Source organism: Motacilla alba, chromosome 12 (genome assembly GCF_015832195.1).
Source record: "Motacilla alba alba isolate MOTALB_02 chromosome 12, Motacilla_alba_V1.0_pri, whole genome shotgun sequence".
NCBI lineage: Eukaryota > Metazoa > Chordata > Aves > Passeriformes > Motacillidae > Motacilla > Motacilla alba.
In genome coordinates, this window is record NC_052027.1 from 10,456,519 (window position 1) to 10,528,607 (window position 72,089).

Consider the following 72,089-nt stretch of genomic DNA (forward strand, 5'->3'; position numbering starts at 1 on the left):
TTTTAACATAGCTGGTGTGCTTCTAGGAAACACCGACAAGTCCACATTTTTTACTGCTAACTAGACTGCTAACCCAGTGCAAAATGTTCATCTTGCTCTAGTGAAAATCTCCTTAGTTCTACCTCAGTGTTTTAATTTTTTGCTCTGCCACCACTACACCTCTGGGGCATTCACTTCTTATCTTGCATACCCAGAGCATTGCACGATGCTGTGATTTTCCCTCTCCATAAACTTTTCCAGGAAATGGAATTCTGTAACTGTGACTGTAGCTCCTTTCTTATCTTCACATCTCAGACTGGAGCTGCAATAAAGCTCAGGAGTTCTCAGGACAAGAAAGCTGCCTGGAGAGATCAGCCCTGCTCACTCTGTGTTCTTGGACTGAGTGCTGTAAAAAGCTTTTCCAGGTGCAACCATCTCCTGGGTTGCACAACACAAGGTGACTCCCAGAGCCTTTAACATCCCAGCAGGGACACACCCATTCATCCAGAGCCACGGATAAGTCAGCAGATTAATAACCTTCCCCACATTCAGCTCCTCATGAAGATAGAGAAAACTCCTGTGAACTTCAGCAGGGCACAAACCCAGGCCTGTGAGAGCAAGTGTGAGTCTGATCACCCCTGAATCATGAGCTGCTGCCCTTCAATGGCTACGCTGTGCTGCAAAACTGCTGCATTATTCATTCAAAGCCATGGTGCAACTTCCTTTTATTGACTGGGGATTTAAAGCCGGCTCCAGCGAAGGGAAGGGTCAGAAAACAATTACTTAGGGCTCCACAGAGCCCCCATAAAGCTGCGTTAGATAACACCAGGAGTCACTCCCTGTACTTGCCCCATAACCTCTGCCTGGGGCCACCACTACTCTCCCACCAGCTCTGCCAGCTAAATAGGGATTATTGCACCTCTGGCTGTATGAGTGTTGTGTGTGTGTGTACAAGAAGGAAGGAGGATTGGTTTTTTCCTATTGCTACATAGGTAAATCTCTCACAATTTTCTGGGAGAAAATATTTAAATCAATGGTGTGCCTGAAGATTAAATCCACAGGCAGAGGCTTGTGCAGTGCATTTTGAAATTAACCACTGCTTTAAGAGCAATGAGAAGCAATCATATAGATCTGCACTTGTAATCCACTTCTACACGCTCACTTTAGTGAAAACAGATACTTTAATAACATTCTCTTATAAATACCATTGCAGCTCCTAGAGAATCCAGTTTGTATTTTGTAATTTCTCACATCCTGTCAATACAACCCTTGAGCAGCTTTCAGATGCAGAGCTGATCTCCACTGCCCTCTGATACACCTGCACACACCCCCTGAGACTTCAGGTGTTGCCAAATTCTTACCAAGGGCAGAGTATAAATTGCAGTGAGAGCTGCCCTGGAATTTGTCCAGCTGATTTCCCCTTAGTGCCCAATGCACCCTAAGCTGTCCTGGTGAGATTCAACACCTCTAAAATGCTATTCTAAACCAGATTTCCCTTACTATATTCCTAGGCAAAGCTATGAGCTTTCACCTTGGATTTATTCTATTTGAGAAGCTGCATTATTTCTTCCTTAGCTTTCCCTAGAGTCACATTAGATTTTAATATCTTAACCACAGAAGAATAGTAGCTTACTAATATTTGTGAAGGACACACAGGCCACCAGAACTCCACGGGACTCATCCTCTCCTGCCTGCATTTCATTGAAACCATCATAGAATCACAGAGTGGTTTTGGTTAGATAGGAATTAAAGACCATTTAGTTCCAGCACATCTGCCATGGGCAGAGACATCTTCCTCTAAACCAGGTTGCCCAGAGCCTTGTCCATCATGGCCTGGAGCACTTCCAGGGATGGGACATCCTCAGCTTCTCTGAGAAATGTGTTCCAGAGCCTCATAACCCTCTCAAGGAAGAATTTATTCATAACATCTAACTTAAGGCTACCCTCTTTCAGTTTAAATCCTTTGTATCCCTTAGTCATGGACCCCACATGCAGCAAGGATTTAGGATAGCCACCTAAATAGGCTTCAATATGACATTTGCCCCGAGACAACACACTTGCATTTTGTTAGGGTTTTTTTCAGGTTTATTTTTAAATACAAGTGGAAAGACTAACATAAATCTAGCCAAGAATGGAGTCAGGCTTCCTGATTCCTAATGTCTATCTTAAAAGCCATTTTATTAATCTGGTGTGATAGCTATGTAAGTGTTCTGCAATAAAGTAGAAAATGGAAGTAACAGAAAAGTAGAAAAGAGAGATAATTCTACCTAGAGACAGAGTTATCCACACCCCACATTACTGTGAAATGCTGTGATGAAGGTTTTCTTTTTCAAGTTCCTGGTTCCAATCTCTGCTGTGAATCAATGGAAAATGGATTTGACTCTGATTCCACCCCCCACAGATCTGCACCAGAACCACGAGAACAAAACTATCAGAACCAGAGAGAGCAGATCAACCAGCCCTGGTTTGATTTGACAACTTAGCTCCTGGGGAGGAGGTGGAGACTTCTTTACCTCTGATGGTTAATTAAAAGAAGTTTCTGTACTTGTGGAATGACTTTTGTTCCTTGGGAATGAAAGATGCAGCTGAACGTGTCAGATAATCCATAACACATTAGTTTCTTTTCCACCTGCTCCACAACACTCCTGAAGAAGCCTCACCAAAGGACCAGAATAACAACAGCTCAGTGAAATAAAAATTGGTCTGTGAGCCTCATTCTCAGTGCTCCTGCTCTTGATCTACAAGTCTGATACTATAAAAAAAGGGGAGACCCCACACTTGGGTGCAGGGACAAGCGCCAGAGCAGCTGACTTCACCATCCCCAGCCTTCCTGTCTGCTTAAACTGTTTGTACCTGGCTGCCCAGGGCACCCTCACCAGAGAGACACTCAATGGAGGACTAATCCAAGCTAATCCTGGGCATTATGGATGAATGACACCCATGAACAGTGTGCTGATGCTTTAACTGCAGCTCTGCATCTCACTGGGCACAGCAGCAGCAGCAATCCTCTCCTGGCCTGAGGGAGAGCAGGAGTGCAGCAGCTTTGCTGTTGGAAAGGGACCTGAGAATGTTCCGTGACAGAAAGAGACAGCAGAAACAGTGGCCCATATTGTGAGTTTTGTAACAATTTGGTCTACAGTCTGTATCTTAAATGTGTTCCTTTTTGTATTTTTCCTGTTTGACATACACAGGAAGTAATAGAATTTTTGCTCTGGGTCACTTGGTGATCCCCTTGAAACGCATTAGAACAGCCTTTGGTAATCAGCTCCACTGCAAAGCCAACAAAAGCACCCAAGAGTCACTGTTATACTACACAGGAAACAATTCAGCAAGATTGGAATTATTTTATTAGACAGTAAAACAGAGTCTATTTGGAGATGCTACCTATTTTAAAATTCAGTGATTATCTGAATTGGTATTTTCTTTGTTACTTAGGAGAGACAATATTTGAAAGGGATTGAAGAGAAATAAGTATTGCTTTTCTTTTTGTTTCTGGTTTGTTTTGGTTTTTTTTAGCAAAAACTCAAGCTCTCTTTTTCTTTCTTATGACTTCATTGTGGGAGAAATTATAAATAGAGTCTGGAGATAAAAAGGAAATAAAACTAGTAAGTGTGCTTGATTATTTACAGGAGATAAGACCAATGCATGGCTCTGGCTACAGCTCATGTAAATTCAGCTCCCTGATTAGCAGCATCCTCACAGGTTCTTTAGTTTTCTTAATCTAACATGCCTTCACATTACCCCAAACAAACTCTCTACAATACAAATGGACTCTGAACATATTGTGATGCTCCTAAATCCCACAGACACCTATGTAAATAAACAATTACACACTCAATCCCCTCTGCATGCACCACAGTGGGTGCTTCAGGAGACAACACACATATTCCTTCACTGAAAATACAACCCATTTGTAATATGAGCTTTATAAGTGCTAGATTTAAACTTGAAGCATATTCAGAACACAACTAAAATCCCATTAAAATGGAAATGAATTTTCTGACTTCTATTCCTCTATCAAAATTTTTTTCTCAGCTTCCCTCATCTTCAGTGAGGTTACAATTCAGCATTTGTAGCTTCCTATTCAGTCTGGGAGAATAAGCAGTATTAGCAAGGTGAAAGCTTATATTAAGGCATACAAGCCTGAGTATTTTTAATAGTACTAGGAAGGGAAACATCAGGTTACATTAGCACAGCTTTCTTTATAATCATGTCACAGCTTTTGCAGAATAACAATTTCTATAATGTGAGGTTCATAAGAGAGGGATGTGAAAGCACTGGGTTCATTTGAGGCTCTCAACACATCACTTGCCAGAAACAGGTTCAGGTAACCAGTGCTTACAGAGAAAGCCAACAGCAGCAGAGAACCAGCAACTCTTACCTGCTCAAGCACTCATTCACCCTCTTTATACTGCCCTGGCCCAGGGAAGATGAAGTGGTTGTTGTGTGTGTGATCCAGCCTTTACAGGCTACCAAATATCAAATAGCAAGGCCAGTGCAATCCTGTCTCCAACTTCACCACGTGCTGCTTGTATGGCTTCAAACTTCCCAATCCCTTCTCCTTAGCAGCATTTTCTACCCTCTTTCCCACAAAACCTGTGTAAACACAAACAACAACTGAAGCAGGGGCACTTCAAGGCTTACCATAGCTCAGGCAAGATCATTTTCAGGAGACTTACGTCTACTTTAACTGAGCCAAATGCATTGAATGAACTTCAGAGTCTCTTTCTGTTTTGTTTTCTGCGGCTTCTCTAATGTTTATTCCTGTAGAAGGAAGAAAGCCAATATTGACATTGCAACCAGAAGCCACTGAAATATGTAATGCACCAATATAGATATATCTTGTTATCTATATTCATATATACACACCCCCTCATCATCATCTCATCTGATTTCAGCTAGAAAATTGTTTTTGCAATTTTTTCCTCCACCAAGAAAGTGAGAGAGATGAGACAGAATTTCTCAGCAGCCAAGGGCAGAAGCTGGGACAAGCAGCATTTCAAGCAAGGGAAAGGGCAAAAGTAAAGCCAGGACCTTGCTGTGCAGGGTCTGATGTCCCCCAGAGCTGAACTGTTCCACAGGGGTGTTTGGACAGCAGGCTGATGGCTGGCTGCAGCAAGGACACGGACAGAGATATCCCATTTGTCTGGGTGCAGAGGGAGCACTTCAATCTTAGCCAAGGAAAAGAAGGAAAAAATAATGAGGGAAAATGATAAATTAAAGCTAAATTTTCATTAAAGGAAAAGGATTACCTATCTCAACGCTGAAGGGCTTCCATTCAACTAGTCCTCTGCTGAGGAACAGGCCTTGCTGTTTCCAACATCGTTTCCACAGTTTCACTTCATGCTAAAAGCTGTCCCCCACTGATACAAAGAAATGGGTGGCAGCATATACTTCATACATTTTTAAACACTAAAAAGTATTGGAAACTTTCACATTTTTGTTAGAAGTGTTGCAGATAATGAAAGACCAACTCTAGCTGGAGATGTCCAGCTCCAACTCTGATGGAAGATGTGCTTCCAGCTGTAAGTGCTGAGAGGTTACTTTGTTGGTTGGGACCTTTCCCACACATTTCAATTCTTTGGAATACACCATTTTAGTGTTCTGCTATTCCCACAAATCCACAAACCTGCTGTCAGCCGCCAGCACCGCTGCTCTGCTGGAGCTCTCACTGCATTTTGTGGGCTGGATTACTCACACACCCAGAAATGGATAAAGCCATTCAAATGCTCAGGGGCTGCAATGAGAACAGCACAGCAGCTCCTCCTTTGTCAGGCATCAGCTCCTTTCAGCATGCAGGGCCAGAGCACAGGCACAGAGGAGAAAATCATGAAATAACTGTCAAAGGCAGCCAACATCAATTACAATACACTGCAGGTTAAATTGCACACGACACTTTCTCAAAGCAAATCACCTTCTCCTATAAAGAGGTTTTATGTCATTTTTAAATTCTAATGATTTGCCGAGAACTCAATATCAAGAGAAAAAAGAAAAAAAAAATCAATTATTTTCTGCAGATGGCCACTGGACTCAGATGCTGCTGTGGCACGGATGGGGCAATCACAATGACATGGCTTTTTCCTCCTGTTAGCAGAGATTATGCTGCATTAGGTGGCATTGAGAGGGTGGAGAAAACTGGAATGCTTCTAAGACAGTGATGTATTGTAAAGCTGGATGAGCTAATTTTAGACCATTTAAACTCAGATATTGGCAGCAGTTTTTCTGAGAGCTCAGTTAAGGCTAATTTACCACAAATCATCCCCTGAACTCATCCTGCAGATCACAAAAATGTAAAACTATCATGCACTTAGAGGATAAAGAAAATACTGTGCTGGTTCCTGCAGGTTACATAAAAATGCTTTTAGAGGCAGTAATGCCAAGAGGACATGACTTGCATTTTTATACTTATGAATGCTCTTCCACAGTAATTAAAAATGACATACCCCATTAAATCACTTAGTACATACCTTAAAGCATATGATGCAGAGGTTTCTTGAAAAAGCCAATTACACAGTGCAGCTCTGTACAAGGCCAATGCTTCAAAGCAATTTTCAGATTTTATGAGTTACATATGCTTCAGAAAGGGAGATTTTCTTTTTTTTTTACTGGCAGGAATATACACTGCAAATAAGATACAAGCTCCCACTTTATTTTTTCGTTGCTGCTGTGAATTAAAAAGTTCATTGCATATCTGAGCTCCAGCACAAACAGGAACACTTCACTGGAGAGGTCTTTTAATGTGAGAGGATCCTTTTCATGCTGAACCCTCGTGTAAATAAAGCAGTAGTAATGATTAAATTATGGAGAGGAGTTTTGGCATTGCCTTCTCCCACCAAAGAACATTTCTGCCAGAATCCACGGGTGGGAGAAGCCTTGAGTCCTTGCCATGTAGCAGGATACTGTATTACTCTTGCAAGACTGCAGAGCCTAACTGTGCGTGTCTTAGGAAACATTCAGATTTCTTTCCATCATCTCTGTTTAGCCAACACTGTTTAGCTCTGATGACACTTCAAGAAAATGAGCTCTATTTGTCTACATAAAGATATTTTTCTTACCCAGATTTGAAAGAGGAGCGGTTTCACTGAAAAAAAAAAATCAGTTTTTTTGGTCAAGATAGGGTTCTTTCCTTCTGTTTCAGAACTGAGAGCACAAGCCCCACATTTTCAAAAGCACAAGAGTTGGAAGAAAGGCTCAAGTTCAGCAAAATCCTTCACGAAGGGCAGCAGACACTGCTGGCAGCACAACACCCAGCACTGAGGGGGTCTGAGTCCAATAAAAACCCACCTGAAAATTAAAAGCAGAAGAAATGTCAGGATGATGTTTACCTGTGAGCTGAGGACACCGTAGAGGCTGTGCCAAGCCTGACTGGAGGAGGTGAACACGGAATCTCATGTTGGAATTTTTAACCTGTGATGAGCAGGGAGTACACGGCACCTCAAAAATCTGCCTTCAATGCTGAAATTCACAAGTTTTTATAAAAACATTCTTCCTTCAGGGATGACCTCCTGCCACTTGAAATTCAACCAAATGTCTCATCACTCACCAATCCTTGCAAAACCTCTGCTTTGTGTCCACGGATAGAATCTCATTGCTCCAGCCAAGAAATCAAAGATTTAGAAAAAAAAAAAAATTGAGTGGACAAGGAGATTTGTGACAGCCTAGGTGTATCTGTGACTAGTGCAAACAGCCCTTTTTACTCCAGCATTTTGGTCTTTTTAATAAAAAAACCTATCAGATTACAAAAGATTAATTCCCAGGAAGATAAAAAATAATTTCATCCAACAGTTTTCCTGAGACTGCTACTAGAAAACAGAATAAAGGAAAAATTAATTTTTGCAATGACAAAAAAACAAAAAGAAGCTGAAGTTGGCTCTTAGCCAGAGGGCTTCTAAACCTCTAAAGAAGCATTGGAAGTGCCCAAGACCCTTTTTTCCTGATAAGCTTCCTTACAAACTTGTATAGTCTCGACGTTTTTCCAGTGTTTAGCATTGGCTTTGACAGCAACAACCAGATGTTCCTGCTTATTAGCAACTGCAAAGTTAGCCTCAGAACAAGTTTATCACAAACTCACAAGTTTAAGGGCACAAGTTTAAGGGAGAGATTCTTGAGGGATGACAGGCAATTAAAAACGCTGACACCTCTTTTATGAGCAGCTGAAAAGATAATTGAGAAATACAAACATATCTGAGTTAGAGTTCAGTTTGGTGAGCAGGCACTGCCTGAGCTTTGTGACCTGCTGCTGTCCCAGAAAATGAATCCTGGATGTCCTTTGGACACAGCACCTTGCAAGCTGGCTACTCAAGCTCACCTAAAAAACAACAACCTGAGGAGCAAAGCAGCAACTGAGGCTGGAAAAGGGGCCATACGGTATTTTGTCTTTGCTCCAGCTACTGGGATTCTAATTTTAACATAACACAAATCAGTGATAGAGAGTATTAGACTACCACTTAGTTTTCTTCACAGTAGGTAAGTACTCCCCAAACTAAAGGCTAAAATCTTTCACATTGTAATAATTATTAAATACATTTAAAGTGCCATCATTCCAGTAAAGGATGACTTAGGAAACCACAAACTGAAAAAGACTCCAAAAATTTAGTGTAAGAATTACCCTGACATTTTTATATTTCACTTTGAAAATCATTAAGTTTTTAATGACTTAAATTAAAAGTCTAAATGACTTACATTTTTAAGACTAGCTGGAAAATTCTTTTGATCTTCCAGGTTTTAACCATCTGCTTACAGCACAGAAGCAATGAAAAGGCAGCAAGGTGAGCTCTCCATGGTGTAGCCCACCAAGCCACCTCTGCCAGAGGCAGCAGTGGTGTCTCCTCTAAGACACGGAAAAAGGCCACAGGGTTGCCAAAGTCAGAGATGAACACATCCCATCTCTACTGCAAACTGTGCTGCCCCTTCCTGACACAAATCAAAAAACTTTGGGGGACAGATACATTTAGATCCATCCTTATGCTTTCCCCTCCTTTTTTTTCATTTCCTTGAGCTATTAAATCTAAAAAAAAACCCAGAACAATCCCCAAAAGAAGCACCTTCCTCCCCCAAGTCAAAAAGTGTAGCAGCTATTTATATTGCTATCCAAAATTGTGAGTAGCTAATCTTATTTGTTTATGTTCAGTTTAGAGATAATAAAATGGTTTTTTATCTTGTATTGTTATACATAAAAAGCCCTAAAAATTAAAATATTAGTGATGACCTGTGCTGAAACCAATTTTTTTGGTTCCTTTAGAACAGAAGAAAATAACCATGTAAGGGAAGTGAGCCCAAACTCTACTCAGGAACTCACCTTATCTTTAGAACTTTCTGAATTTTGAAGTGTATTACTTTTTTGATGTCTGACAAATACATCTGTGTTTGATACCATGCTGGAATGAAATAACTCAAGGCTCAACAATCTTCTGCAATATTTAGGAGCAATCTATGCTTGCTATCATATGCCACAAGGATGAATTGCAAAGATAGTTTAATCCTTGATTACAAGTACAGACTCTTGGAATACTGGGGCAATGGACAGATGGTGTGATACTGAACACAACAGCTCTGCCCTATTCATGGTATTTTGTGAGCAGCAGAAGGGCCACAGGAGAAGTGCCAAGGCAGAAATTCCCATCCCAAAAGCATCAACTCCTTATTTGTGCTTGATAATTTAAAAGGGATTGAAGGCAGTAATGTAAACCTGTATCTGAGGGGAAAACACGTGGGAAGGTTTGGGATGATTCTCCCCAGGAAGGACCCCAAACTGGAGCAGGGGCACAGGGTGGGGAAGGAGCAGTGCAGATGAAGCGTTTGTGACCTGACCACAACCCTCCATCCCCATCTCCCTGTGCTCCTGGGGAGGAGGTGGAAGAGTTGGCAGTGAAGCTGAGCCAGGCAAGAAGGTTGGCTTAGTTTTTATTTCTCAATGTTTTACTCCAGTATTGATGTGCAGTAAGTTAAATTATTTTTTCCCAAGTTGGGTCTGTTTTTCCCATGGCAGTGACTGGTGAGTGGTCTCTGTCCTAAAGGCTCTCTCCACCCAAAAGCTTTCTCTTTGTGTTTCTTCCCATGGCAGTGACTGGTGAGTGGTCTCTGTCCTAAAGGCTCTCTCCACCCAAAAGCTTTCTCTTTGTGTTTCTTCCCATGGCAGTGACTGGTGAGTGGTCTCTGTCCTAAAGGCTCTCTCCACCCAAAAGCTTTCTCTTTGTGTTTCCTTTCCCTGTCCAGAGAAGGCAGAATTAAAGAGCAGCTTTGGGTGGGCAGCTGATGGCATCCCAGGTTAACCCACCTCACCTCGCCTTAAGAATTTGCATAGGGAAATCAGGGATTCAGCTTCTCAGGGCTCCCAGCACGACCTGACACAGCTGCAGGCCCTCAGCCAGAAACAGCTCCGTGTCAAATGGATCCTGTCGGTGACATTGCCCTTAACACATCTCACTTCAGAACTCTGGAGTGCTGTGCAAACACCAACTAATCCTCTCACTCATGCAATATATAAGCTTATCCTCAGAGATGTTAAGTAACCAGCCCAGTCACACCACAAATGCAAGACAAAGCGAAGCTTTAACCTCTGCTGTCACAGCCCACATTAGCAAACCTGAGTACAAGGCACAAACACATTTAAAAAGTCTGCATTCCCTGCTGATTGAGGTCAGGATCAGCGAGATGAACTTCAGCTCCTGTAGAGTGCAAAATAAATTAAATGTGAACATCTCAACAGCAGAATCTTAGGCTTCCTAATTTAGAAACTCAGCTCCTTTAATAAGAGGGAGAGACAAACAGGAGCCTGAAGGGAAGGGGCTGTTTAATGATGCTTCATCCAACGTGGGAAGCAGCTGGCTTGCTTCCCAAGCATTTTTCCTCTACCTCCCTGGCCCAGCAGAGACCCTGAATGCTATGGAGATGCCAATCTGGCAATCAAGGAGCACTTTTCATCACCTTCAAGAGGAATATTCCTTTTCAAGCTTGTCCCTCAGCTGAGAGGAGGGCAGGGATTGGCAAAGGTCAATAAAATCAACATTCAAGAGCAATAGAAATGCAATCGGGCTGTAACTGAAAGCCTGGAAAGTGGCAGAAGATTGGGAAGAGAATTAAAGCAGGAGGTGTTTGCTCCAGGGGAAGTGTGGGGCCTCTTTTTTTGAGGAAAGAGTAGGAAAATCTCATATCCCACAGGAGAGGCAATAATCTTGTCAACAGGGACAGATGAGTAGAGGAACAGAATTAATCAAGCTAAGGGAAGTTCTTCCTGCAAAGGAATGGAACTGAGCATAGTAAAGTCTGTTTCCCAGTCTGCTCACTGGACTCTACCTACACCCAGAACAGATGGAACATGCAGACACATCACCTGACGACAAACCTGGCTGATACAGTCCCAGCAAAGCATTTTTACCACAGGCTGGTGTGGGCTTTACTGCCATTTTTCATCCTGCTTGAGGCAAGGGAGGAAAAGGTGAGTGAAAACTCACAGAAACCAATACTTCCCCTTCCACCATTTTTTCCCTCTTCTGCCCAGCCTGCGCCAGTGTGGGCCCCCTGCCCTCCTGATGCCCAATTCCAGCCCCATGACTTGCACTCCATCACAGCTGGCACAGCCCAGACCCCATCCCTGCTCGGGGCTGCCCTCACCCACACACCACGCCACCCCAAGTCAGAGCACGTCCAAGGGAAGCTTACACAAGCGAGTCAGTGCCAGGTTCCCAAGAGTGACATTTTTACAAGACAAAGCAGTGGTGAGCCCTGCCAGCATCTACCCACAGCCAGCAGCCCCTGGGAGAAGCACACAGCAGAGCAAGCACTGCTTAAAGGGAGTTTCCTGTCCAGGCTCTCGGGTTCACTGTGTGCTCAGCCCACTCAGCCACAGCTTAGGTGCAGCACCCGCAGTGAGACACGGAGCAGCAGCACGAACAGGGCAATTCCATCCCAGCAGGGTGGAGTGGTAAAGGGAGACAAACCAAATTCCTTACACGCCATAGTACACACAGAACCTCTTGTATTTCAGAAAAGAGTGAAGTAGTAATTTTTAACCAAGTTAACTAAAGAAATAACACTTCTGTCCTCTTAGTGGTTGAATCCACAAAGCTGCTAAATGGTTGCAAACCCCACAAATAAATTTTCCTAAAAGTCTTTTAAGACAAATTTTTCTATGTAGAAACTAGAAGTCTTTAGATTTTCACCACTATAACATTTGAACTGTACACATTGTAAGAACGGCACATTATTTCAAGAAAAGTTAGTACAAAATACTACAGGTCAAAACACCTCCAAACTTGGCTATCTCTACTTGAACCTCTAGATAAGAGTCACTTTTCTATTCATATCCATCCACAATTTTACAGCTGATTTTGGTAATTTGAACATTTCTCCCCTTGCAGAGCAAGAACCATAAAGCACATGACATTCAATAGATCCACTACTATTTTTAGTTAAAATGCTTGATTCTTCCTTCCTCTGTTGTTCCCAACTCTCGTAAGGCACATCCAGGAATTTTTCCCTTGCCAATAATCAGGGAAGGCCTGACAAGCACAGGATTTTAACATGTACTTTTAACTTCAGTTTAGAGCTAAGAAAAAAAAAAAAAACAACTATTTTTCAATTTTCTGCCAGTATGAGATGTGCTATAAAAGGGTAAACACTTCAAGTCTTTGTCAAAAGCAACTCCAAGGGGAATTGTGAGAATCAGAAGCTTTAAACAGTTCAGTTACCCAGGAAAAGTCTTTTGTGTCTAATTTTGGCATTGCATGGCTTATTACAGAATATTCAGCTCCCCTTTTTGTCTCTTACTTGTCCCCACAGTTCTTCCACAGGCAAACTTTAGCTGCTTGTGTTACTCAAGACAGATTACAGTGCTCAAGATATAATTAAAACTTATGCTATGTGGAAAGCCATCTACTAATTTGATGATTGTCTTCAATGTTTACAATAACTATAATCATAACCACTTCTGGACCTGAAACAGATAAATTTCACCAATAAGTTAAAAAAACACAGAGCTTTGCTGTTCATCCACTGTTTCAAGAGCTCCAGTTGAGATACAGAGTGCCATAATTATCAGTGATCTAGACAATCAGCTAAGCACAGTTTCAGTCACAACTGAGCATTTTCAACTACAGCTCATAAAAGCTTCCTGGTATTAAGAGCATGAATAAATACCAGTGTTTTAAGAACACAGAACAGCTCTTTAGAATTTGTTCAACAACATTTATGACAACAGAAATGTAAACACCAATTTGCCATTAATGCTACTGCTGGAGTGTCCTTACTACCCAAATTCCCGGTATTTATTTTGTTGTTACAAGTCCCACTTCTCAGATGTCACCTTCTTCTTTAACATCTACTGTCCACCTTAAAATTTTGGCTTTGATCTATGGCTTGTTGTCACAGCACATTTTATTTTACACCTGAGCCTACCGAAACACAAGTGATACGTTCACTTCCTCCAGCTATAAGCTACTTACCGTGTATTTTAACTGGAGAGTTGAAAGCTTTAAAGAGTAACTCTGTAACAAAGTTCCTGATGCCACCAGCTGTGTATCACCTAGAGCTGGCAGCTGGGGCAAGCGTGACAAAAGGAACATCTGCAATTAGGACACTGTTACAGACATGCAAGTGGTAATTATTGATCAATTAACATGAACCTGCAAATCAAATCTCAATTTGAAATAAAACTCAATTAGTGCTTACTAATAGCAAATGCAGGAATTAGCACTCATTGACTTGGCTTCCTCCTTCACTTCCTCTCCAACAGGGCTACACCAGGTAAACTTTGCTATTCCCAGTCTGTCCTCATTTCCATGGGACCAGCAGAAGTAACTCCCCAGAAGTAACTCCTCTGCATCAAAGCAGCCCCTGCAGCTCAGCAAGCATCTCCCCTGTCGAGTGAAGGCATTTTACAGTGCTACTGAGCAAAACCCCAACATCTCCAAGAGTAGCTTACTAAACTTGAACACCAGCAAGATTTGCTGCTAACACTACCTAGATTCTACTGAGCATCTTTGAGCTGTGTAGCAGTTAAACAATACAAGGTATTCAGAACCTTGTGAAATATACAGAAAGGGTATAAAACTGATCTTTCAAGATTGAACTCACCTAAGTTCAATTCTGTATACCCAAACAGAAACATATTTGGTATCTTGAACAAGCCCTCAGAGGTGACAAGACAACTCATTTCTCTATTTAAAACATTACAGTATGCACAAATCCACAGGGGTTTTAGTACTGTACGGGATACACAACATAACTGAAGCCAAATAAAATCTCAGGCAACATAAACCATGAGGTCAGACACGACAAGAGTGTTGTATGCATTGTTTATTGAACTTCAAATTCCACGGTAGGTCACAGATTAAATAGTTAAAAACTGGTTACTATCATACAATGTTCAGAACAGTCTTTCAAAACAGCTCTTTGGACAAAACTAAGAGCCAGATTCAAGCACAATTCCCCCAGGACAGAATGCTAGGGGTGGAAGAGAGCTTCAAAGTACTGACAGTACACAACACTACACAAAGCACAGCAGGTCATTGCCCTGGGCTGCCACACGAATCAGAGCAGCTCTGTACACCTTCTGCCTCCATGGGCAGGCACCTACTGTGTTAGTGGGAGAGTCTGCTTCTCCAGGACTTCAGCATTCCATAAAACACCACAGATATAGTTCTGGGTTCTGTGAGATTTTAAATTACAGAGCTGAAACCAGATTTAAGCAAACTGACATGGTCTTGCACTTACATTCTTTAGCCTTGACACACAAGACACCTAAAAATCAAATTTTTATTTTGAAGACATGATGTCACCTGAGGTCAAAAAACTGTGAAAGTGAACAACAGTGGTGTCTTCGTTTACTTACTATAAAGTTTTAGACTGGTTGGGATGGGAGACTAGTGCTTGAACTGCACTGCTCAACACTGCATCCTATTTATGCCATCTTGCCTCAACTGAACATACAATTAAGTATAACAAAATGCATCAAAAAGATAAATCAGTCAACTGTAAACTGTTGGCAAGAATCACTCAATTATGTATTTGTCATCTATTTCAAGCATTTATACAAGACACTGGAACTAGAAGCATTAGCTTTAATTTGTGCAATTTAAGAATTTCCTTCAGGAGGAGTTCAGTCATCTGACTAGACAGGAACCTCCCAGCCTCGCCTGGCAGTCATCAGTCATAGCTCACCTCACAAGAAGATTTTGAGCAACAACGTCAAGAAAGCACCGCAGTGCTAATCCAAGCAAAGTCAGGATTCACAGTCTGAGATTCCCCTGCTGCATTACTGCTCCATGTGCAACACAACTCGTGCTGAGGAAGCCTCTTGAAGGCACCACTCCCAGCTGCAGCATCTACAGTGGCATTGATGCAAACCTTTACACTGCTGCAAAGCAGTTGGATGTATTAGAGCTTCCACAGGACAGAGAGTGCACAACATGGAAACATGTAAAGCAGCAGGTTTAACCTCAGCAGCCCTTTTGAGTGATGTCCTGCCCAGAAGATTTGGTAATATCCATTGTGGTGAACACCTGTAAGAGACCAAAAGAAGAGCTTATTTACTGTTGCCTGCATCATCCTCCACATGGCTACTGATCTCTTGGTAAAACTGCCTTCAAGAGCAAGTTTTAAATCAGGCTGTGTCTTCCCCCTTTCTTACCTCTGCACAAGTAGGATGGATACCAATTGTTTCATCAAGTAATTCTTTGGTGAGACCACATTTGATTGCAGCAGCAAAACCTTGGGTAACTTCACCAGCATTGGGTCCAAGAACATGCAGTCCTATCACACGATTCTTTAGAACAGATGAGAGAAAAATACGAGTCAGTACCAGGCAAAGTTTGACAAAGCTCAAGTGTGTAACTCCCACTACACTAAAAATGTTACACAAGCAGGTCAATAGCAGAGTCCTTAAGAAAAAATTAATTACTTCAAATAAAATAGTTCTGCAGTTCTTTCGCTTCAAGAATACCCTCAGCATGTCCCTCTTGCTACTTACGTTGTCCTGTTTGTTGCAGATAATCTTTGCATAACAGGTATTGTTATCTCTGCCCGGCACTGTCCATTCAAGTGGCCAGAACAAAGTGTGATAAACCTGTGAGGAAAACAAGAAAAAGAGCATTAGAATTTCATTGATTCAGTCAGGCACAACTCTACTTTTTAATATCTTTATAAATAGGTGGTTTGACATTTAAAACACTATATTCTTGTCTAAAACAAATGAGACAAGAGTGATTTTTTTTTCCACTCAGCCCACAGAGTCCATACTCCAAAACTCAGCAAAGGAAGACTTGACTCAAACCATGTAGCTCTGATTTAAATACTCGATAAAAACAGCAACAGCTACAATATACAGCAGTTGCAAATCAAACTTTCAGAAAGAGAAGTACAAAATTAATATCCAGTTACTGTAAGTTTAAACCTACTATGCAAAACAGGTAACAGCAGAAGCTCAATAATGTCAAGTGATTTTGAAAGATGCAAGGAATTAAACTCAAGGCATGCAAGCAGCTTCAACATAACCCCTCAGAGATGTGCAGAAGCCAGAAATCACCACAAAATAGGGAAGTTATCCCCAATTCTGCTCTAGACATATGTTAAGGTCAGCAAAAAATAAATTCACAATTCAATTCACAATTCTGCTGGTTCACAGTGAACCAGCAGAAAATAGTTCATCCCAGGAGTTTGATACACTTCAGCAATAAAAGCCTTTGATTCACGACAACAAAAACCACTCCTAGAGCTCTGCAACCCAAGTCTGGCCTCCTGAAGTCAAATGCTTCTCTCAGCCACCTGCAAATGGTTACGCACAATTCTAATGGCATGAAGTCCAGTCCTGGGTTTCTGTGAGTCCAGCACCTTGCTGGCCAGATGAAAACACCACAGCCACAACTGTTCTACCTGTCTAAACTTGGAATCTTGTAAACCTATGCCTTGAGACTAAAGCAGCAAGGCCCAAGAAAAACACCCTCAAGCTACAAGTTAATTGACTCTTGGGTGTTCTTACCTCCAAGTTTTGCTCTCCATATTCATCTATGGCTTTTTCTTCAGGATACCCACAGCTGCCATACTCTAAAGGGGTAAACACTGTTGTTGGTACATTGATATAGTCACACTAAAAATAAAAATAAAAAGTTGTATTTAGAGTATGCAAGTTCTATACACTACATAACAAAAAAAGTTATACAAGAACTTGTCCTCTTTTTTACAAAATACTTGCAGAGCCAAAAGATAAGTGGATAAATTAGCTCATGTTACTGCAGTTCTGAGGCAAAAAGCATCTTATTGAGACGCTTTAACTTCAGCTTCTTGAAAAATGAGTTGAAGTTGTCTGCTAATAGCTTTACCTTTTTGGAACTACCTCCATAGAGCCTTCGTGCCAGCAGTCTCCCTGCCTGAATGGCAACTGGAGTAAGTTCAAGCTTTCCATCCAAGATATCCCCAATGGCATAAACATAAGGCACATTGGTTTGTTCTTCATCATTTACAGGGACTTTCCCATTCCTTTAAAACAAACAGAAGACCGCAGAATTCAGCATCACAACTTTCCTCAGATCTTTGTAAAAAACCAGGGAAGAAACTCTATTCTAACTACTGAGCTCATTTCATTAAATATCTTTATGCCTTTTTTACTTCAACTGCAAACTCTTCAGAGCATCAATCACCTCCAACTCTGACACACTGCTGAAGTCTGTATTCAGTGGGCCAGTTCAGACATGAACAACAGTGCCTGGCTGATGGCAGTCAAGCTACTCAGACATCTTTGGACTCACAATCTTTCAATCTTTCTTTGGACTTTCAATCTTTCTGATTATTATACAGCGCTGTGCTTTCAGCACAATGACCAACTAGTACATATTCCCTCAGAATAGTTGTTTTACAAAGTACATACTGAAGAAATTAAGTTAATGGACAATTGTACTCAAGTTCAGAACAAAAAAGTTTTCAAAGGTTCACATAATTGCCATTTATGAGAGTGGGAATTAAAAGACCATCAGTATCATGAGCTATTTTTAAAGAGGTAAAAAAAAGTCCTTGCATTCAGTGGTTTTAGGGAGTTCAGTAATACTCACTTCTCATTGATTTTGACCCCGATTGTCTGTAAACCAATATTCCTGGTACATGCATCACGACCAATGGCTAGCAAAACCTAAAAAAAGCCCCAAAAATTAAATGCAATAACTTAATGTAAGAAAAGTATAACATAAGATTTCCCTTGGTCTTTCAGTGAAAATACAGAAGCAGACGAATAAAATGACTTCCAAATGTTTTTTTCCAAAATTTGAAAAAGCCACCAACAACTCTCTTCCAGGTACAACATGTTTTACAGATGCAACAAACAGAAAAGCCAAAACAAAAACAGAAGCAACCACACTGTTTATATGAACTGAACTCCAGGCTAACAGGGTTCAACCAAAGACAAATACTGAATTTCCACTTTTTATTTTTCTGCTAGTAAACTACATGAACAACTTTTTAAGGAGGAGTTCCCTTCAAGTTGTTCAAGAAAAAGTATTTTAATACTATTCATGTGCATCAATAGCTATTTATTTCAAATCAAGACGTGCTTACAGTGTTATATTCTTCTTCAAGGATCTCTGATCCCTCAGTAGACTTTGCTGTCACTTTCAGTCTTCCTGGCATTCCTTGTTCCAGCTGCTCAACCTGTACAAATTTTTGTAAGCTTAGAATGACCTGAAGCAGCAGAGCTCACTTCCATTGCCATTCAAGCCTTAACCTACTAATCTGTCATTAAGCAGTTAAAAAAGCTCAGTCTCATAAAACATTTATTTCTGTTCAGAGCCAAAGCCTTCCCAGACAACACCTGCATTTTACATGTGCTGTTTAAAGCAATGATGTGTTAAGAGAAGAAAGCGCTTGCCTGAACAGGTACAAACTTCCTGATGAACTTCACGCCGTGTGTTTCCATGTAGGCACCGACTTTTTCTGCCATTTCTTGGTCAAAACCCCGCAGAAGAATGGAACGCACCATGACAGTGACATCCAGACCCAGGCCAGCCAGAAACCCTGCACACTCCAGAGCCACGTAGGAAGCACCCACAACCAGAGTCTTGCCAGGGCAGTAAGGCAGGGAGAAGAGGTCATCACTGGAAAGAGAAGAAGTCTAAGTAATTTACAAGTTGCTTCCAACACAAGCTTGTTTTTCTTGGCAAACACTTGAGCAAACAAGTTCAGTCTTTTGTGCCTTTTCATCTCACCTTGTAATGCAGAATTCTTTATCTCCAGGGATACCCAGGTATCTTGGCCTTTCTCCTGTAGCCAGCACAAAAGTCTCTGCTGTGTGATAGGTTACTTGTCCCTTTCTGTTAGTTGCCTGTTGATGAAGACACAGTTAAGACAGACATTTTCATATGCTTTAAGATAAAAAATTATGTAATCCTTTCCTTAATTACTGTAGATATGTTTAAAAATCAAGAATAAGCAGTTTGAAACAAGAACAAATGCATTTAGAGATGCCACATAGGTCACTGAAGAATAACAAGTTTAAACAACTGACTATCAGGCTTTTCTTCCATTAGAGCACTTAATATCACTTACTCTTTGAATCCTGCCCATTTTAACTACTAAGTTAGATTGGATTACTCATAACAACTTGACTTCCGAGTTATAAAAAGCCACAACAAATTAAGACAACCCCTTTATCCCCATAATAACAGGCCAACATAATGCAAGGGACAGCATAACATGAATTAGTTCTTCAGCTAATGTAAAAAAAAATGTAATTAAAAAATAAAGGGAACTAGTTATACGATTTCAGTTCAGAGGGCCTAAGATCCAACCTTGCATGAATTCTAACTAATTTGAACTCTTGAGACCCTTGGATTTTGGAAATTTCATCTTGCCATCTCCTAGAATTGGACCTTCATTCTTGCTTTTTGAATGAAGATGAAGGGAAATGTTTTCCCCATCAAGTCAACAGGTAATTCAGGTTGGAAGGGATCTCAAGAGGTTATCTAGTCCAGCCTCCTGCTGGGAAGTCTCTCTGTTCTACTTCATTTATTGATTAAGGACACTTAAGTGGCTGGGACACTTGAACAGGTGGTACACAAGGTAAATTGAATTCAGTATTATCTTTCAGTGCTGAGTTCTTGGTTTAAAACACAAGTAGTTCAGCCTTGATATTGCAAACAGACAATTACACCCACTGAGTGCAACAGTTGTCTTCAATATGCACTTCTAGGTTAACCTTGCCTCAGTATGCTCACTTATAGCAAGATTGGCAGAACAAGCTTTGTCTTGCAAAACTGACACTAATTTGTATGCTGATACAGCACAAGGTTCTAGCAGAGCTCTTATGCAAGTGCTTAATCTAAATTTCATTTCAATAGATTTTATGCTTTAGTATGAGGATTTTTCAAGTTGCAAAATCACACAGCTAGAGTTTCCTGTCTTTTTCTCCTCCCCTCCTCACTCAGGCTGCTGAAATCAGTCATAAGGGTAGAAACAGAGACCACCTTCCTCTATTCTTACAAGACACAGGTTTACACATATCCACATGACTCTTACAGAACTAGGTTTGCAAACACTGTGGCAGGTACTAAAGCACAATAATTATTTTAATCAGTAACTTCACAAAGGAGATATTAAATTCAGTTGACCTAACTTGGCAATGTTAAGATTAAGCTGTTTTGGTGTTGAATTTTATAAGGCAGTTCTAGAACATGCATTTTCCCTCCCAACTAAATATTTCAAATGCAGAGTATACCTTGATTTTGTGTGGTTCCACGAATTCTCCATAAGAATTGAGGTATGTCACAGACTTCTCTCTCAAAGACACTCGATATCCCCAGTTTAGAGAACCAATGTAGTTCTGAATTGCTTCTACCATGGTCTCCCAGTTGTGTTTAACTGAAACAAGACACTAATTTAATATTTAAGGAAATAAAAGTGCAATGTGCCCCTTAAGAAAAAATTAACTTATTCATTGTACATCATGCTAAGAAAACACCATTATCAGTAATGAGGATACATATTAAGATCTTGTTCTACTATGTTAATATTTATGTGACTTGTTACTATCTGAACTAAGCCCATTCCAGAAGTTCTGTCATTTATTTCAGTTGATACAGGGAACAAAACACAATTAACTTCCAACTCCAAAGGTTTCTATGACTCAAGAAGGAGGACACCTTCTGATTCACCTAAGAAAAGTACTGAACTCTGCCTCTAATTTATTAAGTACAACAACAGTCTTGAGTTTGGCATCTCATCTGTACAGTCTTGGTCTTCCCTCTGTGTTCTTACCAACCTTGTTCTTCATACTGCCACCCATATTTCCTTGAATCTTGGAGTGCCTGACCCAGAAGTGCTGCTTGATGCATCAGCTTCTTGGGAATGCAACCTACATTTACACACGTGCCACCAAGTCCTAAGATGGAAAGAATCACATTATTTCTTCCATGAATGGGATTCATGCTTTCCCTATCACATACTCTGTATAATCACTCATGTCACTCCAGGAGGTTTGCTATAGTCACACCAGTAACATGAAATTTCTGTTGCAAGGGACATTTTAAATACAATGCACACACTAAGCCTGTATTGAGTTCAAGGCTGAACATGTTATTAGGCTCACTGACCCAAGACAGGTACAGCATGTCAAACACAGAGCCTGGTTACTTACTCCACAAGGCTTCAGATTTCAGTCAGGTTGTCAAGTAAGCAAGGCATAAAGCCCAGAGTTTCTACAATTTAGTATCACCTATTATGTGGTATTTTAAATATGCCTGTTTGAAATACTATCTACAAGAGCACATTCATTCTTTGACTCAACAGAAGTTTCACCCAAGTTTCGTACTCATTCTCAGCTGCCAGTATCACTAATGAGGTCAGCCAGCAGCTGTCCTTAATTAGGAAAAGGTGAGACACACATAGCCAAGGAGTCACTGTTCTAAAGGGAGCCTATCAGTTGTCTAGAATATAGAACTGGATAAACTAAAAGGCAAAATATCCCCACAAACGTTAGAATGTGAACATGTATGCAAACACTATCCACACATGGTTTGAAAGTGATCAAAGCTAGAAAAACTTTTGACAGAGAACAGAGATAGCAATGCCCAAAGCAGAAATAAGCATCCAGAAAAGCAGCAGGCATGCCAGGCAAATAACTCTCGTTATCTGTGTACCAGAATTACAGGAATTTAGCCTCAATTCCTAATAGCAGAAATCCATAATATGTAACATCTCACTGGTACTCAAACATCATCAAATACAAACATAATACAAGATTAAAAAAGCTTACCCCATGAGGTTCCAAGAGGTGTTGGAACAACATAATCTAATACCATTACTTTCTTTCCCAAGGCAGCAGCTTCCTGTAAAAGATGGAAAAGACCAGTCAGTATTACTGAACCAAGCAGGCCTGTCCACTCACTTATAGTCACGATACATTTAGCCCTAATAGAAGGCTTCTTTACTACCTTCACCAGTTAGTCATTAACATACATGGCTCTTCAGTCTCCTTCCCTAGACAAAAACTGAAATCCCTCAAGAACTAACTTTTTGTCCAAACTCTGTATGGCTCCTTGCATGTTCAATGCTGCATCCAGATCCACCTACGCTGTCAAAAGCCATGATCTGAAAAAGGTATGAGCTGGGCTCAGCAGTCTACGATTTTCTTCTACCTCACCTAAAGAAATACTTATGCTGTTAGCTCTGCTTTTCATTCAGGACAGAACTGACAGACTTGGCAAGTTCATGCATGGAAAAGAAGGTGACACACTGGAGACATTTCAATGGAGCACCACCATGATGTTCAAGGGGCTGGAGCACACCCCCTATGAGAAGAAAAAGGGAATTTGACACATTCAACCTGGAGAACAACTGAATTTGGAGGAGACAGGAGCAACTTTCCAGTGTCTATGAGAAGTACATTAAGATGACTGCGCTAGGCTCTTCACAGTGGCCAAGTATACTGCAAAGGGACAAAAGACTGGCTTAAAGTTGAAACAAGAGACTCAGACTGGATATAAGGAACTTTCACACCATGAGGACAATCAAACAGGTTTCCCAGAAAGGCTGTGCCATCTCCATCCCTGGCTTATTTCAAACAAATGAGTTCCTGCACAATCCTGTGTGACTTTACAGATGACCTTGCCTGGAGCAAGGAGCTTACATTAGATATTCTTCTCATGTCCATTCCAACCTGAATAAGCCTGTTCCTCTATCCAAGAAATTACCAGGTACACATTGTTTGATTTTTCAAGCACTTAAATCAAATCTCTAGGTGCCTCAAATCTATTTAAGAACTCCTGCACATCAACTGCAATCCTGCCTCAAACAAGGTTTAGCTGCCTGTCTTATATTTTGTGAATACTACTCTGAACAATTTGGCAATTGGCACCAAGTTTACAACTGATGTCCCAGAAGGTACTGTGAAGAAAGATATGAACATTCTGAAAATACACAATTGGCCAACTGAAGAATTCCACTGTCAGCTTCTTCTGCCTGCTTTGTATTTTCTAATGAAGGTGCATGCTTGGCTGTATAGTTCAGTAATTGTCAAGGCTGTCAAGAAGAGCCTCACCCTGCCCAAGACATAAACTGACAGCTTAGGCCCTGGCTGAGAGATGGGAATGTGTGTCCAAATCCCTTGGGTAGCAGAGAAAACTGAATCTGGACCATAGGTCCTGAACAACTCTGAACAACATTTAATTGTGTAAGAGCTACCCAATCTCAGCTTCCCTTTCTGAGAAAGCACCCAAAAAGGGAACTGAAGAGTGAAGCAGCTCCTTGAAGGGAACTGCTGGAAGCACTTGATTTTAGATGACTGGTGATACTGAATCCAAAACTGTCAAAAGGCTTCAAGAGCAGCTCTTAAGTTTTCTAGATTACTGTTTGGAAGCACCTGTGTATTACACAAGCAGAAGAGATAGTTAAAAAACATTTGGTTCCACCCTCAGCCAGAAAACTAAAACCTATTATTAGGATCAAGAGCTGAACAGACATTGGCTAGAAACTGGTCCCTTTATCCCCTGAGTAAGCACATTACTAGACCACTATTGGTTCATTAATTAACAAGTTGAACAGTAATACTCATCAAAATATAGACTCTTTTATACCAACATAATTAATAGAGAGATTAACTTTTGAATAAGTTTAACATAGCACCTGTTCTTTAATGTCATTTTCACAGCCTACCTTAGAACATGCAAGTCCACCTGAGCCACCACCAATAATAATGAGATCATATTCATAGGGTTCTGTGATTTGGTCATCCCCAAGGAGTTTCTGCAGTGATCCATCCTTATAAGCCTGGGAGAGAAAAAGAAATAAATAATCAAATTAGCACACATGTTTCTGAGCAAACAACTGATAACACTGCCTCCTCTGGCTGACCTCACCCAGTCTGCTGTGCCACACAAAATTTAACTACACTCAAACAGCAAATTCACTCAGTCTTGTCTACTTGCAGCTGATTTTTAAGCCAAGTTACCTGATATGTTGCATCACAGCCACCAATGTGAGTTCCATTCACAAATACATTAGGCACTGTCCTCTGGTTGGTCAGCTCTGCCAATACTTGCTGAATACTGGCTCCATCATCTAAGAATAAAAGAAATGTGTACATTATAAACAGATTTCAGGAAAAGAGATTTTAGAACAGCCTGAAGTATTAAAGGTTTGGACTGTGATACACTGTAGGCCTGCAAAGACAAGAATTTTATTATGAACATTCCATTTGCAGGTTTCCTGGATATATGCAAGCTTTCAGAAACTACTTCTCAAAGGAGCAGGCTTAAATACAGAAATTAAATTGATATTTCCAGCCACAAATGAAGTAATGCTGAAGTAGTAAGAGTTTAGTTCTTCTATTTCAAAGATTTTTATCTCTTACAGTGTCACATTTGTTGCTACACACTACAGCGTTCACTACACAAAAATTCTTTTCCAGCTATCACACAGACACCTTTTCTTTCATGAGAACTGTCTTTTTTTGGAGTATGTTCTGTGCACAGGAACATAATTTAGCCCAGCAGCTTTGTATTACGAGACAATGGGTAAGGGAAGTATGAACATGCTTTTCTACTTACCCTAAAGCTACCTTCCTCCTTTTTCTACCCACCACACTGTCAGAAACTTTCTAGTTTTAAAATTATCATTGTTTGACCTCACCTGCCATCTGAATCATCAGCACCTACACACAGGCTCAATTTGGATCTCTCAGCAGTAAATGTGGGAATAGGAATTAACAGTAATCACTTCGACTAAAATCTTTTTATTCCAAGATTGTATCTACTTAGTATCAGTAATCAGAACAACCGTAAGGGAAATATATTATTAATTAGAAGTAATTCCAGAAAAAAAAAAAAAGCTGTGCATTGTACTTTACATATCTTGGGCTATAATTAATTCACAGAATGACAACTTGAATAAGAAGCAAAAGTAACTAAGAAGAGATGACTAAATAGCTACATTTCTCCCAAATATTGCCTAGGCAAAAATAAAAACTTCAAAAAGGCATTAGAACTTTAAAAAAAGCATTGGGAATTTAAGTTTTGTAAAGAAAATATAATAGGCACTCAACAGCTTGCCAGAAGTGCATTTAAGAGCTTATTAAGAACCATATAAGAAACTATTTGTTGCTAAAACTACATTAAAAGCTACATGCATTATGTCCGTATACAGATAAGGCACTGCACATGTCCCAAAACTAAAGCAGCCTGGGCTTTAAGGTAAAAGCCAGCTTGAAACTAGCAGCAGCCAAGTTACTGGAATTTACCCTCCCTCCCAGTGACTCAGCACTTTCCCCAAAGAAGGTCACCAATATACCAAGTCAAACATTAACAATTCATCCGAAGCCACAAGAGAACCGGGAGTAGGAAAAAAACTACAGACTTATTCCCCAGAAGTCATAGCTCTTTGGACAGAAACCAGATCTCACACCCTCCATCACCTGATGGTTTTTACAGTCAAAGCCTTCAGTTATATTGAAAACACATCCTGTGTAAAATCTACATTGAAGCCTAATTGTCTTTGTCTCTGCATATATTAAAAGTTATTTTACTTGTTTCACATGTTCCCCAATTAGCTCAAGACAGCTTAAGGATTCATGCAGCTAAAGGAATCACTCATTTTTAGTTACATTAAGCAGCAGCATGTGATACATTTTTTTTTCTCCTACTCACCAGTTACATCCAGTTCCAGAGCATAGTACTCCACACGCAGGGATCTGAAGAGTTCCTTCACCTGCAACAGGAACAGACACCATGGCAGTGCAAAGGTTTCTCAGCTCAGGGTAAAACTTCCCTGCTGGACACACCCAGGAGACCTCTAAGGCTCAGTTCCTGTGCTCTGAGGCACAGGCTCCACACAGCTTTGGTAGTTTGGTTCTATGTTTTGTGTGTTCCTCACTTAAAGCCAGAGCACTTAACCTTCCAATACAAGTCCCATTACCTTAGGAAAAAGCTTCTAGATACAATTTGCTTAGCTGCTGACCTCTCCACCCGTGACATACCAAAAGCCAAGGAAGTGACTGCCATATAAAAAAAAACCACAAAGGAGATAAAGCAGCAGCAAGATTCCTTGGTAATACTAAAGAAAAAAGAAAAAAAAGGAAAAAAATGCGAGTGGAGGATAATAAGTAAAACAAAATGCTATCAAGGAAATAAAAAAAAATTAAAAGCTGCAGAAGGAAGGAATACATCCCAAATGTACTCAGCACTCAGCTGGGTGTTTTTTTAACCTCAGTTCTGGATGGACAAAGTGTACCATTACCTGATTCAAATCAGGCACCTTTTAGAAACAAGATTTCTATATTTTTTGTGAATCTGGCATGTGAAAACAGCTCTAGCAAGAATCACTGAATGTCTGTGGGATGGACTCACTTGCCAGCATGGAGTCTGAACATTTTTAAATCAGCTTTCTGATGAACTTCAAATTTATTGACAGAGCTTTATCAAGAGTATGTTGAATCCCATCTAGTAAGTTTAAAGACATCTAACACATGAGGAATAAAGTGTTTTTAATATTGCTGTGATTTACAATGTTACTATACTGAATACTGAGTATTCCAGTGTTTTCTGATAAAGTTTCAGCTTTATGCAGACAAACAAGAAGATTTCGTGTTCTGTACCAACTACAAATTAAGTTTCTTACCACATCATATATCAACTGTAACATTCAAAAAAAAGCTTTGCCTCTGTAACTGATTTTATTGGTTCTACAGTTTTAGAATAGTGGAGGTTCTAAGGGCCTTTTCAGGCCATCAAAGCAGAGCCAAATGTGAAGGCTGATGACATTGCTCAAGCACTGTCCTCTCACTTGGAACATCCACAAGGACAAAGACACCAGAACTTCCCTGGGCTGGCTCAACGTTTGACCATCCTCACAGTAAAGAACTTCCATTTTATCCCACTGGAGTGTCTGCCATTGCAACTCAAGTTTGTTGGTTCCTCTTCTTTCACTCTGCAACTTGAATTACAGTCTGGTTGTCTTCCCACTTGTCAACTGAAGGCAGCAACTAAAACTCCCGGTCAGCCTTATCAAGGTTCAACAAACTGAGCTCCTTCTTCACACATTCAGGGTGTATGATACTCCAGTCCCCTAACCATGCAGATGATCCTTGACATTATTCGTCCTAAGCTCACCATTACCTTCAGGCTTGCTTCCTGGAATGATTACAGCTACAGGCAGAATGGAAGAGAAACAGCAGTGGAACCACTCCAGACCTCCTGCTCTGCATCTGCTGTTACAAATCCCAAAGTAAATGCCATGCAAGATCCAAAAAGCAAAGCTTAAAGCGACAGCTACTAGGAAGTGTTAAGAATGCAGAGGCAAATCAGAAAATTAGCTGCTTGGCTGCTGGTTTGGTTTGCAGCAAAGCAGCAGAGTAACAGGCAAGCGATCATTAGTTTTTGTTTTCTTTTTTAAAAAACTGCCAAAACATTGCAACAGCAGCTGGCAGGAAGGAGGAGGACAGAACATTACTAAACCAAGAAAGATTACATGCAAGAAAGGACAGATTTAAGGCATTTAGATCACCTTTATTCTCTACTGAAGGTACTCAGTAGAGAGAAAAAAAATCAGACAAATGCCAGCATCCTAATTAGAGGTAACTATTGCACTTTACACTTATGAACAAATCATACTTGTGTTGTGCTAATGAAACTGAGGAAGGATCATAGCAAGCACATGAGCAGTTACAAAATCTTCAATGCAGGCAAGAGATAATAGATGACTTTGGTTTGGAGAAGGAAACGATTAGGAGGAGTAGAAAGATAACACACTAATCATGAGTAATATCAAGATAAGCTGGACAGGAAATGATTTCTCAGAAATACTCACTGGAGCATTCAGCAGTAACTGCATTTACCAGAAAACATCTTTGAAATGAAAAGGAAGCAAATCTCCCTCGGGAACACAACCAGAAAACTCAGTGCTACCTGGCACTGTAAAAGCCAAAATTAAAACGAGATCAAAGGAGTTATTAGACCAACTAATGAAAAAGAAAATCCAGTGAAAACTTTGAACTCAATAAAACTAATACCGACTCAGGTCAAGAAATTCCTGTGTCACACACACCCACTCCACTGGAAACTTCAGCAGTGCACTGGGAGTTTTTTCTTACTTACAGCCCAAAGACAAAATCCTTTCTCCAAATGTCTGGGATAGGATGCAAGGCTGCAGGGTCACTGATAAAACCATTAACTTCCCTTTTCACCAATGCAATGACCTCAGTTACCTACTGAACCCTTTCAGTTTTTGTAAAAAGTGATGGACTAGAAACACTTCCAAATATTATTAAACAATAAATAATTCCTCTGAAACCAAGAAATTAGTCTAACTTTAGGAAATGCTTCCCAGAGATGCTTTCTGTCACTAGGGAAGCTAAGCAGGTTTGAGATAAGCTTCATATCATTAAATAATAATGGTATGTCCTAGGTCTGCTTTTTCAAGTATCAGCTAACACTCCACAATAGCTGGAGCTGAACCGGCCAGAACCCCCTGAGGACAGAGAATATAATCTGTAATAGCATAAAATATAACTAAAATAACCAGTAACTTTATGCAAGCAGCTGTTGCTCTTAAAGTATCAACAGATCACAGTGTTCAGTCTTGCCATTTTTTCATGCTAAAAAACTATGTTTTCTTTGTGAATTTCTATCTTATTATCTTCAATTTCTTAGCATCCAGAAAAGAAACAGCCCAGTTAAATTATGACAAGGAAGTAATTCTACCACCACCCCCTCTCCAACACTGCCCTGTTAAAGCAGTTGAACAACAAATTGCATTTGAAGAAGAACAACAGCACAATTGCCAAGTCATGCTATTAGGTAACCTGAATACAATCACCTACCTAATTCACTTAGGGAACTTATTTGCAGTTGTGTTTCTGAAGAAAAGTGCCAGTTCAATTTTCTTCCAGCATGGCTATCTCCACTTGAAATGGAGAAATCTTTCCAGCCCCAAATTAGGTACTTTCAGAGCATGAGCACTAAACATCTTTTTCAATTAATCCTACCAAAAGCACACTGCTAACAACCATCCACAGTAAAAGATAATACAATGCACACTATTCATATCTAAGAACTCAGAACTATGTGATTACAGTCTAAGTACCCAAGCTGTAACTACACTTCCAAATTATATTCACTTCATTAATTCTATAGACTTGATCAGCTAACCAGAATCCTGCAATACCCATTGTTTCCCCATTCCTTTCACTAATTTCTAAGTCTTTGTTAAGAGGGATTGTTAATACCCTTAGTGTTACAGATACTCCTCTGTTTTATAACTTGATGTCTCATGTGAGGATTCTTTTTTCCATAAACTTTCTTCTAATTCTCAGTTTGCAATCTATACCCCTTCTCCACATTGTCTTTGTTATATTACCTTTCTGTTTTGTTCCAAGCAGGAAAATAAGCCAAGGAAATCTGCCTACCAGGCCAGTCACCTCTTCTTCCCCCAGTCCTATTTATGACCTGGTTCTTCAGAAAATTCACACAGCATTTTTCAACTCCCCCTCCTAAAAAGGGCCATGACAGAGGGTCCTCCTACTCCCTGTGTTCATTCTTCCCCTTTGCAAGACAATATTCCTCAATATTCCTCATATCTGATTGCTTCCCTGAAGCAAGCAATCTGCCCAATGGAGAAACTATGAACAAATGCAGGAAAGAACAATCTGGAATTTAATTACGGGAATACAATCAAGTATTTTCTCCCCTTCTTGTCTTAGTCTAGAGCCTCCGTAACACCACAAACAGATGAAGGAAAAAGGCACAAGGTTTAAAGTTACAGTACCAATATGTGACCTCAAACCCACTGAACTTAGTGCCATGAGCATCAGCATTTACAACCCCAAGCACTAAAAGCGCACAGGGCAATAGTGACAAGCATGACTAGGTGTTTCTCAATGGGCAACTCTGAAGTCCTCAAGAAATGATTTTCTCCGCAGCAGAAGATAACACTTTTGTCAACTGGACTAGACATGAGCAAGACTCCAACTCTTCATTTACTGAAACTTCGAATAGGTTTCTAAGAAGGTTTTGAGCTACTGCGCTCTGCTATCTGCCAAAAGATTCTTAGACAGAAGGCACTGGAGTGGTTGATCCTCCCAAACACAGAAGTTTCCTGTCTCAAAACCTCAATACAGTTGCAAGTGAGATAGGATATATTCAGTTAAGTTTTCTGCAAGGAAGTCATAAGATCTCTTCCCTCCCCAAAGTCCCCAGAACTAAACATAACCCAGAAGTGGGAGTGAGGCTTCTGTGTGTATGTTCCTGGTTATCACTTCTATTGAGGAACACCAGGACTTGAGCCAACAGTTCCAATTATGTTCTTCCACAATGGCCATATTAAATATGGTAATGTCAGGTTTAAATAAAATTTCATAACATACTTTTTGTAACTATCCAAGAAACCCAAGGCCTACAAACCCTCAGGCCCTGTGTGGACTATGACCAGTGTGCTGGTATCATAAAATTCTAATGAAGGCCCTGAGTTTTTTAATGAGTTTGGTTTACTAGTTATAGCCAGCCTATGACACTGATGTATAGGCTTTAGGGCTAAAAAGATATTTTTCTCTAAGCATCACAATTAACCAAGAACACTCTTCTCTTGTTTTAAACACACACTGGGACCAGGATTTAAAATATATGCACCTGCTACAGAGTCAACCTTCCTTAAATTTAGAAAGGGCAGAAAACTTAACTCATCCCTCCCGTGGAGAGCAGCTTTGTCCAAGCTGAAAACCAATGTGGTACCCAGATTTCCAGCGAGAAAGGAACACAGCCAGCACCCTGAGCTTCGAGCAGCTGTAGAGCTGAGGATCAAGCACATTGTGCGGAACTCGCCACACATCCACCCCCCACCGTGGCAAAGCGAAAGGACTACCACGAACGCCACGGATCTTCGCCTGGTTTCGAGCAGCAAGTGGTTTTCCAGCACGTGGTGCTGGAGCGGGATGGATACAGCGCCACTTCCACACGCTCCGAACCCCGCCGGTGCCGCCGCATGCCCACACCGCCCTCCCCCAGCCCCGCTCCCCTGCGCCCTGCCCGGGCCGAGCGGGCGCCCAGGGGCAAGGTCTGCCCATGCATCCCTCGAGGGGAGGGCCCGGGGGGACCGCCGAGCGGGCTCTCGCCGCCGCCGCCGCTGCCTCACCTTGTTGCAGTAGGGGCAGTAGCTCTTGCTGAAGATCATGACGCGGTGGGAGGCGATGAGGGTCCGCACGCGGAGCTTCAGCCCGTCCCAGTCCGGGAGCCGGGTCTGTCCCGGCGGCGGCGCCATGGCGGTGGCAGCACCGACGCCTTCCCCGCGGCGGCCGCGCTGACCCTCAGCCGCGCCCGCCCCTTCCGCAGCGGGCAGCGTGACGAGCCGGGCCGGCCTATTCGGAGGGAGCGAGGGGGGGACACCATGCCAAGGAGCGCTCACCACCCTGCATTTCAGACACAAGCACTACAAATCGTTGTAAAATAATAAAAAGTCTCTTACAGTAGAGGCGAAAGTGTCAGTATCGACCCAAAGGCTAAGCAGAGAAGGACAAACTTGCGTTGTTTAAGCCTGTCTCCCCTCTGCGAGGGGGCGTGAAGTGAGCCAGCAGGAGGCCGGCGAGAGCGCGCATGCGCGGCGGGCGGGCGGTGCCGGGCGGGGCGCGGGGCGGTGCCGGGTGGCGCCGCCTCAGCGCCCGCCCGGCCGAGGCTGGCGGGGCGGATAGTGCCGGGCGGGGCGGGCGGAGCCGGGATGGCGGAGGGGTTGTTCTTTGCCCCCTCACGGACCGCCCGGCCCCGAGCCGGCGGGGATTGCCCCGGCCTGGAGCGGTCGGCCCAGTTTTCAGGTTCGACCTGCCTCGGTGCCCTTGAAGTCTGCGCGAAGTGTGAGGGAAAAGCTGCTTCCCCCGTGGGCCTCCACCTGCCCCTTGGATCTCCTGCACAGGAAGGAGAACGGGTACAAGTGGAGCGTCTTCTAATAAAATAATATGGCATAATAAAATGGATCATTAGCCAAGAAAGCAGAAAAAGTTTCATTTTCTTACACATTGCGGGGTTAAAGGAAGGGCATGCAGAAGTATCTTACTACGTATATCTGTGATGAGACGGACTACTCAATTCGCACGAAGCCCGGTGATTGCCAGGGCTGGCGGGTGGCAGGGCCGTGGTCAGCGGCATGGCAAGAGCCCGTGTGAGGGGACCCTGCCTGGTCACCACCCTGCGGCCCGGGGCTTTGGGCGGTGCCGCTGCCCAGCCGGGGCCCCGGGAGGTCGGTCACCTCCCGGCACAGCGAGCCGCTGGGCGCCATTGCAGCGGCAGCTTCTGCGAGCCATCCTCTTGTCCTGGTTCAACGTCTAAGAACTTCGCTAAATCAAACCCTGCAAGCTTCTGAGTGACAGGAGTTATTTTCTGTAGGTGAGGAAAGCACGGAGTGATTTCATAAGATTCAAGAAGGAGTTTTTAACAACGTAGGTAATGAAGTCCATTGCTCCCTCCCACACCTGCCACAGACCAGTCCTACTGCTATTTACTAATGCTAAAAATAGCCACATATAATAGCTGTAATGCCACCAGTGATGAAAATGGGCCTGGTGGGAGACAACTGAATTAACTTGCTTAATTCCTTTTTGGATCACATGTACCTACAATGTTCACTGCCCAGTGAGCTTGAAAAAATGTATATTGCATTTATTCGAATGTTGGCAACGAAGGAGTTCTAGATTAAGACTTTCTACACTCCCCACAGAGAAAAACAAATCTAAGTTTTGCAGCCTTTTATTTCAGTACCAGTGTATAGGAAAGTGGATACAGTACCTGCAGCTACTGAGGTTTGACGTAACATGCATGGGCCAGAACTACCCACTGTGCTTTGTTCATAGTCCAAACAAAACTGCTTTTTTGGTTCCTAGCTTTGGCTAATTGCTCTCTCTCCTTCTCAGACTCCTTTTACCTTGTGAGAAACTGTGCTGCCTTTACTATTGTTACAGGAATTAATATCCCAAGCTCAAATATTTGTGCCACTGTCTGAAGGTTGGTAGGTTTTCATATTAAACTTGGTCTGTTTTCTTCAATATAAACATCCAGCAGCTCTAGAAAGGTCTGAGAAAGGAATAAATATTCAAAAGATCTTTTTCTGCTGGCATGCTCAACACTGATGGCAGTGTGCCAAGTCCCATGAGGAATAAATGTCCAAGGCAAATTGAGTCACTTGAGGGTTTATTTTCTGCTCTGTGCACTCTGCTGTTGTTGTTATTACCACTGTTGCCTTAGAGCAAGAATGGGGTAATGGTTTTAAACTAAAGGAGGGTAGATTCAGATTAGATACAAGGAAGAATTTATTTACAATGAGAGTGGTGAAACTTTGGACCAGGTTGCCCAGAGAAGCGGTAGATGCCCCATCTCTGAAAACATTCCAGTCCAGGTTGGATGGATGTCTGATGAACCTGATCTAAATGTCCCTGCTCATTGCAGGGGGTTGGAGTAGGTGGTCTTCAAAGGTCTCTTCTAACCCAAACCATTTTGTAATTATGTGATTCTGTGGAGAATGGAGGAGGGGGACAATGTTGACTTGCAAACCAAAGGGATAGTCTGGAAGCACTATGATGGCAGGTTTTTGCTTAGCTTTGTTTTCAGTCACTGTGGGTGGTTGACAGAAAAGGAAAGGATTGAACTCTGGAGAAAAAGAAAGAAATTGTTGATCAGTTCGAGACATGATTGGACTGCCACATTGGTGTCCTATCTCTGTACCCCAGTAATGGCTCTGATTATCATTAACTGATGATGCCCTGAATCTGTTTTCTATTCTGAGGTTTTTTTTTTTTTCTCCCACAGAATACCAGATCATACTCAGCTCTCAGGATCTTACTCTTCAGGTGTACTGGGGAGAGATGTAAGAAGTTCTACAGCTTTTTGGGCAACCATTCCACTCACTAAGAGATTATGTCAAAATATTTGAAACAGCAGAAGTATAACATTCATAAATGAAGTGGTATGCAAGAACAGATTTTGAATAAGGGGCAAGTGACTTGTGGAAAGGATCAGGAAACTGTTTTAAGGATAGGAATGCGAAAGACTTGTTTAATAAAGGTTTAAACATGCTTGCTTGAACTGTGGCTCCCTGCAGGCCAGTCAGCAGCTGTACAAAGTGCTTAGAGGATGACGATAAGCTTCCCCACCTTCCACATGAAAGGCCTTGGTCTGCTTTCTGTAATATAAACTGTCTCATTATGACAGTTCTCTCCTAGGCATTATTCAGCTTAGTCTGAGGATTAGTAATAAACCAACCACATAAAATAATTCTTAATAATTTAGCATTGTGTGCTATGGGAAGGCATTGAGGTAGAAACTGGTAGGGGAGGTTTATGAAAAAAAATAGAATAGAATAGAATAGAATAGAATAGAATAGAATAGGCATAATTTACTCAGCAGTCTTGCCTAGGACTAGAGGACTCTTGGCATTATAAAAGCCTGATCTCATATTTGAAAGAGTAAAGCCACACACCGTTCTGAAAAACATGAGTAAGACAATTTTTGCCATAAAGGAAATGCTCCAAAAGACAAGTCCATGCAGACAATAGGTGCTGGAAGCATTTCTAAATTAAGTTGTTTGCAAGAAGATATTTGGAGGAAAGAGCAAATGGCTCATAGAAAAGAACCAGGGAAGTGTGTTAAACATAACTGTGAAAATCTTTAGCCATTCTTTCATCTAAAACCAAATTAATTTGTCACGTGAGCTTGCTCCCATTCCTTGCGTGCAGATAGCCATGAGCCTTGATGTTGCTGAAGGCAGTCAATTTAACAGCAAAGAATAATCAGAGAGTTCCCTCCAGCCATATCCCTTTGTTCCCTGGCACAGCCTCATGTCACAGGACAGGAAAAGAAAGAGCATGACCTATCTCCTCCATCTTTATATTCTATTGAGGATCTGTCTGTGAAGTGGTATCCTCTAAGGTTGCTCCCTCCCTCTTTTATATATCCAGAATGCATCACACAGATAAGAAAGTGTAGAGAATGTACCTTAAAGACCAAGAAGGTGACAAGAGGCCTAAACTGTGGCTTCAGTCTTTCCCACATTATTCCAGTGCCTTCACTGGTTTTCTGGGAACTTCACCTATCTGCATCAGGAGACGAATAAGGGTGCTGCATTTTCGAACTGCATTTCCTGTTTTGGAGAAGGAGCTCCAGATCTCCCCAAAGCCATAAGTATTTCATGAGTAGAAGAAAAGAGATGCTGGTTATTTATTCAGAAAAAAATAACAAGTGTCTCTCATTGGATTAGTGTAGAAATTGGCCATAAGCCAGGAGACAGCCAAAGTCCTTAGCCACGAGCATGGCTACGCCCTTTGTCAACACCAACAATGGAGAGTCAGTGGAGCCTGAGCCGTGCTGGAGGCTGTTGACAACCTGATTTGTTTGCCAGCTTTTTGGGTGACATGTGGATGGCCTGAAGCTCAGACTTTATGGATTAGTGTTCATGGCAAATGATATCAAAAGTCTTCTGGCACATTCAGAAGTTCTGGCCCCATTAAGTACATTAAGTCAGCTCATTGACGTGCTGATGGTGAACATAATCCAGAGCGTGAAATAACCCTGGACTCCAGGCTGAGATGAGGAGGGTGTGTCAGATCACACAAGACTTTGACCAGGGAGCAAGGGGGAAGAGCCTAGGGAGAAATTGAAAGAAAAAGGAAAATAAGCTGTTCAGCTGAGTAGCAGCACTCTCTAGGAAGGGCCAGGCAGAGCAATGACTTCTGTTAGCAGTGGTGCAACTAAAATACAGCAAGCCTACACACAGCAGAGGGCAATCATGTCTTCATTGTTGTAAAAATTCAACATCCCACCCAGAAAAGCTTGTCTGGACAGTGGCAGAATGTTGGAATGAGGCCTGAATGTTAGCAGCTAGTGAGAAGTCAATGGGGGGAGCTCAAGACCCACCAGGAATAATTTTTCTTCAAGATCTTGAATAAATAGTGAGAAACTGTTGTGCTCCTTTTTAAAAGGCTTCAGAAACAAGGCAGTTAAAAGCAAATAATCAAAGTGGTAGAGATAGGACCTGCATCTGCTAATGATGTACACATGTAATTTTTCCATGCAAAACTCATGCTTGTGAAGTTGTAAAAGACAGAGTGGGTGCTTCAAGTTCACTTTCCTGGTTTTGCAAACCATCTGCTAGTTTGTGCCTGCAAGTGAGATAGGACTGTGTATCTGCTTTCCTACGGACGTGATGTTGGTAGTCCTCTGTTTCAAAATTTGGCTCTGGTGGTCTGCTGAATGTGTCTCATCTAATCTTACCTGTCATCCTTTCAGTCTAAAATGTAGGGTTAATGTCCTTTGAACAGTGTTTTAGTTTTTATACAGTATCATTATTATGAAGGTCTGAGGTGAGCATGAGATTTTCTGAACATGCCTTAATTAGATTGCCAACAGGCTCAGAGAACGTGTCCTCCTATAGGGCACAGAGTTTGCTTATGATGTTCCATCATCAACAAGATGTTATTTTACAATAAATAATACTTTAGAGAGTTCCAGGCCTTCTTCCTCAGGTGGCTGCAGTGTGAGGGAAAGCAGTGAGGAAGCTCCATGGATTTGTGCAGACCAGGGTCTCCCTTTGTCCAGCTGAAATATTAATGAAGTGAGAGAGACTCAGGCTGGATCTAAACCTGTGGAATAATGGCCTCCACAATTCAGTTGTATTAAGTGCTGCAAGCCAGAAGCTTTCTACAGCTGACAGAAAAAGTGGTGGTGCTCAGCTGCTTTACAGGATAAGCCCTTTATTTATCTGCTTTAATGAACAGCATGGTGTCCATCTGCCATGCACTAAAGTCACCTTTCCTTTCTGGGATTCTTATGAAGGCTTTTTAAAAGAGAAAGGAAAAGAAAAGAAATGCAGACACAAAGGATAAAAAAAAGTCCTTAATCTTTCAGAAATATGGGAACTTGGCTGTATTTCTAAGCAAAACCAGTTCCTTTAAGTAGTCATATGCTGCACATTTCCCAGAAGGGTATTTTAATGTAGGTTGTTTTGTGATTTGGGTTTTTTAATTCTAATCCATTTTAGCAAGATAACTCTTGCACTTCCAGTGCAGGGGTCTCGGCTGGGGTCTACTTCATTTTGCAGTCCTCTCTTCCTGTGAAATTCCTGGTGTCTTCTTCTGTCCAAAGTGCCATTCTTCACTTGAGAGAGATGGTCAAAACTATCCCAGGTTAATATTTCAGAACAGGGAATATTCAAATGTGCCCTACAGTTTCTTTAGCTAGTGCAATTTATTTTATCCTGCAGCTGCATGGGAATGCTCAGCAGTAAGGTCAGATAATAAATTCAGAAGCACAGATTTCTACATTGCCTTTTGTCATAGATTTATTATCAAGTGTGTCTCTTAAAGTCTATTTACATGGTTTTTCCTTTAGGTAATTAAATACTGTGCTGAACAGAGATTCTCCCAGCTTTTCACCCTTGGGATAGCTACGTCAGAGAGATCTTTCTCTGTATGTAGATTTGCACACAGTTTTTAGTCTCCTGCTCAGTTTTGTCTTCCATTCTGTGGACAAGCAGGCTGGACGTCTTTGAATCTTTGGAGTAGAGAACTCTGCCCTTTGTGCATTTTGGTTCACACATGCTCTGCTCCCTGCTGATCAGAATAATGTTGCTGACTCCATGTGTCAAAAGAAGCCATCCTTTTAGGATTTTTGCTGCTTCAGTGGAATTAGTTGATTTTCATAGTAACTGGTGCTGATAAGCTGTTGGCTGAATTTCTGGCTCCGTTCAAGGTTTCACATCTGCTCTGTAAGGTGGTTCCTTTGGTAAAAACAGGCCCACCCAAGCAGCTCATGATATTTTTCTGCTCCTGGGTGGTGATCTCAGGGAACAATCTTCCTTGTGGTTATTTGGTGCTTCTAGGCCTGGCTGGGACCCAGGAAGATGCAGAAAGCACAGGAGAAGGTATTGTGGAAAGGAAAAGACTTAACAGACTGGTGTTTTCTAAAGGTTTAGAGATTGATGAAACTCAAATTTCAGGAAAGGTTCAAACAAACATGTATTTGTTCTCAAATAGATTTCTTGACCTTGCTGTACAACAGCACATCTCAGGCACAAACCCAGACTGCTGGCAAACCTCATGATTTTAAAAGTCTCTTAATTTTTGTATTTTGCTAAAGAGAGTGATGTGCAGAAAAACTTTATCGTCTTTTTAAGCTCCTCGTGCAAACAGTAGTTTGGAAACATGGGTCTGACAATCTTGAGTATCAGGCCAACTGTGCAACAATCTCAACATTTCTTAATAGTACAATTTTAGAGCCAATTGATTTTTGTAGGCTTTGGTGGCAAGACTCAACCCTTGGGTCATTAGATATTGTAATCTCATTGACTCTTGATACAGTTTTCAGGTAGACCCTATTCTTTTACCAGGTTAACCCAGAAATCAGAATGAAATGTTCCCAAACACTGGTGTTTGTGTCTGAACATGGTCTTATGGAGTATCTGAAATGTTTTTGTTCTTCATCTGCAGCGCTAGCAGGGTACTGTTTTAAAATCCTAATGCCTGTGCATTCTCTGAATCCCTGTGTTCAGAGGTGCCTTACATTGCCAAGACAATATTCAGAGTATGTCTAGCTAATTTAAAATTATTGACTTTATAATTGGTGACTCTGTGAACGAAAGCCTTAGTACTGTTCAGTGAAAGCCTAAACTCCAAACCGAGACAAATGCAGTTATTGATTTTAATTAACTGAGCCCGAAGTGATAGTAGCTCAAGGTAAGAATTGCTGAAGAACCTTCTTGGCCTTGAGTTTCCCAAGGCTGTTTTGTGTTTGTCCTTCTTTTCTGTGGTATTCCATAAAGATCCCTGTCCCCTGGAATGTCAACTGCTGGCACTGCTGTCAAAAATGAAGAGTAAGATGACAGAAATGACTTACCCCAGCTCATCCTGCTCTCCTGAGAGGGTGCTCAGCAGGAGCTGAGCTGGCTCCATGTGGTGCAGGTTACCTGGCATCAGGACTGTGAGAGCAGCAAGGGCTTTGGTCTGGCTTCTTCACACAGCCCTTGTGAGTTTGGAGGATGTGCTGGATGGGGCTGAGGGTGGTGGGAAGAACAAAGTAATGAGAGAATAGGAACTAGTTATTTAGCTTAAATCACTGGGTTTGGAGTTCTGCTTGGAAAGTAGGGCCAGCCAGGCTGAGGCAGGGAGGTGCATTTCCTGTCTGATTTTTCAATTGCTTTCACTGTCCCTTGTGTAGAATTCATTTTGTTATTTTGACTTTTCTCTGGCTTAAGTGTTTTATGTAGTACTTTGGATGTTACTGAGTCATTGATAAGTACTAACAAACCATCTGCTTATCTCAATTTGAACCAGAGGATAGGCTACAAAGCATGGCTGGGTTGTTTTGTGGTTTTTTTGTTTGTTTGGCTTTTTTTGTTTTTTTCTTGTTTCATTCTTTTTTTTTTTTTCCTTTTAATATGTCTGAGAAAACTGCAGCAGAGGGCACTGTGTGGTTAGGTTTCAGGGGAACACTTATTGAATTGCACTGGGTGGCTGAGAGCAACCTCCTCCTGAATGCCTGTACAACTAAATAACAGAATATTACAAGCAATTCCTCTGAACATGAGGGTTTTAGGGTTTAGAAAGCAAGCTTTTTTTATATTGTAAGGACATGGCTGTTTTAATTTTTACAGTACCTGGGAAGTGCTGGCATCAGGATCTTTTTCTATTCTGTTCAGGATTTGAAAGACAGCCTCATTAAAGGAGCAGCATAGAACACAGATGACATTGAGTAGGCAGGCTACCTATAATAATGTCATGTTTTGTCATTTATAATAGATAGTTCTTCCAAACCTTTGGGATTCCCACAGCACTTGGCAAATTAAATATTTGAACGTTGTTAAAGGGAAGCCTGTTCAAAGAGACCAGGCAGCTGTGAAGTGGGACACCAATGCCACTGCAGGAAGAGGTGGAGTGCTGAAACTCCATTTAAGGGAAGTCCCTATTCGCACAAAGCATGCCATGGGACATTTTTAAGTGTCTCTTCAATAAATATGGCCTCGTTAGAGTCATGATTGGAAAGAACTGGGTACAGTAAATAACATGCAGTGTTTTCAGAGCACTGCTGCAGGCTCATCACACAGCAAGCTGTGTGCAACCCCCCTTACCTTCAGCTGACAGTAGGGAGGTGGATCTAATAAGTCTGGAAATGAAATCCATGCCTTAAAGAGTTTGTGTTTGTTCAGACTGGAGCCTGGCAATGCAAAGCCAGGCCAGCCTTTGCTGTCAAGATGATGTTGAAGATAGTGTTAAGTTCATTATTTCTGGATCATCAGGTCAGTGGTGAAGGTTTCTCTGGCAGACAGGGACACTGCTGGGATAAATACTGTACATCCCTGAGCTCCCTCTGGAGCAGGGCTTTAGTGCCACAGACTGTACCAATTCACAGTGAAGCATAAACTCACAAAAGAAGCTCCTGATTGTTCTGGTGCTTGAAGTTAAGCATGTGCTTAGAAACATAATAATGGGTTATATTTATTTAATTTGTAGAGCTGGATTTCTGGAAAACATATCAAGGAGAAGGATGGACTACTCTGACACTCTCCAGTGTGGCAGGACATGCTAAGGGTGAGGAGCAGATGGATCCCAAGAGAATACAGCTTGATCCCATGAGAGCAAGAAGTGCAGTCATTGTTGTTTTGGGTCAAAATCAGGATGTCTTACTTCAGCATAAGTTTATGACTTTCCTATGGGTTATTAAAGAAAGTCGAAAGTGAAGAGGCAGCTATTAAAATGAACAGCAATAAAGTCTCCAAAAATTAGAAGAGGAATAAAAGGAATGAGCAGAAATCCTTCCACTCTCTCCATCACATAAATGATGTTCTTATTCCAGTAATGGTGACAGGAGGTGGTCAGGTGGCATTATTTAGCTGAATGGCCTGCGTCTCCATGTGTGCTCAGATAAAGTTCAAAATGACCTTTAAAAAATCCATTTTTAAAGATTCCTTTTACTTCAGAAAGGTCCAACTTTAGTAGCTTAAATTTAATTTTGTTCTTGAGGGAATCGGCTGTGGGGAGGGAAGGCAGCTCCAGAGATGCTCACAGTAAACTAATAGCAGGTAAAATGTCATTTTAAAAGAGTGAGTGGAAAGCATTTGCCATTGAGAAGAGGCAATTAATGAATGCTTTTCCCCTAATTTCTTTCCTCAGGTTTGATTTCTGATGTCTTTCCTGACTGCCACTGCCTCTGTTTATGTTAACAAGAACTGATTAGCTGGCTCATTGGTTAGACTGAACCCAGGGTCACAGCACAGGGACTCTGCAGTGGCCAGCTGCACACACAGGCACAGAGCACAGACACAAGTGTCTGCAGCTCTAGGAACACGCAGCTCACAGGACAACCCCCACTGCTGCTTGCTAAACACAGACCATGCTTTTTTTCCCTGTAAATCTCCAGCAACAGAAGGATAAATTGAGTGCAAGCACTTTCACAGCTGTACCCTGTAAGGAACAGCAGTGACATGTTGTACATGGCCAGGGACTTCATCACTTCTGAAGAAGCAGTTGTGCTCCTTAGTTCCCACACTACAGAAATCTGTTTTCAGGTTAGTAGTGATGCCAGGCCAAGGAGAGATTGCTGGGAAACTCCTGTCAGGACTGACTGGATGAGGCATTCTGGCACTGGCCTGTTACACAGGAGTGGAGCCACCTGTCTGATCCTCAGGTGGCCTTTGCTTCAATGGAAATTTGATTTTGAGCTCCTTTTAGTGTTTACTGTTCTTATGTACAAAATAATAGTTGTGCCAATTTTCCACAATAAGAAAGCTCAAAATGCACCATTGCAGCAGCTGGTATGCAAGGACAGGAGTGGGCAAATGTGTTTTACAATCAGCAGGAAAAAAAGTGCCATCTCAATGAACAGTAACATCCTCTACACTTATCAGTGTTGTCCACAGATAAACAAACCCCCCTTCTTCATCTCATACTTCCTCTTGCTGCCTGGAAGATCCTGTTTGAATGCTGGGGACAGCTCAACACTTTCATCCTGTGAGTTTGAGGTCCACAACACGTGGACTTCCTGTCTGAGAATTCCTAATGTCAAGCAAAGAGCTGTTGCAGAGCTGCCCAGGACACTTAACCTTCTTCCCCTAAAGTGTCCAGCTGCCTCTTGAAGTGAAGCTGGATTTAGCTGTGCTGAAAGCATTGCTTTGGCTTTTCCTTTGGTTAAGCCTCTGACAAGCTCATTCCCACCACTTCATCTTCCCCGGAGATCCCAGCCCTCTCCTGGTCTTGTTTAAACGCACAAAAAAGGTTGGGCTGGGGATGGACAGTCCAGAGTGCCCATGTGTAAAACCAGCATGGACTGGCCAGTGTGGGAGGGCTGTGCAAGGCTGGCTGGGTCTGTTGCTGCCCTGGCATGGAGGGATAAGCAGCTCCTTGTGGGCTGGGGACTCTGTGGTGCATTGGCTGAATTTTTGCACGTAGTCCCTGTGCCTGGCTCTCACTGCAGGGTGCTGCCAGGGCTCGGTTGTGTTGGCAAGGCAGCAGCCTGGCCCCCTGCTCCCACCCTGGTGTGTCCCACTGATAATGTCCAACAGGAGATCCAATTAGAAGCTTGACTGGCTAACCAGAAACAGCAGCTGGAAGCTGAAGTTGGTGTGCCTGCTGTGGATAAAATAGAAAACTCTACCTTCAAATCCATCTCTTGGAAATTGCTGTGTCTGGGTTCTTTATTGCTAAGGAATAGCCTATCTGCTTCCAGGCCTCTGATGCAATGACTCATTCACAGGAGTCCAGTAACTCTTTGTTTTCTCTTCCTGCCACCAAACACATTAGATCTCCCTCCAACAGCAGGTTGTGTTGGATCTAATTCTCTGCTGAGCCATTGTTATAGAAAACAAAAAAATTTAAATCTAATTCCATTGGTCTCTCCCTGCAGGAAGAGCTTGGACCTCGATGTACTGCCTTCCTGGGAACATCTGCAGGCTCAACTTTTTTTTGTTATTAGGTAGCTAAGAGCTGTCTGGATGACCCCAGGCAGATAGTCAAAGATGACTTTAAAGGCTGGATAATGTATTTCACAACAGCATAATCCTGCAGTAGCCTGAGGGCTTAGAGTTGTTTTGTACTGTTTTTGATGTAGGGCTTATTTTAAGTTTTATGAAGGGATGTTGCTTTCTTAACTAACACTGCAGTAGCTTAGGAGCTGTCCTGCTTAGGACCCACTTGCTTCAGGCTCTCTGCATAAACCCCAGTAGTTTTGGGAGGGCTTTGTTCAGACATGTGCATGACAGGCACTGCCACATGGAAAATTATCTTTATCTTCCAATGTCAGATTTATGTACATGTGCAAACACATGCTGGTACATGCAGAGAGGGAACTGTATGTCCTCACAAGCATGTGTCTATACAGAGATGTGCAGAAACAAAACTCATACATGCAGTTCAGTTGAGGTCTCTTTATAATATTTGTTCATGTAGTAGCTGTGCATGTATTTATTGTCTGCATCTGACTCTCCTCAGATCCCTCACAACTGTTGGCTTCACCTTTGCCACAGAATACATGAACTAGTGATGAAATCTAGAGAAAAAATATGGATCATAATATAATAGTGCATTGTAGGAGTCAATTTTGAGGTATTTTCCTCACCCTTTCCCCCCAACCCCTTCTGAGCTAGTCATAAAAGGTGCTCCTGCTGTTTTTCTCTTCCAACATCTTTCCTTACAAACTTTAATAACTAATCAGGTGTGATCAATTCCAGCTACTACTCTCCTGCTCCTCCACTTGCTCTTCTAGTGCAGAGCAATTGTGTAAAAAAGACCTCCTGGGGATCCTGCATTGATTTATTCTCAGCTGATCTGAAACTGGCCAGTTTCAGAATGTTGGAAAGCCATTTTCCTTCCAACATTGTCCCTGGCAGAGCCTATTCTGGGAAAAGAAGGATGCTCTGCAGGCAGCCTCTGGTATGTGACCTGGATCTGAAGCCTCAGACAATCTCTCTGGTGCCAAGGGTGCAGCAGGGCAGACGTGAGTCAGCTTCAGGCAGGGAAATGAGAGGGAGGCTCAAAGGGGGCATCTCGGTGTCCTCTTTTTCTGCATCTATTTGGAAGCCACTAGTAAAAAGGAACCATATGTTTTCCTGACATGAGGGCTCACAAGGAACGTGGTATGAAATAAGGAGGGAGTTAGGGAAGTGAAGCTCTCTTCACTCATCTTCAGCACTGGATTTTCACCAGTGCAGTATGAGAGACAGAGCACAAGTATCAAATAACCATGTAATCCAGATCCCTTGTGTTGATCAGTAATGGGGGATGGTGGTAGAGTCTGGAAAAAGAAAGTCAGAAAGAGGCCAAATGGATGGAATGGTCTCTTCTGCAGCTCCTCCCCAGCAGCTGGCAAACTGCAGTTCTAGGGATAGTCTTGGAACCCAGCATATGTTCTACTGAAGGAATTTTGCAAACAAGCTGGGTTTGCTGCCCCAGGGTGAAGGTGGAGCTCAACAAAGAGGTCTCAGGGCAGAAGCACACAAAGCCCTAGAGGGACCAGAGCTGCAGTTCAGACTTTGGTCCTCCTGGACCTGCAAGCCCAGATGCAAATAGTCTGCAGTTAAGTCTGCCAGCCACTCGGACAGAATTAGCCCAGCTGCACCATCCTTGCTCTTTCTGCATCTAGAGAAATGAAACTCAAGGGGCTGTACATCTATGCTCATGGTGCCAGTGTTGACCTTCTCTTCTTTCTAGCTGGGAAAGATAAAAAAGGTAGGGTTTGGATGCAATCAAAAACCACCAGAACTCTAGCAACTCTGACAACAGTGACAACACTCCCCCTGCCAAATCAAAGGGGTTTGGGTTAAAGCCTTGACATCAGGGCTCTGTAAAACACACAGGATCACAAGATATGTAAGGTTAACAGAAAGTTAAAGCCCCAAGAACCAGAATGTCTGTGTTTTCAGCACATCTGGGCTTTCAGTTTGGATTAAGTGCTATGGCACCCTTTGATACAGAAGTCACGTTACAGCCTGCCTGTAGCTGTAACCAACGGAGGCTGCTTCTTTTTGCTCCCTCTTCCCTTTTTGTGCACAGCCCATTGCATCACTGGAGCAGGATGAGGATAGGGAAACCCTTTGACCCCAGTGTGCACCCTTGGTGAGAATAAAATCTGCTTCTCCCCTCAAGCAATTATAAGTGATAACTACTTTGCTATTCAAGGACTGTGATTTCAACACTCAGGGGGTTAATGCACTGGGGAGGCAGCTGAGGCTTTCGTGCTGCTGCTGTATCAAACAGCACAGTTTCCAGGAAGATGAATATCCGTAACCAAGTAGCACAGCAGAGCCCAAAGCCTGTTCAAAAGAATTCTTTTTGATGATCTGGTTTTATTACTTTCAATGAACTGGAGTCTCCAAGGTACCAGTGAATAAGGGATGCTGTAAAGCCGCATCTTGTATACATGTTTCAAGCTATGTCTGCTGGTGCTGGAAAGGATGAAAGAGAAACTGCTTAGCAATGACCCAAGGGCCCAAACCCAGCTCAAGCTTCCATGGGGCATTTGCTGAGATAAAAAGAAGATCTTAACCATTTGCACTGGGACATGACAACTGGGACACAGCCTACATCATTTGCTGGCCCCACTGGGAAAACGAATCCATTTCCAGGACAGAGCATGTGGCATGTGTTACGTGTTTCATAAAAGCTCTTTGCCAGCTGGAAATGAAAAATATGATATGTCAGATCAGGAGCAGGTAGATGTGAATTACGAGGCTCTGTGCTATCTGGAAAATCTATGGGATTTATTGTGAGACACTGCAGTGGTCAGAAGCCCTCTAGGGAAATGCAGTGCTTAACCTCACCAAAACAAGGTCTTGTTTTGTCTGTACAGAATATGTGGATTTGGGTATGAAACACAGCTTGGACCACGAGTACATGCACCTAGCTGGGAATTGGTTCAACATAACTCCCACCAGACATGTGAAGGGAGGCAAAAATGAGTGAAACTTGATCAGAATCAGAAGAAGGAGCACCCAGCCATGGATTTCTCTTTGAGCACTATCTTGCCATTTCTGTAACAACACCAAGAAGAAGTTTTGTAGCTGTAGGCTGGAGCTCAGCTTCTAAATGGACAGACTCTGAATGCTGCAGAAACATGGAGTGTTTGGAAATACTCTTATCAGTAAAGGAGGTCAGCTAGTGCCCATTCTTCCCAAGCTCTGCATACACCATTGTAACAATATTAGCCTATGCACTGCCTCTCAGTGCTTTTGCTTTGGAATTCAAATCATGTGTGTGTTTTATAAAAGGCTCTCTAGTGTGAGCCTCAGAAATACATATTCACACTCCAACGGTGTGGGTTTTCTCTTTCCTGCCTAGTGCACAAATTACTCATTGTAACATGATAAATGAATGGGGCTGTGTAACCCTCTTTGTAGTTTACAGTTTTTACAGTGCTTTGCCACCATATGTTATAAATTCATGGAGCAGTTGTAGTGTGTAACAGGTTTTTCTGTTTGTTTATTTAGTTATTTGCTAATTCTTACCGCTGTATATAGATGTATGGATGTGTGTAATGTATATAGATATTTGCGTGGTGAACTGAAGCTTAGGGGAAAAGATCAGCTGTATCTGGAGAGCACTTGAGGAGCAGAAAACAAGAAGGATAAAAGTATTTCCTTGATATCTGGTGAGAAGTGAGGAGATTGAATAGACAGTCACTTCACAGGGAAATTCACATTTCATGGTCTGCAACATTTTGGGGCAATTTCTGCTAAAGTCAGCTATATTGTACAGTCAAGGAAATACAGAATATAAAATTGTGTTATGAAAAGCCTGGGGAATCTTCATGTGATCTGCAGCTTGCAGACAGAGAACAGAAGTGGTGAGCCAAGGAATGAGGAAAAGCAGAGCTTTGAATAAACTTCTGGGATTTCTGATAGGCATTGTTATAGGATCCTATAGGAATGGAAGCTGAGGGAAGGAGCTAAAAGAAGTGTCTGATGAGGAGTGTCTGGATTCCCATGTATGAATGTGAAATCTTTTGCTTCAAGCTGCAGTGCAATAATCTTCCCTAAAACCCCCATATAACTCAGTGAACTTCTGTGGGATGCAATCAGAGGAGGAACAAACCCAGCTGGTCCTTCGGGGGGGGTATGCTGGGAAGGGACTGCTTGTGGACTGGGCTTTCCTCTTGCCAATTATTCTGTTCCTCTTCCAGCTCTCTCTCTGTGACTTCCCAGCAGGTACTGCTTGCTTAGGCCTATCTGTTGGATTCATCAGTTGTGAATAGGGAATTACATTCATGGAGTACCCAGACAGATTGATTAAATTTTCCCATGTTTCCTGGTGGGAAATCAAGCTGGTATTTTAGTGGCAGTCCCCAGACATTAAGACAACTTGCAGTCAAGGCCAGGCAGAAGGAGTACATGTAACTGCCTATACATCTATATCTGTGAAAGGTGCATTGTTTGCACAAGCACAAACGCATGCATAGGTGTATATAAGTGTGATCATGTGTATTTACTCTGTGCCTGGCCAGTTTCAGTGTCTTTCTTAGCAATTCCACTAGCATTCCCATGTGTCTCACTCTTTAATGGAGTTGGACAGGATGTGTTTGCATTTTATTTAAGAAACGCTGTAAAAACAAAGGGATCTTAATCATCACTAAGCATGGTAGCTGCAAATTAAATATCTGAGGTCTTGGAAGCTCATTCATCATAAATATCCTAAATGTCTCTAGGAGAGGACTTGAGGAATCATTGTTAGTTTACCTGAGGAATACTATTAGGAGGACATATATAATGTAGGTAAAACAGAATAACATCTATAATGATGGATCTGGTGCTTCTAATAAAAATAGTTCCTATTTTTTTAATGTTTTATTTTACTTATATATCTTTCCCATTTATAAAACAGCTTGAAAATAGTACCCATGCCATAACTTCCAATCTTAGGAATGCAGAAGGGAATCAGGGAAACTACACAGGAAGGGGTCAAACAGCATGGGGGAGAGAGGTTGTCATAAAATAACAACAATAATTTTCAATATCCTTTCTCTGGCCTCACCAGATGAACCATGGGGCCCTTTTGTCTGGTAGAAATTACAATGTAGCTGATGATTCAGAAAAAAACCACTAGCTTAATTAGTAGTTCCATTAAGCCAATTTTCTAATAGCTCAGCAAGAAGAAAAATTCTTTGTTCTTCTAGAAGGGTAAAATGATGAGTATTTCCCCATCAGGATGGTTTATTTACCTACTGATGTTACATTTGTGCGTGTGTTCTGGAATAAAGCTAAACTGGAGCTCTGGATCCAACACTACTGAATTTTGGCAGATGGAAGATTTATAAACTGTCTTGGAGTACAAACTTGGCTTCCTCATTGTGCTGACAGGCTGAAGAGACCTCTCTGTAGGTCTAACACAAACCATGCCTCAGCAGAATTGCGTGATTCCCAGCCCTTGATATTACAGCAGACTTGCCAGGTACTCGGCATCTCCTGGAAGTCTGACCACTTCATGAGGCTCCTGAGCAAGGCTTTGAGGGCTTCCTTCACCTTCTGCTTTTGAAATGGAGAAATGCAGAATTTCGTATTTGCCTACATAAGGATTTAATTGAGGAGAATGTTCCCAGTTAGCTGCAGACATCCAAACCTTGGATATTAACTTCATCAGGACAATGCAAGTGTGCATAAACTGCATCCAACACAGAGCAAAACTTTTATCTTCAGAGGGGCTGAGGCTTACATGCTGCTCTGCAGCATGGTGTTAGGAAATGGACAGCAACAGTTGGGAATTTTAAAAAAGAAACACGCAGGACTGCTTTAGCCATCTGGAGAAGCAACCTTGATATTGCGCAAATGCTTTGCAAGGTTTTTCTGCTTGGCAGTTGGGGAAGATATGGAGAAACTCGAGCTCCTAAAGTTAACATAGCAGCTCATTGGCTTGCACTTGACCCAAAAGGAAAGCAAATTACTTGTTTGCTATAGAAAGGGTCACCATCTCTCAGATATTTTTGTTCGGAGATGTTACCCACCAGCAGTGATACAGCACCCAGTCTGTACCAGGGGAAGCTGGTGTTGAGGTCCAGGGTGAGTGTGTTTGTGTGAGTGCAGCTGAGTGCTGGAAGTCGAGAGTGAGGAGGGAACTCACTCTGAAAGAAGCTTAGAGAAAAAGGAGATTGAAAAAAAAAATTACTCTCCTCATCCTTTCCTCTGTGAATCGATTGAGAAAGATTAAACAATTCATTGAATCACTGCCAATCCAATGAAGCATTTACCAGCACAGCCCCAAAGAGATCCTCAGAATAGCAGTGGAGATTCCTCAGCTCAGATAGGACTTGAAAGATTCAGGGCTATGCTACAAAGTGGTCTTGAAGATCCTCAGAATAGCAGTGGAGATTCCTCAGCTCAGATAGGACTTGAAAGATTCAGGGCTATGCTACAAAGTGGTCTTGAAGGCAAGATCTGAATTGTGCTTTTGCTTGAGGAGTGCTGATGTGCACACCTTGTCCTTCATCACTCGTTAAAAAAGTGTTTGCAGAGCTGCAGGATTTCACAACTGCCTTCTGCTTGGGATGTAATCTGATGGGGACACCTGGGGGGCCACAGTTGTTCTGTGGTTGGTGAGGTAATGCCTGTGATGTTGGTCTGTACTGTGATGTACAGAAGAGACGGATCTGGAACCAGCCTCACTGGTGGTTGTGTTGGGTCTCTGGGCTGTGCTAAGGAATTTAGCAAGACTGAATCTGTTTATGCAGGTATCTCTAGGCTTGTTTACACTCAGGCTTTGTGGGGCCATCTCACCAGCCTGCTTGGCTCTGTCTCCATTTATTCACTGAAGGCAAGCAGAACTTTGCCCTCACCCATCTGCTCCAAAGGAATTCACACTGCCTGTCTCTAGACAGACTTTCTTCTAAAGACATCACATGGCACTGCTCCTTCTCATTGTCTTGTTCCCTATTCTGCTTCAGTCAGATCTGGATTTCAAGACAAAATCTTGGGAGCAAGAACAAAATCGAAACGGACATTACTTGTGAGCAGATTTTAGCTCTACAGGCACCAATTGTAATTAATCTAGCCTAAGGTCCTCTTTGAGCCGTAGAATTTCATTCGGTAATTCCTGAAGAATTCCTTTGATTGCTTTGATGTTATTTGACTTCCCCTTCGGCAAGTCATGGTCCCCTGTAAGGTTCAATCTCTCAATTACCTGCACTCCCACTGTTAAGTATGGAATAGTCCTGACCCCCATGGAGTCTGTTGAAATCAGCTCTGGGCAAGATCAAGCCACAAGTCTATTCTGCCTCCTCCCCTCCTCTTCCCCTGCACTTCCAGTTTTGTTGCTTGTTATCTTGTCAAGTCCTGCCTTTGAGAGGCCCTGGGTCCTGCATTTTTGCTGCTCTTTCCCTACTCCCAACCCCTCTGAGGTGAGCCTGTGTTAAAATGGCAGATCCTTTACCAGAAGATGCCTCATGCCGAGGACACCAAATGCCATTGTCAGATGAGGTGAAGCTGACATTGGTAGTACATGCAAATTCAGCCAGAGACTCACATCCCAAGCTGCCATGTAAATCCACATGTTGACATCTGCAGGCACATGCCCCTGGTTCAGGATTTCAACAGTGTCAGAGGAGGTGGCTGCCAGACATTGACTTCTGAATCTGATTTACAAGGAAAATTTGCACCGCAGTGGCATAACCTTTTCACTGCCTTTGCTCTGAGCAGAAAAATGAATTGTTTCAGACAACTCAGGACATGTTTCCAGGACCACAAGTGATAAACTGAGACACAAGTGGCCATCAGCAGAACCAGTTTCTGCCCGTGAAGCTGCTCTTAAACCCTCCCCAGCGGCAAGAGAAAATGGTGTTGCTACAGCTCTCGGGTTTGTGTAGTCAACAGAAAGAATCAGGTCAGGCCAGAAGGGTGATGTGGGACTTAGGAAATCCTTGATTCCCATCAGGCTGCTGATTCCTTGTGTGGCTGTGGGCATTTGCACCTTGATAGCCAAACTGCTGCAAAACATGTGGACTTTGGGTCTGGTAAGGCATAGCCATGGGGGAGGTTTATTGTGCTCTTCCCATCCTCTGCAGATAGACATGGTCAGGGTCTGGCCACATCTGCCCCTGGATCCATGAGTCCATGGAAGGTTTCTCAAGCCTCCTGCTTCTTTCTCTGTGCCAGAGTAGAGTAGCACCTATCCTAATAAAGATTAGGAAGGCAAGCAGCCTCATGCTGTACCAGGCAGCATCAGTGGGCTCAGACCTCCTTCCTGCCCCTGGAGAGATCTGCGCTATTTATCTTCTTCTGAATCTCTGTCTTAATATCTGCAGCTTCTTGTTTCAAATGATTAGTGATCTGATGACTGGCATTAACAGTGATTAACAGAAACTCTGCAGAGAAGGAAGCACTGCCTGTGTATGCACCATCTGAACTGGGGCTGTCAGTAAGTAGACTCAAGAGAGATTTATTCTGCATCACTCCCAGCCCTAAAAGAATGATGCTAAACTGTATCCCTGCTTTATGAAGCCTCTTATGGCACCCCACTGCTAGATTCAACAAACCATTTTGCATATATTTACAGTCTTCCTAGCCCATAAAAGCTGGCTTTCCTTTATTAACTACGGTTTACTGCCACTCTCAGCAGAAGCAAATAATGCAAATAAAACTGTACTCATTCTGAAGACCCCAGTACACTTCCAGATGTTGTTCACATTGGCAGTGTCTTGTCAAACTGTAATTGCTTGTATTGTGATTATAAAATGGTTAATAAACACGAGTCTGACAGATATTATCACTTCCTCCACCCTATATTACCACTGCAATGCATGAATGCTTTGTAGGCTCCCATTGTATCTATATCCCTGAGTTATCTAAAGCCTTAGTGGCAGTAAGTACTGAGCACCCAACAGTGGTCCTCTCCTCCTTGTAGTAGCTAAGAATGCCTGGAGGAAAAACTGGGAACCCTTCTTAGGAGTATGGTTAGAGTAGAGGAGAGGGAGTGAGCATCAGAGCAGGCTTGTCATACCAATGCCATGACCATCACTGTGGCTGTTTACATAACTCTCTTCACCTTGGGCTGTCGCAGGCTGAGCTATAATGAACTTCTCTTGAGTTAAAGTGGTCACACTAAAGGTATTTTCAGGCTTTACCTCTCCACAGATCCAAACAATAATTCAGATCATAATAATGTGCTTAACATCATGGGTAACTGACTGTGGAAAGAACGTCAGGAAGATGATTTGCTTAATCCTTTGGTGGCCACTTGACCTCATAAATCCTCATGTTATTATTTGGGGATGGTAGATCAGGGCTGCAAACATTTGTGACTGCACCTTTCCGTAGCAGCCAAAATTACTTTGGATGGCTGAGAGTCAGGATGCAATTCTGAAGACTTGCAAGTGGCACCTCTCACCCAGCCTGCTGGAGGAGACCTCATGAAAAATCGTGTCTGGAAGGTAGAAGAGAGCCAGCCTACCCAGAGTCTCATACAAGCTAAAATGGCCTCAGTGAGCTCTTCCATCACAGAGCAGAGTGAGGATTCAGTTCAGTCTCCTGTGCTGAATAGAACAACAGTATTCACCTCCACCTAATATTGTTGTGACAGGTCATGGGAGGTGGCTTTCAGTGTGCTCATGGCCCCAGAGAACTACTAAGGAGTTTTCCATTTCCTAAAACAGCCTTCTAAACTTGATGAAGTTTGCTGGTTGCTCTTTTTTCAAACAGCCCTTGAGGGCACAAATGTGGGTCATGTCTGTCCCTTTGGTTGGAAGTGTGTTTTCTCTGCTTGGAAGCATAGCACACAGTTGTTGGCAGCACTCTGAGTAAATCCAGCTGCACTGTTTAGCAGTTTAATTATAATCTCTGTGCCTATGGCACCTTCCATCCAAGAGTCACAGAACTCTTTACAAGCATTAATTCATTTTCAAAGGTAATCTGGTGAAGTAGCTAAGAATCCTGTCCATTTTCTAAATATGTGTAGGGAGAGGGAGATGGACAAGGATGTGAAGACTCAGGAGAATTAATGGTACAAGATTCATCCATTCACGTGATCATTTATGACTCCAAATGTAGAGGTGTAATTTTTTAGCTAGGTTGCACACCCCTAGGTGTAGGCTTGATAGGGATCCCCCACCTCATTATGCTCCACCACTGCAATTTTTGGCCGAGCTGAGGATCCAGTTGTGTGGGCATTTTCACACATAAAACTGCACTATTGGAAAAATCATATCCCAGTCAGCCTGACAGTTACCAAAAGCTGCTAGCAGAGCTGGGACCAGAATCTGTGTATCTCCCCTCTTACCAGCCTGTCTTTGCACCTCTTCTTCCTGTTGAGTGAAGGCTCCTGAGGGGAGTCCTGCCGTGGTGTTGCATGACTTGTCTTGGTGCCAGTGGTTCTAATGCATATTTGAAACTAGTTTGGCACCTCAGAGAGAAAATCAAAGCAGAACTTTGCACTGCATCTACTGTACCATGTGTGTGGTCACTCTGGTGATGAGTTCTGACAGCATAATCTTCTTAAAGTTCATTCCTGACAAACAATACAGATATGGGTATAGGGGGGAAATCACATAGTGTTAGCAGTGACAAGGTAACCTTTATCAGGGTACAGTCCCTCTTAATTGCTGGAGAATTCCTGCTTTAGAGAGGTTCATTGGACTCACAGCTGGCTCTGCCTCCGCTTGCTTTTGTTCCAGTTTAACTTCAACATTATAATTAATTTGCTCTCCTTGCCTTCCCTTGAGGCCATTGCCTCTGTCAGTCCCCAAAGCGTTTCTCAGCAATATTTCAGGAGAAGCTCATAGGCTTGATAAACCTATCTAGCTCTGGATTCCAAAACCTGGGCCTGTTTCCTCTCCTTCTGTGCTCTTGGCCTCAAGAAACAAAATGGGTTTTATGATTTAGTGTCTGATTTCTGAGCTGAGGCAAGAATGATGCAATCACCACCATTTGTTTGTGGTAGCATCATTTGTACAAACGCATCCCTGATGATTCATAGGCAATTGTGGTTGGTAGGTACCAGGATGTATGCACTGAATGGGTTTTTAGTAATGTATTCACTAGAAATTAAGCTGAAACTTAGCAGCTCATTTTCCAGATGCCACTGATGCAACTGTCAGACAGGAACAACTCCCAGTGCCTGCTTGCCTGAGCCAGAATTGAACAGGAGATTTGCAAGTAAAAAGCTTTGGCTTACAATTTCAGTCACCAGCTGAAATTTTTTTGGCATTCAGCTTTACCAAAAGTGCTGGAAATCTACTGTCCCTAAATCAGGTCGCCTTAACTTTTCTCACATTGGACACCCATAAGCAGAGCCACTGGAAACCACCAGCAGGTTGGGGAAATACTTATTTTTGTTTCCAGCCATGAAACATTTGAGGACGCCATGTCTCCTGCTTTTATGAAACACAAAGCCCAGAGCACATTTACACAGTCTCAGGGTTAGAGGGGAAAGCACAGAGAGGTACAAGGTAAAGACTTCTAAACCAGCCATCTGCATTTGGGAGCCAGTGCCCAAACTGGAGTGTGTCCCACTGAAAATCAGAGACAATTGACTGTCCTGGTGGTTTGATGAATTTGCTCAAGGTTGCCCAGGGCATATGGAGCAGAGGTAGGAGCCATGTCCAGAACTCAGAACTTCTTGGCCAAAATCTAAACCACTCCCTTCCTGCTCCACAACTTGCTTATCCCTATAAGCTCAAATGGAGAGACTTGGTGAATGTGCTCAGGAGACACAGCTTCTTGTTTCCTTTTTTTTTTTCTCCTGTCTGCAGAGAAGATAATATTAATTACTCTGTATTCTGGAAAGTGATAAATAAATAAATAGATGGAAATCCAGAGGAAAAAAAATATCTGTAAATAGGAAACTGATGATTTATGAGGCACCACCTGAGGAAAATTCTCCATCTCTTTTATGCTTGGCTATTTCAGTGCTGCATTCTCAGGCTAGGAGAATGAATCCTGATATGCAGATGAGGCTGTGATAATCATTTTGTGCTGCCTGGATTACAGAATCATATTTTTGATGCAGATGTATTTAAGACATCTAAGCAGGGCTCTGAGTTCCCTGCATAATTTGATGAACAATAAGTAAGACACAGGTATGCCATGCAAGCAGCAAAATGTTAAAAGGTTATAGAAGTGTATTGCATCCAGTCATGTGAGAGAGCAAATTAACAGCACTGTTCTTCCAAAGAGACATGGGCTGTAGAGGGAAGATCGTCAAGTTGATCTCACTGGGAGAGTTTAAAAAAAAGAAAATAAAAATAATAAAAAAAAGACACTTGCTTATTTTATGGACTTGGCAGCTCTGGCTGGTGGGCTGCAGCAACTCAGCTGTTCTTCCAGCTGAATTTGAGTTTACTTTCAGTTTTTAAAAAATATATATATTTATTTAAATAACTTGAGAAAAATGTGTTTATTCATGCAGTGGCATTTCCTGTGCTACTTTAGATATCAGTAAAAGAGTCTTGGCACAAAAATCAGTCACTTTGGAATATTCTCCTATTAGTTTGCTCTGTCAGTAAAATGGGAAGCATGACTTTCCAGCATACAATTCCTACTGACATTCAATCAAAACATCTGACCTAACATTTTAGCACTGACACCCAAATTACAGGGCATTTTCTGAATAGCTAACAATTCCTTCTTCTTTTTTCTTTTTCTCCCTTTCTCTACCTCTTTCCCTCTCCCCTCCCTGTCCCCTTTTTTCCTTTAATGTGATGTGTGGCTGTTCCTTGTCAGGCTGGAGCACGTTCCCATCCCGCTGAGTGTCAGCGTGCTGCTATCGGCTTGCAGCAAATTGTGCTTTCCCTGGGCTCTGGCTGATGGGATGAATGGCAGCCCAGAGATAGTCCTGTCCTTCACAAAGCAGAAAGGCCCAGAGTTCCCACAATTGCTTTTCCCTGCAAGCCCATTATGGTAGCAGGTCAAGGGAGTCAGAGAGTTGCAGGGGAGAGAGAATTAAAAATAGTGGTCTGGAAAACTTGGCAATATCCTGGCTGCAGTCAGATGGAAGCAGAAGAGTAAGGGCATAACAAAAAATCACCCAGAAAAAAAACCTCTTCCTCTCTCTCCAAAGCATTTGTGTCATCTGAACCTAATGTGGATCTGCAAGTTCAAGGCTCTAAGCTGAGGATGAAGCCACAGCTTCAACTCCCCCTGCCATCATGGACAGGAAGGTGATGTCCAGTGGCAGCTCTTGCATCCACATGTGCTTGAAGAGAAACCCAAACTGTACTAAACATGGGACCTAGACCTGGATTTCACACAGCATGCTTTATTAAAGCATATTAAAGGTGGGTGGTAATTGCATTACATGCTGCATTACACAGAGCTGTTGGTGAGAGCTGAACACAGACCCAAGTTTTCCTTCCACATGTCTGTCTTGGCTGCTGCACTTATAGAGGAAGGCAAGTGGCATTTTGGATGGGTGTCCTATCACCTGCCCCACTATGAATATGAATATGAAAAAGCCATGAGTCTCTGCTTCAGGAACTGCCTGAAGACCTGTTTCACCCTCAGGATGGGGCAGAGCTGCACATCATTGCCCTGTTACTGACAGGGAATATGTCAGGACTCTCTGTGTTCAGGGGCTGCTCCCAGCTGCTCCTCATCCCAGCCCTGGGCTCTGCCTCTGCCCCAGCCTTGTGTGGAAGAAACAGGGATGCTGCTACAGCAGGAAAGAGCCCTACCTGAGAGCATCACTGGCCATTGCTCCAGAGAGTGCCTGGCCTCTGTTAAACCCTGCCAAGGAGGTTACAAGGCTTTCCTGAAGAGCTCTGAAGCAATAAGCACTTCTTTGCCCTCTTGCCACCTCAAACAGCAACAGCAGCTGTTACCAAGCCAACAGTAAAGCAAACGAAGCTCTAGTGCAGGGGCTGGGAGGTGCTGCTAATGATATTCACTTGCTGCAGTTCAAAAGTGCTGGCAGGGATATCTTGGAGCAAGCAGGTGTCCGGGCTTGGAAACACTGGATGTTTATGCAGGGGTGAGTGTCCCCTGTCTATTCACAAATTCTTTGCCTGCACACGCTGGAGGTTTTATGAGGAGAGCCTAAAGATAATAACAAAGTAAGGAAGAAGAGGTACTTTCCAGGGGCCCCATCCAGCTCCATCTCCGTTGCCATGCGTGGGAGTTGCACAGGGCTCTGAGCAAACAGACGGTTTCTCCTCACTGCCTGGGCTGGCAGCATATGGCTTTCCAAATGTGTTTGGTTTAAAGGTTTGAGCTGGTATCCAGATTCTACCTTCCAGCAGGTCCCCATCACGGTGCTTCATCTGCCTGCCTGAGTGATGGGCCAAATGCAGTTCCTGTGTGCTCTGTGTTCCTGCAGCACGAGCAATATTGTGAAGCTGGACCCAGAGTTACCCACATCTCCCAGAACTTACATGCTGTCACGGAAATGTGGTGGGATTTCAGCCCTGCTGGGTTCCAGATTTGCATCAGTGAATCAGTCCTTGTTCTGCTGCTCCTCCTGGGAACCAAGTGTTGCCAACTTACAGCCAAGTTACAGAGGCTGTAACTGTCCAGAAAAAGAGGTTATTGTGTGCCTCTGTTAAGGAGGCTGTGAAGGAGTTTGGTTTTTTTTTACTGATTTTTGTTAACACCTCCAGCCTTCTCAATGCAAATGACTGGCAATAAAACAGAGCTAAGAAGATGCTTTTCCAATGGCAGTCACATTCCTTACTTTTCCTTCATTTTACTGTTTTTGCCCTTTTAGCCTATGGTGTCTTTGGAGCACACACATCTCTGCATCCACCCTATAGACCAATATTAATTCTTTCAATTCCTTTATTATCCCAAGCAGTGATCTTCCACTCTCAAGCATTAAAGTAGCCCTTGCAATGCTACCTTAGCAAATGTTTCTGTAGCAAATTTCTGTCTGCTAAAGGGCTCTTCTGTCCAGGGCAGAAAGGTAGAGCTGGGAACTAATGGCCAGGAGTTGAAGCCAGATAAATTCAAAGGAGACATAAGGAAATAAGGTTCACATTTTAAGCAGTGAAGTTGATTAGGCACTAGTCCAAAGAAAGTGGTAGATTCCTTATATCCACCTGGCCTTAGAGCAAGCCTGGAAGCCCTTTCTGGAAGATCAGTTTCAGCAGACACAGGTTGTTACACTCACACAGGGACATTGGGTAAAATATAATGGCCTGAAATAAACAGGAGGTCGTCCAAGCTGTGCTAATGGCCTTTTCTGGCCCTGAGCTCTATGACTCAGTGAATAGCACGCATATAAAAATATACTCTCTAAAGCAAGCTACTTAAATACGTGCCTGACTCGAAGTGTGGAAGTATTCCAGCTCTCTTCTGGGGAACTTGCCTACTAAATCAAGACTCATGTCCTGCAGGCTTGATCTGATACACCTTGAAGTCAGCAGGGGTCTTATCTCTGACCACTTCAGGCTGCAGATCAGGCTGTCACAAAGACACAAATAGGTTAGTACAACTCCTGGAAATGTGTTTCATGCTGAAAGCACTTTGCACTTGTACGTGCTCTGTCTGATGAAGGATCTCAAAGCATTTTGCAAACATTAATTCGCTACTTAATTAAACTTAAAACACAAAGCAGATGAGCTTTGTGTCTTTCTTCAAGCACCATTTATCAAAGGAACAGGTTGCTCTTGTCATGCTGATAACAGTGAGCAACTTTCCTGCTTGCATTGTGTTTCTAAATCCAGTTTAAGTTGTTTTCCTTCAATATGAACAATTTTTGAACCATTTTTGAAAGAAAACTGCAATCCAAGCACACTTACTTATTTTGTTGGTGATGCTGGAAATTAGAGTACAAATGCTTTATCTGCATTACAAATACTATTACAAAGTGCTGTGGTGCTTTAATCTATCTTCTAGATTTTTTTAAATTATTATTCATGCTTGAAGTGCTTCATCTTAATGCTCACAGTAGTTACCATAGGTACACACAACAGCACCAGCCCCACTAGAGGGTTTTCTGTGTTTTGTTTTCTTTTTCCTGATGCTCTTATTATTTGGATGACATTAAAGTATAAACAAGCCAACAGATGTGCCCACAACCTGGTAGCTCTCTTGGTGGAAGGAAATACTTGATTGCAGGAAGAGGGGTTTTGTCTGTGTGTTAATATTGGGATAATGTCCTGAGTGCTACTTGACGATGGTGGCATCAGAAAGTAGATTGGAAAATGTTGCCTAAAAATCACATGGGAGACAGTACATAGCTGTAGGGAAAGACCTGATGGTGCTGGATTTATATTTGGGTTGGCTTGACTAATGTTCCAGCCCCTGTCCTGAAGCACAGTTATGCCTGTCTCCCTCTGCCTGTTAAAAGCTAAAGGATGATGGATCTGAGGCTGCAGCACGAGGGCAATTATTGGAGCTTCAGTTCCTTCAAAATGCACCATCTGTTTAGCAGCCAGGGTGACTCTAAGACAGGAGACCTCTCATATCTAAGGCTGAACCCTTATATTTGGTCCTTCCTACAAACAGAGGGAAACCTGACAGATGTGGTATGTTTGTATCTAAGGACAGTGATTCTCTGTGAAGAATAACATCCTGTGTGGCTGTCCCATATCCTCTGCTCATTACTCAATGTAGGCTAAACCTGAGACCTGGTACTCTCAGGGACAGAGCTGCTGGAGGAGTGACCACACCACCTGGTACAAAGCAGAGTGGTTTTCCTGTATTTCTGCATTTTGGGGAAGAAAGGTCACCTGCTGTAAAGCAGTGGTTCCATTCAAGCAGCAGCAATTACTGCAGTTTGCAGTAGGTGAGGGTCCACAGCAACCAATTTTATTCCTTGATTACTCAGAAGGGGCACAATTTTTTCCTGGATCACTTGATAGTTGGGGGTATCATGAATTACAAATATTCCAATCAAAATCCCCCAAGCCAGCTTCTTTTATCTGATTTCCCTCTCCTCCTCTTTTTAAAGCAAAATCTCATCAATCAAGCTATTACAAGGAAATGTTAGTATTTTAAGTGCATTTGCTATGTATGGACAGAGTTGGCACACATATCCAAGCACATAAAAATTTGATAATCCACATTTCAAAAAGAGATATCAAAAAGCATAATTTAATATGTTCTCACTGAAAAAAAATAATGAACTGCACATTCCTTAGCACTGTATATTCAACAATCCTGATCACTGAAGCTATTGACATTAGGAAGATGATTTGCACAACCTGAAGGGTTAGACGATGGTGGTGTGGGTGGGCTGATTTTTTGTTGCATTTTGATTTCCAGGGAAGGCCAAGTCTTCTGATTCCTGGGAATGCCCCAGCCTGCAGGACCACCACTGAACTACAGATTGAGCCATGGAAATGGTTCATCATAATCTCTCTCAAGATGGAGAATGATGGAATGGAGCAGTTGTATTGGAAATTACCTGGCAGAACCAAAGCCTCTGGGATTTCTAGGCTGGTGGTGCATATATGTGGTTGCTGGAGCCTGCAAGCCTGGCAGCTTTTTTTTCCATGTTTTCACACCTGTAGAAGGAGGAGCAGAGTTGTGGTAGTTTGGTGCACACCCCATAAATTTCAGATAGGTTTGTGGACAGACATCCTGTAGAAGCAGAATTGTGAGTGCTCGTGTGGGACAACCTGCAGCAGGATTTTGCCTTTGGTATTTGTTTTCGGGCAGATAGGAGCAAAGAGATATAAAATTATTTCATAACCTGTGTTCTAGGCTGATCTGCTCCATCACTGAGATATTGAGCTGTGAAAATGGAGTGTTTAACCGTAAGTATTTGTGACTCTCCCGTCCTGCCTCTGTTCATGGATGAACACAGGAAGGTAGTAGCACTTTCACATTAGAGTTTGGTGGACAATCACTTCCTAGAGGGAGGGCATGTACCTCTGAGGAAATGTGCTGAGATTTATGCAAATGTATGCTAATGTACACAAATTTGCAATCTACTTTCCCCCCACCTTCTTTTGCAGAGGATATTAGCAGGTAGGCAAAGATCTAAAATTATCCAATTGAGAGGAATGCTGTGAAAGAGTCAGGAGGGGTGGGTCTCCCAAAGTTTGGAGATTCAGTAGATGTGGATGTTTACTGAACTCTCTCCTCCCATCCACCCCTAATAAAGATATTAATAATTTCTCCTTCCTACTGCAGGAAAACCTCAAATCATGAACACCTAATTTACTGGGGGCAGTAAATTCACATGAAAACTGTTGGTCTGTTGCTGAATTGAAAGGAGTTGCCAAACCTAAAGGCAGAGTTCCTTTCACTCAGTTTTTTTCCCTGTAATTTGGAAATTAAGTGACAGAAGGATGATTTTCAAGCTAACTACTATCTGGATTGCTGAAACACAGACATCCAGAATTTGACATTTTGAACAAAACAATACTTGATCCAGACAAGTATACACAACCCTGGGATTGCACTGTTAGGTTTTTCTTCCTCCTATAAGAGATATTTTTCCCCTCTTCTCTCAACAGCAAACCAGAATGTTCTGCACCCTTACAATTACCCTGTGGTGGATTGAGTGATTCCACATTTGTGTTGGGAATAAAATGTCTTCATTTCTTCATGCCATGTGAAAAATTAAAAACTCTAACAATCCAAATATGCGGTTATCCATGAAAAGAAACATTTGCAGAGGTGGGGCTTGGGTCCGAGCTGAGCAAACCTTTGCTTAAACCTTGAATGCATCCAGGTCTGGCTGTTGGTGAGCCTGGGAGCACTTTGTATTTATGGTCCTGCATCTCCATCATGCTGCTTTCACTGTGTGTGCCTGAACAGCTCTGAGAATCTGGATCTGGATTAAAGATGAGTGATTCTCTGCTGCGCTTTGCATTTGCTTGGGTGATTCTCCAGCTTTCCCCCAAACTATTCAACTCTCCACAATTTTCTGAGCACAACTGGCAATCTCATGGGCAAAGATAACCTTAGAATCACAGCATCATTTTGGTTGCAAAAGGCCCCTAAGATCATGTCCAGCTGTGACCCCCCAGCACTGCCAGAGCCAAGGATGAGCCCGGGTCACATCGCTGCTGGGCTCTGCAGTGCCAGGCGAGCACCCGGGCGGGACAGCAGCAGTTCTGTCCTTTAAAGGGGACAGAGCACCTCTGATTCCCCTCCAAGCCTCAGATTTGGCTGAAGCTCCGGGAGGCTCAGAGAGCCGTTTGCCTTTTTGGTCAAACCGTGGCTCCTCTTCCTCCTCCCGGCTCGAAGAATCGCCACTTGGTCGATCCCGAGGGGACAGGAATGCCCGGGCAGGGGGCTGGAACCATCCCGCTGCCAGCCCGTGCTCCTTGCGAGCCCTGGCGGCCCGGGAGGAGCCCGGGGACCGGTGACCACAGGGTGTCACTCGCAGCCCACGAGAGAAGCACCCACGGCGGGGAGAGGGCGTGAGAAAGGCTCCGAGTCACGCTCCGGAACGAGAAAATACAAACCTTGGTGCTGCTCGTCGGGAATCGCCATCCATTTGCACATCTCTTTTGATAGCCAGGATGCAGCAGGAGTTTCCAATCTGCTCGTTGCTTCTCTTTCCAGAGAAAATCTCCCAGGGAATGAATTATCATGGTCCAGTGCAGACACAAGCAGGTCTAGAGAGGGATGTGTGGGAGGACGGAGGAGAGGGGGATAAAATAAATAGAGATTTGCAATAGCCTGCACTATTAATGTTTGCCTGTTTCAAACTGTCTTTAGGAGTTTTTCCAAATTTCTTTTAATGGGATTTATTTTTCTTAGACTCAGGATTTTTCTCTTTTGGACAAGGTTCTTGGAACATTTGGTTTTAAGAACAATTCTTATTAAGCTCTATCTAGCAGTCTATCTGTCACAGACGTTTTCTGCATATACAATCACACTGACAAGTGTCTAAGATTTTCCAGGCTAGGAAGCCTTCCATTTGGAGCTGGCAGCTTGGGGCATGTGAGCCAGGTGGCCTCAGGAAAGCTGATTCAGCACGTGGCTTCTGCCACTGCCTGCAGGACTTGGCCAGCAGCAGGCTTTGTGTCCTGCTGTGGCAACAACGATTTCCAACGAGCTTTGCTTCTTGACCTGGGAAAAGGGATTGGGCAAGGAATGGATGCACTGAGCTCTCCCCTCCTTGATGCTTTTGCTGCATGGATCGCATCTTGTCTGCCTCAGGCATAATCCCTCCTGCTGGGTCTGTAATTTGCCCATTTGTGTCAATTTACAGGTTAAAAAGAAGGGTCCCAGTCCTGCTGCTGATGGGTCTCCAGACAGCTTGGGTGGAACTTTCCACCTGGGTATTCACAGTGTTTGGGAATATGGGTAAAGGACATTTTCTTCTTGGTATGCAGATCACCAGGGTTCATTGTAAGAGTGCTTGGCCTAGTTACCTCTTGTTCCCCCTTTTCTCCTGTGAGTTCTCTAAGTGTAAAGAGCCTTCTTTTCATCTCAAGACTCAGCATGATACAATGAAAAGAAAGAGAAGGAGGTGGACAGAGCTCCTCTCCCTCCCCCTCTAATATCTTAGCTGAGTCATCAGCAAATTTGTAATGAATTTCTTTTCCTTGTCTTATGCAAATCCCTGTTGGGGGAAAGAACCCATAGATTTGAAGAAAAGGAAAGTATCTGCTCTTTAAAAGTTTTCCAGCAATTCAAAGATATTCAAAGATAAAACCTTTGAATGAATCTTTTTATAGGTTCCTCTTCACAACCCTTCATGAATGCACAGACAAGAAGCTTAGTCTGTGCAAAACACTGAAGAAGTGACACAAATAATTCTTTTATGCACTGCACACCCCACAGCTGTAACACTGTGATCTGCTGGCTACTTTGGCATCTTGGGAATGGGGCAGAGGAAGCCAACAGCTGCACTGGATTTGTATGAGTCTGTTCTGTGCCATGCCCCCTTCAGCTCCTCTGATGATTTGTCACTAGGGATAGAGGTGCCTTTCAGTTTTTTCACTCGGAGAGAGTCCCATGCGTGCATCCAGCACTGAGGTATCTTCAGCCTTGGGAGCAAAGAGTCCTGTCCTTGGTGACCCTGTGCCCCTTTCCCTTGCAAAGTCTCTAGGTACTCCTGACCCATCAGAGGGGGAGATCAGATCTGTTTGGAGCATGTGGAGTCATTCCACATCACTAAGCTAGCCTGGAAATGAGAGTTGGCAGTGACTGTTATCTATTACCACTCGACAGAGGGTTGGCTTCCTGTCAGATTTGTCTCTGGAGTCTTCTTCCACAGGCATGTGTGTCCCTGTTGCAAACTTCGCCATCCCAAATGACATCAATGTGCCTTCCCCGCAGGAGCTGAATTAGCCCTAGAGACTCACTCATCCATCAAAAGCTGGAGCCAAGTCATGCTAGGAAAACAGCAGGATGAGGAAATTGTGCTTTCTAAGTCCCACTTGTTTTATGGATAGGTCAAGACCTCCAATCACCAGGGTCATCAATCCAATTAGAGAGCCTACTTAACGAAACCCTGTGAATGCTCATTATCAGCCAGTGCTGCAATGTGTGCCACAGGAGAAGGGCAACAACACAGACACAGAGGCAGCCCAGAGATGCTGACCTGTTCAAAGGACTTTTCCATGGGCATGATTTCTGTGGCTGCCCCTGCAGCTTCCCAGCCATTGCCAGTAAATCAGAGGAAGGTGAAATTTGTGAGTTTAATTGTGCCTGCAGTTAATGCAGAGAAAATGGGAGCTGTGGGCTGCTGCAAGGCTCTTTCTTTTTGGGGAGATTCATTTCAGTGAACTTCACCTGGTCACTGAAACTCCAGACATTCTTCTAAAATGTCTGAGTCTCTCACTTCTCCTGAGATCGATTTTCAGCTCTCATTGAAGCTGGTTTCTCCTTCAGCACAGGTGACTTTGTGGACATCCTGCTGATCTCCATCCTAGACTGAGTGGCTCCAACTTCCCACTGGCAGACACCATCAATCTAGAAGTGTCCACTGAGTCATTCAGACTTCCAATCCAACCATCCTGGCTGTCTTGAAGCGTGGTTTGCCTGAGCTGCACTACAGCTTCCCAGGTGGGCACCTGCTTTTGAAAGACTTCATCTCTCCTTGATATTTCTAAACATGATGCTTTGCCCTGCTAAGCAAACAGCTAGAAACCAAAATGGAAACAAGGGAAAATATGACACCCTCTGTTAATAAATGCAAAGCGAAGGAAAACAATTTTGCCAACTAGGCAACTCAAATTAGACTTCTCTCTCAGAGGAATATGGTCGATTTGTAGCTCTTATTACAGTGTAATGCTATTTCCCTAAAAGTTTGTGTGTGCATTTTAATGAATTCATAAAACCCGGACTGTAAAAGCCCCATGGGGGAAACCTGGCAGCTCTTTAATTCAGCATTAAAGCTCAACTGATGTCAATTGAATTGATTTCTGTGCATAGAAATTGCATCCGTTGAATGAAAACTTTAGCCCTTGCCATTCCCCCTTTTAGAGCTCACTGTAACACAATTGGCTCCTTGAGTCAGCTTCAATTACATGTTGAAAGTTTATAATCTGGTGGGTTGAATGGAGGCTGTGAAATCAAGAGAGAAAACCCAGCTAACCTGATTAAACCTTATACCACGGCCATCCTGGGGCACTGAATCCTTGCTGGAGCACAAGGGCCCAGCTCTTCTCAGAGTAAGCAATGATGGCAGCTCAGGACTTTATTCTGGTAACAACCACAGCAACCTCAGTGCCTCTAATGGGAGCTCAGAGCTCTGACCTAATTTTAAATTTCTCCTCTTTCAGCCCGATGAGAGACTTGAATCAAAACAGGAATTGTGAAGGGAATGGAAAGATTCAGTGGTTTTTGGTGGGTTTGGATTCTCTTCTAGTGTCAGACACATCTGTGTTAGAGTATGACCCTATTTGCAGTTGTGTTTCATATGAGTTTTACATCCCTTGATTTTTGCTATTAGCCTGGGGAAACTCCAGTAATTCCCCAAATTTTGACCTAAACAGAGTCAAAGCCAGGAAAGTTTTACTTGTTGGAAAGTTTGAGTTGTTTCCACAAACTCCAGTCTGCAGGAGTTGCTGACTCCTGTAGGTATTTCAGCAGATGCAATCTGCAATAGATCCCATATTTTGGATTTTATTTCTAGAATTGCTCCCAGTTCTCCTATGAACACAGTACAAATCTGATGAAAGCAGCCTTCGTTTGCACTGTTCTACCGAGGGTCAGATTAATGTTAGTTGTTCTCTTTGCTTTTCCAGTGTTTTGAGTACTTCTAATGCTTTTTCACTGCTCCCAGAGCCAAAAGCATATGAAGAAAAAAATTGCAGATCTTCCCACTATTAAAAACCAATCAAATGGGCTTTTTCTGTGCTTCAGCCTTCAGTGGAGGATAGACTTGTTCAAACCATTAGCTTATCTGGAGCCAGCATCACTGTAATTTCTATGGCACAGAGCCACCTTCTGAAATCCCTTTCAGTTTGTTTGGGTCATATGCAAAGAATTATTGCCTAGTAACAACAGTGAGTGTTGGTGTGGTGTATTCCAGCCAACAGCCACAAGGTTTACTGCAGCCACAGATCCTCACACACCCATCTGAGACAAGTGTTAGAATCCTGTTTTACGGATGGAGAGAGTGAGCAATTGAGATGTTCAGTGGCTTGGGACAGTCCTGCTGACTTTCTGACTGCCAGCCCTGAGCTGTGGTCTCCACCTCTGTTCCTCCATGGGGTGTGTGAGACATGCCTGAGCCCCAGAGTCCAAAGTTTTGGATGGAACCCCTTTCCTTATCCTGACATCTCAACCTGTTTAAACCTCTGTCCCCACTGGCAGCCCCTTATCCAGCCCAGGGCTGCCTGTGGTCACTGTAATCATGTCAGACTAGAGAAACTTCAACCCTTTAGTGAAAGAAAACTGCAGGTCTCTGCTTTTATTTGGTCTGCAGATCTAAAGGAAAAACCTCATCCCTGTGATGGCTGCTGAAGGTAGGTCAAGGACAAGATGCTTCACCACATCTGGTTACAAAGACCTTTTAAGTGGTATTTGCATTTTGTGGTGCACAAGGAAGGCTTTTGGGGTGTTAAGCTGTGTGCCAAATGGCCAGGTAGTCACAGGGCAAGCTCAAAACACTCAGAACAGTGGGAGCCTCCATTGGTCCTGGGCCTGGATGGGATCTTTCTCCATCATTCACAAGCTGGTCTCCTATTTGCAGTCCAGAAGGTCTTTTCAAATCCTTCTTTGAAAAAAAAAAAATACCCCAAGCCTGTCTTGTTTAGTGATGCCATAAGAACTGAGCTAATTGCAGAGGAACATGCAATTTTATTAGAGCATTTCAATAGACACTGTGTCTTTCACAGTGGAACAGAGACTGTCAGACACATGGAAGGTGCCCAAGAAATGGTCACACATGATAATTAACACAAATGATACAGAACCAAAAAAAACCCCAGACTCTAGGAGCTTTGAAAAGCAACCAATAATTTTGGGCACAGCATCACACATGGGCATAACATCCCAGAGTCCTGAGCAGCCTCTCTGGAAACACAGACAGTAGAAAACTTTCCTTAAGTTCCATTTCTGTTTTCCTTTTCTTTTTTTTAGCTTCCTCAGTCTAGTGCCATGTCCTACAGACTCACCAAGCAGCACTTAGCAGGATTGCCCTTGCCTATTATTGACTTTTTCTTTGCATGCTTTCTTACACCATGAAAACTGTAGAGCCTGGTAGATCTCTGCAGGCTTGGATAAGTAAGCAGAGTATAGGGGGTGATGGTTATCCAGGCATACAGAGGTTCATTGCTCTGTTGTCATAAGTTTAAGAGGGAGCGCACATTGAAAATTAATGTCCCTGCATCCCTCTGACCTTGTTTTCCCAAAAGACACAGCTGCCCTTATAAGTTTTTGGGGAAAAAAATAAAAGGAGCAGCAAAGCAAAAAAGAGTCAAATGTTCAACTTCAAAATGAATCCCCATTTTCCTAACCAAATGCTGGGGAGAAATCATCCTCAGCCGAGCCCATGTGCTTATCATTTTACAGCCACAACATACTTTGCTTTGTTGGCTTTGCCAAGCAGCATGGCTGAGATGCAAATTGTGGGAAAGAAAGGAACAGCAGAAGGACTTCGTTCCCCTTTCCCTTCATTCAAATTTTTTTTTTGCTGTATCATCAACTTCAGGCATCCAGCAAAAATAGCCGTGAAATATGGAAATGTCTTGTTCATAGCACAGCGATTTTTAAAGGCTTCTGCTGTGCAAATGCAGCTGAGATAGGCTTCTATAGTCTCTTGTCATCTCCCACTGTAACAGCTCTTCCTCGCTGTTTCACTGAATAAGCAGATACAACGGGAAACTATTCACCAAACTAAAACAACATCAAAAGCCCATTAAAGTTCTGATTTAAACTCTCCAAAAAGCATGGAAATTCTTAGCAAAATAACAGGCACCCAGAATCTGTTTGCAGCTAGCCATCACCCTTAACATTACCCAACTGTGCCTGCATATTGGATGGCTGGCACTTAGCTGCAAGTGTTTTCAGTGGCTTTAAACCATTCTCTTCACAGCCTTTTCTGTGCTGCTCCTTCCCAAACATTGCCCTGTTCCCCCTTTCTTCTCCTGTCTGCTTGGCAGTACATGGACAGAGCAGGAGGCCCAGACCAGTCTCTTTCAAGAGCACAGATCTCCTCAGCCTGCAGTTCCAGAAGGGGCTTTGTGCAGGCAGCCTCAGCTCCCCTCTCTGGATTGTTCTGCCCTGTGCAGAGCCAGGATCAGACCCTTCTTTGTGACTTATTTACTGCTTGTTCTGTCAACTCAGTGCTAGTTCTACTGGCTGCTGTGACCAGGCCCTCACTGTAAAATCTCTCCCCCTCATCCCAACCCCAGCTGTCCTGAGACTCTTATTTATCATTCCAAAGCTGAAGGAGAGACTAAGGAAAACACAAGCATCTGCAGGCAAATGAATACCAGGGAAGTAAGGTGTGGCTATAAATTAATTAAACCTCATTAAGCCCCAAGTAGATGTGGCCATTCACAATTCAAGTGGCAATATCAGGTGATGGTAAAACAGCTGAAGACACTTTTAATATTTAATGAGAAAAGCCAAATAGATAGTTAGTGCAGCATTGTCATTTTCCTGGAGGAACTTTCTCTGCTGGTGGAGTAGTGTAGCTGGTTCTCTACATCCTCCCAGCTTTGATGCTGCTCTGCCTCTGGAACCAGCATGCCTGATGCTCTCAGCCAGTTTGGTGACCTAAACTGGCACAGAAGCACTTATTTTGATTTTTGTTTCTGGTGACTTGCTTTTCTCAACCAGCTCACTGAGTGTCTGCACCAGGACAGGCTTGTGAACTCACAAAGGGCAGGACTGTGACAGTGTAGAAGCAGCTCCTGTTCTCCCCACGTGCCAGCTGGGCAGAGAGCAGGGCAGTTTTAGATCAGCCTCTACCTGAAAAGCTGTTCCCAGGGTCCTAGCAGAGCCTAATGGGCCTCTGGGTACTTTACAGATTCTATCAAGGCACTTAACCAACTCGAACTAAAAATCAAGAAACTGTATTACCAAAGCTAACGTGCTATTGATCATTGTAGACTACCAAATGCAGCTGTCAAATCAAAGTCAAATCAGAAAGTGGATCTCAGTATGAGACTGGAGCTATATTAGGCCAATTATCAACTATGCAGCAGAAATAACCTGTCCTTATAAACCCCTGAAAGAATCTGAGAAACTGCTTCTAAGCAGAGTTTAGAAATGGGAAACTGGACTTTATGTCTGGCTGTGTCCATTGATATTCCCTTTTTCCTTGCAAGGACTGAAAATATGTGGGCTTTAAATCCAGGCAATTTTGAATCTGAACCAAGGACAGATAACGAAGACCAAATAAGCTTTATTTCCCTCTGCTATCCCAAAGCAGAAAGAAAGCTATATTTTTGATTGAGCAGGAATGCAAGAAGAGCTTGCATGATTTCAGGATCTCCCACTTGGAACAAGAAATAAGAAGCCTGGGAGGTAGTTAGCTGTGTCTCCATTCCTCTTGTGCATCCTCTGTGCTACAGTTTGACATCTCCAAATATCCTTGCTGTCTGCAGAGACAGCAGGCTATTTTGTGCTTCATTCACTGTAGGCTGTCAAAAAGGAGAAATCCCTGCCCTGCAGGCTCTGTCCTGGAGGATTTTATTTTGCAAATCCAGTATCTGTCTCCTCTCTGCAGATCTCCTGCAGGGTTCAGCGCCTTTCTCCTCTTCCTTTGCCTATCGCTGTTCACCTGCTGGCAGGGGATTTCTGGCTGCCTGTATCCCCATCTCACAAGGACAGAAGAGCCCCATGCACTCAGCTCTTTTAATGGGCCTGCATCCATCATCACTCATCCCTGCAGAAAGTGCTTGGGAAGGGCATTAGTGTTTTCACAGCCTTTGTTGTACTGACCTGCCTCTGCTTAGCCTAGGAAAGGTGGGACAGAAAAGAGAAGGAAAAAAATTGCTCTGAGGACATCCTATCCCTCTGCCAGTGTTTGTTCTGTGAGAAATCCTGTGCTGCATGAGGAGTGCACTGGTATTGTAAATCCTTATAAATTCCTGATAAAAGAATCAACCTGTCACAGAAATGAAAGTCTCCATATGCCAGATAGGGAAATGCAATCTGAAATGCTTTTAAAGAGAAGCTGATAAACAGTGGGAATTCAGAGTGTCAGCAGAGATAGGACTCGGATCACCTTGTTCCCTTTAATCTGATCACCGGGAGAGTCACAGTACGGAAGGTCACAGGGCATGGAGACACGCTGTCTCTGGGGTGAGAGGGCACTGGTGACACTCATCCTGTCCTGCTGACGGCAGCGCTGCTCCGTGTGGGCACTGCAGAGCACCACAGTGCAAACACAGGACACATTGCACCTGCCTGAAATCAGCCTGCAAGCGCCCAGTGACCTTCCTACTACAAGGAGACCCTTGTTACACACCTGTGGCCACAGCACTTGCCGGCAATGTTTGATACAACATTACTGAGATGCTCGAGCACACAGAGGAAGGCTGGGACAGGAGAGCTGCACCTTTTTCACCTCATGCCACATCTCTCAGGAAACGTTTTGGATCCCTTGCAATCGAGGATAAAGCAGAATGCTTGCTATTAAGACACTTTGCAGCTGGAATCATAAAAGATGAGGCCCAATTTGCAGCTTGGCCCTTGTCCCCCTCCCCTGAGCTCTGCTGGACCAGTGGTGAAGGTCCCCGTGTCCTGCCTGGGGGAGCTCCCATCCCAGGGACCCAGCACAGCCCTGCTTTGGTCCTGCCTGTGCACGCTCAGGGCAGCTCTGCTGCTGCAATAGCAGGGGAAGCAAATGAACACACAATGGGAGCAAATAAAAACTATGCTTGGGATATGGATGAGTAAGAATTGGGATAGTTTAGCTTGGGTAGAAAGCAAAAGACTTGAGAACAAACTTACATTGTGAGAAGCATAACTGTTAGAAGTTGATTTCTTTTAGAGTTTGTTACACATGCAATGTGCAAGGGCCATTTTGGACAAATGTTTCAGCAGAATTTAGTTTTGCTTTTAGTGTCTGTTGTGTTGAGACCCCTCAGGAGTCATGTCCTTTCTTCCTTGGCTGAATTCAGCCAGCTCCCAGCTCCCCTTCTGCTTCTCTTTCATTTGCATATGTATCATTGTGAAACTCAGTTTCCCCTCTCTCTTCCTGCCTTTCTCCTTACCGTGGTCCCTCTGCCTTCCCAGGGACCTTCTGGTGTCAGCACCACATTGCCCAACAAGTGATGGCATCAGCCTGCAGGGCTGAAGGAGAACTTTTGTTGTTCATCTCTGCTGACCCTGGTAATGTCAGCTTTACTTATGCTTTTCCCACAAACATCTGACAGAATTTTAAATTTTCCCACAACAGACACTCA

General features: G+C 42.9%; 1 protein-coding gene across 1 annotated transcript; it reads right to left on the minus strand.

Moving 5' to 3' along the window:
- Positions 1–14,258: 14,258 nt before the first annotated feature.
- Positions 14,259–31,775, minus strand: TXNRD3 (thioredoxin reductase 3). The gene is made up of 16 exons (XM_038149361.1): positions 31,573–31,775; positions 26,097–26,157; positions 24,404–24,513; positions 24,109–24,222; positions 22,211–22,283; positions 21,218–21,337; positions 20,675–20,817; positions 19,167–19,282; positions 18,830–19,055; positions 18,520–18,612; positions 18,021–18,097; positions 17,295–17,451; positions 16,955–17,062; positions 15,947–16,042; positions 15,608–15,742; positions 14,259–15,479 (listed from the first exon to the last, which is right to left on the minus strand). Exons 1-16 carry the CDS (start codon positions 31,696–31,698, stop codon positions 15,417–15,419), a joined length of 1,818 nt encoding a protein of 605 aa, XP_038005289.1. The 5' UTR covers positions 31,699–31,775; the 3' UTR covers positions 14,259–15,416.
- Between the last annotated feature and the right edge of the window lie 40,314 nt (positions 31,776–72,089).

Coding starts and splice junctions, on each gene's coding strand:
- TXNRD3 (XM_038149361.1), bottom strand. CDS start 31,698: ATGGCGCCGCCGCCGGGACAGACCCGGCTCCCGGACTGGGACGGGCTG. Junction 19,283..20,674: donor TGGAACCACACAAAATCAAG/GTATACTCTGCA, acceptor CTTCATCAACAG/GCAACTAACAGAAAGGGACA. Junction 18,098..18,519: donor TTGAAGAAGAATATAACACT/GTAAGCACGTCT, acceptor GGCTTTTTTTAG/GTTTTGCTAGCCATTGGTCG.